Raw genomic sequence first — 67,752 nt, forward strand, 5'->3', positions numbered from 1 at the left:
GCAAGGGTCTCCTAGAGAGCTGGAGTAGTAGTAGCAGTAGGCGTATCAGGCGCCTGGGATCCGGTTGGAGCTGCTGATGGCTCCTCTATAGCAGCTCGCGTGGGTGCTCTGGCTGCACCACGTGCGTGTCCTTGACCTCTACCCCGGCCTCGACCTCTGACGGCTCTAGTAGGGGGCGCGGGTGTCTGATCATCTCCGATAGTACTTGTCATCACCATCAGTGAGAGAATAGAAGATAGAGGTTTAGAATTTTGGTATTAAAAATCTCGCACGACAAGAAAATCAAATGAAGTGGAATTTTCCTAATATTTACATAGCCTCTCGAAGATAAGTATAGACGTCTCTATTCCGATCCGCGAAACTCTAATAAACCGGCTTATGATTCATGACTCCTATGAACCTAGAGCTTTGATACCAACTTGTCACGACCCAAGTTCTCCCTCCGTGAACTGTCATGATGGCACCTAGTCTCTACGACTAGGTAAGCCTAACAATGTGCGGAAAAAGGAAATAAAGATACCAAACTAGCAAAATTACGAGTAACATAATAAAGAAGTTTAAAATGTTGCTCCGCATATACAATATAATTCTGTCAAATTGAATAAAACACTCCCAAAACTCGGAATCTCATGAACCACAAGCTAAAGAAAATACATAGTGTTCTAACTCCAGAACACTAGACAAAAGGAAAATACAAGAAGTCTATAGCTAAAGAGAGAATAGAGAGGGACTTCTAGGTCTGCGGACGCGACAAATACACCTCGAAGTCTCTGAAATCGCCTCGCCTCATTGATAGTATTTCTGAGTTGAGGAACCTGAATCTGCACACGGAAAACATGGGCAGGAAAGGGCGTGAGTACACCACAGCGGTACCAAGTAAGTGCCAAGCCTAACCTCAATCGAGTAGTGACGAGGAAGGTCGGGGCCCTACTGGTTATATTGTGAGCACGTGATTTTTGCCTCGCGTGAATTACTCCAACAGAATTCTTAAAATTAGGATTTTTCTTTTAATTATTTGATTTTTAGGATTTAATTGCATAATTTTCATGTTTATTTGCATTTCTGTGTGCATCTTTAAGTTATATAATTCATAAAAAATACAAAAATAGTGCATTTGCATTTAGGACCTAATTTTCTACTTTTTAGGATAATTAGTTATTTAGTATTAAGAAAAAAGCTCTCTTTGCATTTTTACTTTTTATTTTTTGAATTCATTACATTTTTGTTTTAATTTGGGAATTGACTAATTTTTGTAAATACTATGAGGGTTAATTAGTTTATATTGTTAAATTAATTTAGTTTTTAGGAGTTAATTTAGTTTTGTTTTAATTTTGAAAAGAAAATGAAAAGAGTTGGTCTTCTAGTTAAGAGACCCACTTTTGGGCCAAATACAATAAGATTACCAATGCCCAGACCCCAAACCCGTTCAAATAAACCTTTAACCCAGCCCAAAACTATTTCCCCACCCGTTCCGTCTCCAGTTAATACCAAAATGACGCTGTTTCATTTAGAATTAATCCCAGCAGTTGAGGTTTGATGATCTAACGGCTAGGAAGCTAGGGTCCAATAATATAAGAATGTCCAAACGCACCCCTACCCCCCCCCCCCCTTTTCTCACCATCTCACAAACCTCTCAGAGACCAACCCTAACTCCGCCTTCCACCGCCGCCTGCCGTCTGCCGAAAATCGCCCACGGCGGCGGCCGGCGGCCAATCGCCCCCAAACTCACACCAGAGCTCCCTTTCTCCTTCCTCATCATGACTCGACTATCAGCTTCCTTCGAATCCCACCGGAATCCCTCGAAACATCAAAACCCTAGCCGCCGCCCTTGTTTTCTCCGGTGGCGGCGCCACCACCAACCACCACCAAAATAACACCATTCCTTCTCGTTCCCCGCTTCCCAAAACCTTGTTTAGTTTCCATCGAAACTTGCCAAAAATGCTCAAATATCGAATCAGATGGTCGAGCCTTAGAAGCCAAATCCTGACCAATGCATGCAAAGTCAATGATCTATTTTCTCACGAGTTTTAGGCTCGGTTTAGTCACGAAATAATGTTGTTCGCTTGTTCTATGCAAAGAGAAAACGATTAACATCATTTCGAGACTCAAATCGGAGTTCAGTCATGTTCGAGTTTAAATCGGTGAGTTTTTCTTAGTTTTGTTCATTTTTGAATTTTCTTGCGATTGAAACTAGTTGAACCCAGTTTTTTTTTCTTCTTGCCTTTTAAGTTAATCTGTTTATTCACACCTGTTTCCTTCATGTTTAGTTTTTCTTCCTCCGCAATTGCTAATAAGTTGTGCTTTGATTTTTGTTTGCCCATTTTTCTTAGGTTTTAAGGTTTCAAATTTCTGATTTTTCCTTCTCTTTGTTCGTACTGATTGTTACAATATAGCATGTTCTGTTTTGTTTGATTATTTTTATTTGTTTCGTTTTCTCTGTTAGATTGATGATCTATAGTAGTAGATTTCAATTCTGAGTTTAAGTAATTAAAGTTAATTCGAGCCTAAAATTAGAGTTGTTTGGATTTTCCTTCCAGTTTTGGAGATTTGTTATGTTCTTTGGTGCCATTTGGTCATATCTGAGTGTTGAAACCCCTCATAAGTAACTATGGTCATCGCTGACCAAGTTAAAAGGGCTGGTGTAGTTGGACTTTGGGTTAGTTTAACCTAAGTTAACAATTTGAGGGGTAAATAACAGGGGTTTTAAGGTTAGTTTGGGAAATAGGACATAGGGAATCTTTGGTAACAGTTTTCAGAAGTTTGTAGTAGGGATCTGCTAGTAAATTTCAGATATAACATGGAAAACAAGTCCTAAATTCAGGGACCTAAGGGGTAAAAATAAAAACCTTAAGGTTGCCCTACTTTCTTGCCTATAAAGGCATCCTTTCCTTGCTATTGAAGTCAGGTTTTGGAAGAGTTAAAAAAGTAGAGGAATATAGGCAGCTGAAACCTTTAAAAAATTCATTGTTCTATTGAGAAATGGCCGTCGGCCGCCGCCATGGGCGATTTCCGGCGGGTGGCAAGCGGCGGCGGAAGGCGGAGTTAGGGTTGGTCTCTGGGAGGTTTGTGAGATGGTGAGGAAAGGGGGGGTAGGGGTGCGTTTGGACATACTTATATTATTGGACCCTACTTCCCAGTCGTTAGATCATCAAACCTCGACGGCTGGGATTAATTCTAAATGAAACGGTGTCGTTTGTGTATTAACTGGAGACGGACCGGGTGGGGAAATGGTTTTGGGCTGGGTTAAAGGTTTATTTGAACGAGTTTGGGGTCTGGGCCTTGGTAATTATATTGTTTTTGGCCCAAAATTGGGTCTCTTAACTAGAAGACCAACTCTTTTCATTTTCTTTTCAAAATTAAAACAAAACTAAATTAACTCCTAAAAACTAAATTAATTTAACAATATAAACTAATTAACCCTCATAGTATTTACAAAAATTAGTCAATTCCCAAATTAAAACAAAAATGTAATGAATTCGAAAAATTAAAAGTAAAAATGCAAATAAAGCTTTTTTTATTAAATATTAAATAACTAATTATCCTAAAAAGTAGAAAATTAGGTCCTAAATGCAAATGCACTATTTTTGTATTTTTTATGAATTATATAAATTAAAGATGCACACAGAAATACAAATAAACATGAAAATTATGCAATTAAATCCTAAAAATCAAATAATTAAAAGAAAAATCCTAATTTTAAGAATTCTGTAGGAGTAATTCACGCGAGGCAAAAATCACGTGCTCACAGCTGCCCCTCTTTGCTCGGAGACACGAAGGGTTTTCGGGAAAATATAAATGAGCAATTATGAGGGATTTTTGCCCGCTTGGCACTCCATGAGAAGCATTTTTTTTGAAAAATGTCGGATCGAACCTTGCTTCAGAGGTTGTCTACATATCCTTGACTATAAAGGAATCAGGTCAGTGTAGTTCTGGAAGTTTTGGTAGCTGGGACTACCAGGAGCTGTGATTTTACTGCTGATGCTGCTGCTACTACTTGCTGACCTCCTTATTACACCAAAAGGAAAATCAAAGCTAAGCTAGCTATGCCTATCAGCTACGAGTTACAAGATTCCTATCTATAAATCTCTTGAAGCTTGATCTTGAGTCTTAGCTGATTTTGCTGTGGACCCCGATCTGAATCTTGATGCTCGCAAGATGTAGGTGTTGGTTCTTTCTTCAGCATTGGATCAAAGCGGGACATGCGAAGCTTGTGACTTCGATCAAATTTTGAACAGTCCGCGTCCTTCTCCATTTCAAACACTTTGAGTTCACTTCTTTTTTGTTCTTTTCTTCTTTTCCTTTATTCTGAATTGAGACTCATTCTTTCGTTCATCTCAAATCCTGTGCCTTGAGGTAAAACCTGTTCGGACACCAAAACAAACAAACGAACAAAATTTTTCTGCCCCAGTTTTCACTAGGAAAATTTCGTGAGTTATTTGTAACACAAATCTAAACTACTTTTTCATTGAAAGCAATAAAAATCAGGATTGTGTATCCTTGGGAATGAAGCCTTAAATTGGGAGGATTACCGGGTTATGTTGGAAAATGACCGGGTTATGCCGTAAAAGAAAAAGGTCCTCGGGTTATGCCGGGGAGGTCCACGGGTTATGCCGGGATAAAAGAAAAAGGTCCTTGGGTTATGCCAGGGAGGTCCAAGGGTTATGCCGGGATAAAAGAAAAAGCTCCTTGGGTTATGCCGGGGAGGTCCACGGGTTATGCCGGGATTGAAAGAAAAGGCTCCTTGGGTTATGCCAGGGAGGTCCACGGGTTATGCCGGGATTGAAAGAAAAGAAGGCTCCTTGGGTTATGCCAGGGAGGTCCACGGGTTATGCCGAGATAGAAGAAAAAGGCTCCTTGGGTTATGCCAGGGAGGTCCACGGGTTATGCCGGGATTGAAAGAAAAAAGCTCCTTGGGTTATGCCAGGGAGGTCCACGGGTTATGCCGGGATAAAAGAAAAAGGTCCTTGGGTTATGCCAGGGAGGTCCACGGGTTATGCCGGGATAAAAGAAAAAGCTCCTTGGGTTATGCCGGGGAGGTCCACGGGTTATGCCAGGAACTGAAAGAAAAAGGCTCCTTGGGTTGTGCCAGGGAGATCTGCGGGTTATGCCGGCATAAGAAAGAAAAAAGGCTCCTTGGGTTATGCCAGGGAGATCCGCGGGTTATGCCGGGATAAGAAAGAAAAAAGGCNGGGTTTTTTGGCTTGGGCTGGTGAATTGAATCCTGAACTGGCCCAAATCGGGTCTTTTACTAAGAAGACCCATTTTCTTTTTAGTTCTTTTCTTTTTCCTTTTCAAATTTAAAACAAAACTAAAATTAAACCTAAGAAATTAATTCAACCTAGCTAATTAAGCTATAACTAAAACTATTACTAAAATACCAATTTAAAGGAAACTAATAAACCTCAAAGCTAAAATTTAAACCAAGCAAAACAAATCTGATTTTTTTGTGATTTTTTTTTGTATTTTTGTACAACCCTAATTACTAATTAGTCTAAAAAATATAAAAAAAAAATTAAATCCTAAATGCAAATGCAATATTTTTGTATTTTTTTTTTTGAATTATGCTAAATTAAAAATGCACATAGAAAAATGCAAATAAATACGAGAATTATGCAATTAATTCCTAATAAATCGAATAATAAAAGAAAAATCCCAATTTTAAGAATTCTGTAGGAGTAATTCAAGCGAGGCAAAAATCACGTGCTCACAGCTGTCCCTCTTTGCTCGGAGACCCGAAGGGTTTTCGGGCAAAGATAAAATGAGCAATTATGAGGGATTTTTGCCCGCTTGGCACTCCATGAGAAGCATTTTTGAAAAATGTCTGACCGAACCTTGCTTCAGAGGTTTCCTGCATATCCTTGGCTGTAAAGGAATCAGGTCAGTGTAGTTCTGGAAGTTTTGGTAGTTGGGACTACCAGGAGTTGTGATTTCACTGATGTTGCTGTTGCTACTACTTGCTGACCTCCTTATTACACCAAAAGGAAAATCAAAGCTAAGCTAGCTATGCCTATCAACTATGAGTTACAAGATTCCTATCTATAAACCTCTTGAAGCTTGATCTTGAGTCTTAGCTGATTTTGCTGTGGACTCCGATCTGAATCTTGATGCTCGCAAGCTGTAGGTGCTGGTTCTTTCTTCAGCATTTGGATCAAAGCGGGACAGGTGAAGTTTGTGACTTCAATTAAATTTTGAGCAGTTCGCATCTTTGTCTGCTTCAACATTTGAATTCACTTCTTTTTGTTCTTTTTGTTCTTTTCTTTCTGTTATATTGAGACTCATTCTTTCAGCTACCTCGGATCATGTGCCTCGAGGTCAAACCTGCTTAGACACCAAAACAAACAAACGAACGAAATTTTTCTGCCCCAGTTTTCACTAGCAAAATTTCGTGAGTTATTTGCAACACATATCTAAGCTACTTTTCATTGACAGCAATAAAAATCAGGATTGTGTATCCTTGGGAATGAAGCCTTAAATTGGGAGGGTTACCGGGTTATGTTGGAAAATGACCGGGTTATGCTGGGATAAAAGAGAAAAAAAAAAGGCTCCTTGGGTTATGCCAGGGAGATCCGCGGGTTATGCCGGGATAAGAAAGAAAAAAGGCTCCTTGGGTTATGCCAGGGAGATCCGCGGGTTATGCCGGGATAAGAAAGAAAAAAGGCTCCTTGGGTTATGCTAGGGAGATCCGCGGGTTATGCCGGGATTGAAAGAAAAAAGCTCCTTGGGTTATGCCAGGGAGGTCCACGGGTTATGCCGGGATAAGAAAGAAAAAAGGCTCCTTGGGTTATGCCAGGGAGATTCGCGGTTTATGCCGGGATAAGAAAGAAAAAAGGCTCCTCGGGTTATGCCAGGGAGATCCGCGGGTTATGCCGGGATATCTAGGGAATGGGGCCCTATGCTACCATGATTTTGGATTTTTTTTAGTAGAAAATGCAAGAAAGAATTTGGGGAAAACCTCCTTTTTGGTTGGTTCCCCGCTGCAAAGCTATTTCGGCATTTGCGCATTTCTTTTCCTTTCTGGTTGCACCTTCTTTTTGCATGGTTGCTTGAATTGCACCTGTTTCAAATTTTCAAACAAAGAACAATTGTTAGTTTGAAACGGTGGTTGGTTTTGTGGCCTTGATCGTCTCAATTGCTTGACCTCGGCCCAGCTTCTGTTGAGAACCTCTGCTGCTTTCTGGTTTTGGATTAATCTCTCTCTCAAACCGAAGAGCTCAACTTTTAAATTTTCATGACAACTCGCCCGCGCGGGGCTTCGTCCCTTTCACTTTATTCTGCCTTTAGGACCTTTGTCCTTGACTTTCTTTTCTTTTTCAATAACTTCGCTTTCAGGGCATCAACCATCATGGCCAGTCGGGATTGTCTTGATGCACCCGCTGAGGCTGAGTACTTTTCTTTAGCCTTTGTTAGGGAGAGCCCTGTAAAGTCAGTCCTGCCACCTTTTCTTTGTATTAGTTTCGGGAACAGAGTTAGATCGAAAGGGATTTCAAGGAAAAATTAGACAAAAGGGCATGAAAATGAATATAAAGAGAAGCGTCCCTTTCGGAGAGAAAAGAAGGACTTATCTGGGGTGCATGCAGGCTTCAAATAGACATGACATGCTTCTTGGACTGGATGCCCGACCCGCACAAACTTTCCCAACTTCTCATAAACTCATTGACCCATATTTCAAAATCAGGGAATCTTGCCAGGACTCTTTCAGTGGTGGGAGATGTCTTCTCTTCGGCCGACGGCGCCCTTTGCGGGTTTTCGCCAATCGACCTCTCTCATTTCTCTTCTCGTTGTCGCCCGATAGTGCTCTTTACAAGTTTTCACTAAGCGGACTCTCTCATTTTCAATTTCTCTACTCACCGTCGCCTTATGGTGCCCGTAGGTTTTCACCAATAAGACTCTCTCATTTTATTTCTCTCAGTTTGATTGCATCAGATTCCAGCAATAGTGTTTTCTGATTCCAATGCCTTTGCTAATTGATCAGAAGGACTTGGACAAGGTTTGGGTAAAAAGAATCTGGATGGAATTACAACTTTGGAACCGTTCTGGTGGGCTCATTGCCATTATATCATCTGCCCCAGTTTCACTTTTGGGGGAATTGGGATTTTTGTTTTGGTGTGACTGAACCCCAGAGAGGCTGCCTACGTATCCTTTCGGAATCAAGTCAGACGTAGTTCAGGAAAAACATTTTGTTTTTGTTGTTTTTTTTCCTGTTTTGTTTTGTTTTCTTTTATTTCTTCTTCTTTTTTTTCATCATTTTTCATTCATTTTTTTTTCATTTTTTCATCATCATTTTTTTTCTTTTTTTTTTTCAATAGAACTTTCGAGTTCCAAAGAGGGTAATCAAGGAAGAGTAACCGGCTCAAAGGGTTTGCGAAAGATTGATAGTGTTTGGATAGCGAAAATGAAAGCCTTCGTCATCCCAATTGAACCAAATCATTGCTGCAGAAAGCCTAGACATAGTACCTTTTTACTGCGTCTGCATTCACAGCTGCTTCGGGATCATTTCCTTCAATATCGCCCAGATACAATGCTCCTCTCGGCAATATCTTTCTGATGATGTATGGGCCCTTCCAATTAGGAGCAGATTTTCCTTTTGCTTCCTGATGATGAGGGAGAATGCGACTTAACACAAGTTGTCCCACTTCAAAATTCCTGGGTTTTGGACTTGATGATTACATCGTCCACATACACCTCTATCTCTTGATGCATCATATCATGGAAAATGGCGGTCATGGCCCTCATGTAGGTTGCCCCAGCATTCTTCAGACCAAACGGCATGACTCTGTAACAGTATGTACCCCAGAGTGTGGTAAAGGTTGTTGTCTCTGCGTCTTCTTCATCCATCAACACCTGGTGATATCCTGCGTAACAATCCACGAAGGACTGTATCTCATGCTTGGCGCAGTTATCAACAAGGATGTGGATGTTAGGCAAAGGGAAGTTGTCCTTGGGACTTGCCTTGTTTAAATCTCAGTAATCCACACACACCCGGGTCTTCCCGTCTTTCTTTGGAACTGGGACTACATTAGCCAGCCATGTGGTGTACCTAACTACTCGGATCACCCCTGCTTTCAGCTGTTTCGTGACCTCTTCTTTGATCTTGTCACTGATATCAGTTTTGAACTTTCTTTGCTTTTGCTGGACCGGGGAGTAATCAGGGTAAGTCGGCAACTTATGAACCACCAAATCAACACTTAGCCATGGCATGTCGTCATACGACCAAGCAAACACATCGTTGAACTCAAACAGGAGTTGGATTATCGCATCCCAGGTTTTCTCATCCGTGTGAATGCTTATCTTGGTTTCCCTGGTTTCTTCAGAAGTTCCCAAGTTAACCGGCTCGGTATCATTTAAGTTTGGCTTAGGTTTACTCTCAAATTGTTCCAATTCTCGGTTTATTTCCCTAAAAGCCTTTTCTTCATCTTATTCCGGTTCTTGGTTCATTATTTCACAACTAGACAGCGTGTTTGGATCTGGGCATGAAGTCCGCAAGCATGTCATGTTATTTAAAGCCGCATTATTAGAACCGAAAGAAGAAATAAAAGAGAAAAATAGCAAAATCAGAAAGAATAAAGAAAGATGAACGATGAAATATTGATTTCATTTCTTGGGATTTGAAGATAACAGGGTTTACATTTTGGAAATTAACAGACAAGAAACTAAAGAAAACATCCGAGTTACACCTTGGAATAACTCGCGATGCAGAAAAAGTGGCAGGGCAGGTCTACCGGGACTCCCGCCTGATTGGGAATGGCGTAGCCTTCCAATTCTGCAGCTTGGCATTTGGTCCCATATACAGCACCTCAGCGGTGCTTGAGCCCTCTCCTGGCTGAACCATGTGGGTTTCATATAGTATCTTTCTCATTGCCCCACATATTTCTTCAATCTCTTCGGCCGTAAAAGCCTCATCCTCCTCTTCTTCATTGTATTTTGGCTTGACAAAGGTCTCGTACAGATGTGGCAGTGGATGAGGTAGAACCCATCCATCATTCTTTCTCTCATTTGCCAACTTTATATCATCTGGGGTAGGGTGGAAATCTATCCCAAAGAACTTCCCAGTGGTAGGCAGGGTAACCGGTTAAGCTATTACTTGCAAAGACTTTCCAAGTCCCTTCCCCGGTTTGAAACCATGTCGGATCATTTCTTTAGCCACCATAGTTGATGCATTGGATAGGAAGGGTTGGGGGCAAGGGTTTCCTTCTTCGTACTGGTCTGCCACCACAACTTCAAAGGCCTGATAAACTATATGCTCGCTCCCTTCTCTTGCTTCAAGACATGGGACTGAAGGGTCTCGATAAATTGATTGCTCGTCCTCCCCATGGACCACGATTTCTTGGTCCTCATGCCCAAATTTTACCATTTGATGAAGAGTGGAAGGTACAACCCCTGCTGCGTGGATCCATGGCCTTCCTAGAAGAAAGTTGTAGGATATGTCCATATCTAGAACCTGGACGGTCACCTCAAAGTCCACCCGGCCAATGGTCAGAATTAGATCGATTTCTCCAATCGTGTCCCTTTTGATACCATCGAAGGCTCGTACACAGACATTGTTGGGATGAATCCTTTCAGTCCCAATTTCCATGCGCTGTAGTGTTGAGAGTGGGCAGATGTCCACCCCAGAACCTCCATCCACCATAACCCTTTTCACGTAGTATCCCTCACATTTGACAGTTAAGTGCAGGGCTTTGTTATGTGCAGCGCCTTCCGGAGGCAAGTCATTTTTGCTGAATGAAATCTGGTTGATAGCGAAAAATCTTTCCGCCATTCTTTCTAATTGTTCCACAGAAGTCTCAGTTGGCACGTATGCCTCATTGAGGGTCTTGGTTAGTACCTTCTAGTGTTCGGGGGATTTCATCAACAAAGATAGCAAGGAGACTTGCTCAGGAAACTTTCGAAGCTGGTCAACCACTTCATAATCTGCCATCTTCATTTTTTGAAAAAAAAGCTTCCGCCTCTTCGGCACTCACGGGTTTTTTAGCTGGGAAGCACTTCTTGGTGGCGTTGTTCACTTCTTCCAAATTGGAGTACTTTTCCACAGGGTAATTTTCTTGAACCTCTCCTGAGATTTCTTTGCCCTTATACGTCACCACTGTTTTATGGTAGTTCCAAGGCACCGCGGAGGGATCTGTCATGGGCCTCTGTGGCGCGCGGCCATTAACCACGGGCTCACTCAGCCTTGGTGGATTAATTGGCCCCCGCACCATATAAGCTTCCTTGGGTACGTACATTTGGGTCGCCTTGTTCAATTCAAATCTCCTGGGAGGACTCAAAGTCATCTGCTTTTCCTTGCGGCCCCGAGGGATATAGAGAACAGCATCTTTGGCGGGTGCTGCCCCAGTTCCTACTTCGATTTTCTTCTCTGATTTTGAGTGGGCGGTTTTTTCTTTTCCTCCCCTTTGTCTTGCTTCGGGGAAGTTTTCGGTTTCCTCTCTACATCAGCAATGGCGATGATGGCCTTCAATGCCGGGTCAAATTCCTTATCTTCACAGATCATTCCGATTACTGGCCTGTTGTTGTGGGCCGGCAGTGGGTTGTTGGTCACATTGGGGATATCCTCGTCCCTTAACACCATCTTCCTCTGTTCTATCAAATCCTCCACGGCTCTTTTCAAAGTCCAACAGTTTTCTGTATCATGCCCCTCATCTCCTGAGTGGTAAGCGCATCGGGCGCCCCGTTGGTAGGAAGGTGATTCTGGGTTTTGCCTGTTTGGAGGTGCGGGCTGCAGTAGACCCATTTGGACAAGCTTTGGAAACAGACTAGAGTAGGATTCACCGATTTGTGTAAAATTTTGCCTCCCGGGTGGTTTGCGAGGACGAAAGTTATTTTGTGGAGGACGGGGGTTATAGTGGTTTTGGTGAGGAGGCTGGTTTCTTGGAAATGGAGCTTGGTTCCTGTTGGCTTGTTGCTGAGGCCGGACAAAAGGTTGAGCATTCATGACCGCGTACGGCTGAGGAACATAGGCCATGTCCTGGTGAGGGTAATAATGCTGAGGGGTTCTTTCTGGGAACATGGATCTGGGAGCACGGTGTCTTCTTGCTCCTGATGCCGCCATGGATGTTTCTTCTTTCTTCTTGCCCTTTGCTACTCCTCCAGACCCACCCTGAATGGCTTGGGAGGTTGCTCTAATAGCGGATTGGCTTAGAATTCTGCTTGTTTTCAATCCATTTTCCACCATTTCACCGATTTTGATAGCTTCCGCGAACGGTTTACCCATAGCTGACATCATATTTTGGAAGTAGTCGGCTTCCTGAGCTTGGAGGATCACTGTGACCATTTCAACCTCGTCCATCGGAGGCTTTACTCTAGATGCTTGTTCACGCCATTTGATTGCATACTCCCGGAAGCTCTCCGAGGACTTCTTCTTCAAGTTTGCCAACGAGTTTTTGTCTGGAGCAATGTCTATATTGTACTGGAATTGTCTAACAAAGTCTCTAGCGAGGTCATCCCAGATGTGCCAACGAGATATATCATGATCCATATACCACTTGGAGGCAATACCAACCAGACTCTCTCCAAAATAGGCCATGAGTAATTCTTCCCTTCCTCTGGCCCCTCGCAACTGATTGCATTATTTCTTAAGATGAGCAATAGGATCACCATGTCCATCGTACTTTTCAAACCTTGGAGTTTTGAATCCAGGAGGCAGGTACACATGAGGGAACATGCATAAATCAGTATAGGACACACCTTTCTGCCCACTCAGACCCTGTATGTTCTTGAGGCTCTGCTCCAAGCTTCTCATCCTCTTTGCAATTTCTTCCCGTTCGGGAGTTTTGGGAGTCTTTTCCTGTCCCGCAGTGAACTCAAATTGAGGCGGTTGAGGATAAGTATAATTGGGGAACTGAGGAGGCTCCATTTGGAAGGTGGGTGTTTGGAATGTAAAGGCTGAAGGATCAAAAGTGGGCCTAGGTAATACAGGCTGTGTTGTGACTGAGCATGGGGGAGCGCTAAAGATATTGGAGGCCGCTCCGGACATGAACACCTGGGGGCGAACCTCAGAAGGTGTTCCCACGAAATGAGCAGATATGGTGGGCTGTCCCAGTAGGGTGTTTGGATGATTGATTGGAACATTAGAAGTACCCCCAGATCTCGAAAACGGTTCGGGGAATCCCGGGATAGCACTTGGCGGCTCTCTTCCATTTGCCCAAGCATCCCACATTTCCATGACTCGAAGACGTAAGACCCTGTTCTCTTCAGCCGCTGCAGATTCTAAGGTCGGGATGCCCGAGATTGGGCTATCATCTGCGATGGGAATCATTGGCAAGGTCATTTCCGAAGACATACCGATACTCCCCTTTGATCTAGTAAATTATGGATGTGAAGCCAGGTTACCACGAAAAACCAACCACCGTTTCTATAAAATCTGGACTGGATGACAGCAGCAAACGGTTAAATTGAGACAAATAATAGATAGGTAGTCGCACGTTGGGGTGTGATGCACCTATACAGTTAAATGGGTTTCTACATGTTTTGCAACGGTTGCATGCTTCATCCCGGATTTTTCTGATTTTTCCCATTTTCTTCTTTTGATTTCCACTCTCTTTTTTCTGCTTTACCTTTCTTTTGTCCTTTTTTCTCATTTTTCCTCACTTTTCTTTCTCTTTTTTTTTCATTTTCTTTTCTTATTGGAGCTATGTACAAAATATGACCGGATCCGATGAGGATTGCCTACATATCACGACGCCGCGTGAATCAGATCATTACGTAGTTCAAGAAAATAAATGCGAGAAGTAAGGAAACAATTTTTTTTTTGGAATTTTTTTTTCTTTTTCAAAAACTTTTATTTCAAAAACAAAACCCTGGCTTTGCAGATACGGCCATTTAGCACTTCGGGGAAGAAGACTTTAAGGTTGTGCCCGCTAACCATTGAAAATGACCCAAGGTGGCTGTTCTTGCAAAAACAGCCTTCCGGCGCCCTTTTGGGGACATTCGGCTTATTTTAAACAAGAATGACATCACCCGACTTATTTGTGACAAAAATTAAAAATTTTTGTTGTTTTTGGGCTATTTTTGTAAAAAGGGATGTTGGAACCGATGAGGGTTGCCTACGTATCCCACATCCGGTGAGAATCAAACTGGCGTAGTTCGAGCAGATTTGACAAAACCAACTATTTTGAAAACAAAACCTTTCTTTTTTATTTTCTCAAAAATCCGGCAGAGTTTTAGTACCATTTGGGTATTGGTTTTTCAAAATAGGTGATTACCCTCACTTAACCGTAACATTGCCATTCTCGTTTCAACTCTCTCCCATTATTTACAAGCCGGTCAACATGCGAATCCGAAGCAAATAAATGCACAAGTAGGAAGTAAGATGCATCAGGATGGTCTTTTCATTTCAGGTCACCTGTCCTAGACGGACCCAACCCCTGTGTTGAGTCCCCTAAGTCAAATGCACGTGATGCAAAAAATGTTCCTACTAGGGATCCGGCATGAGGCTTTGTTATACTAGGTTTAAAACCTGGGTTTATTGTTCTAGACCTGGCTTACCCGAGCGGACAACTCGAGCCGAGGGGGGTCAGCGTACCGGGAATACAGAAGCTTCGCCGCTTAGCAACTTGTTCGAACCTCGTTCTAAATGGGGTAAGACTATAAACAGAAAAGAAGTCACACGAAGTGCACCCTTCTCCATGATGTAGAAGACTCAGAGAGAGGAAGGGTTTCGTAGCAGTTTATATATACAATTCACCAAATATCAAAGCGATAAAGCATTTAGCACATTAGGATGAAACATGTAGGAAAATCAGATAAAGCCAATCATAACAGCTATTCTAAGCTCGAATTCTTAAACCCTGAACCGAAGTTCTGGGTTTGTATCCCCAGTAGAGTCGCCAGAGCTGTCACACCTCTTTTTTTACACACCACCCCCCGGAGGATAGTGTATAAGGGAGTTTTTCCACTTTAAGTGACATTATACGAAATTAGATTATTTATTGATCAGAGTCGCCACTTGGGATAGTTTATTTGGTGTCCCAAGTCACCGGTTTATTTTGAAACCCAAATCGAGGAAGATTTCGACTTTCCTTGTGAAGTCTACGAACCAGAAATTCTGACTAAGGAATTCTGTTAACCCGGGGGAAGGTGTTAGGCACCCCCGGATTCCGTGGTTCTAGCACGGTCGCTTAAACTATCGTAATTTGAAACATGTTTATAAAACTATCGTATTATCTGATTATAAAACATGTTTTAACCTATAGTGCAATTTTAAGTTATTTACTGCTTTTAATTAATTTTATGGAAATTTGAACGTCGTTTAAAACATGTCTTTGGATAGCGTCACATGAAATGCACCCGCAATCCGAAACACATTTTTATTCGACGTTTTAGGATCTGAATTTCGGTCACATGAAATGCACATAAGAGTTTAAGAAGGTAAAATTATTAAATAACGCGCCTAAAGCAACTAACGCATTGTTAACTTGGGTTCTATGTATTTTAAAGGAAATAATTAAGGAGGGCCACGCAATTTGTGATTTTATTTGGCGCGGCGCACCTCGATTCCGTTTTCAAAGGATATTCCAACTAAAATTTGGAGAACTAATGAGCTATTATTATCTATTAAGGTTCAACTCCTATTCTAATTAGAGGACTTAAAAAAAATAACATTAAGAATTAACTAACATCAAAGTATTCAAGAAAATTTGGGCCCCAAGATCAAGCCCAAACTCAAACAAAGACGATCTCCATTATTGAAGAAGTCCTTAGTTCGAGTCTGCCACTTAACTCGGAAGGCCCGAACACTTATAATCTCATTTTTGAAAATTATTAAACCAAAGGAAGACAAAGACTATGACTAAGGCCTTCAATATTTTGGGCTTTGGAATAGGCCCAGTAATTACTGGACCTCTTCACTTTGAGGCAGCCAAAATCTCTCTTATCTCGAAGTCCTCCGACGTTCAGGCCCATAAGAGGCCCAAACTTTTCAAAACGAGGCTGAGGGTAGACTACCTCTGAATCGAGCCCAAACAGAAAACAAAGAGACGTAGAGCTAAGGAATTATGCCACGTGAATTTGATCTAACAATTTAATATGCAGGAAATATTACATGTTTAACAAATTATTCACGACCTAATTCCATTAAAATAAGGTATCCCCCTCCCCTTTAAACTCATCACTTAATGTGAACTTCTAATTACAGGACCACAAATTAAAACCCAAAGCAGACTAATCTGATTAAACCTCTCAACATTACAGTCCCTGATTCCTTTTATTAACATATCTAAGCATGGAACAACTAAAATCAACAAATGCTGAACTTCATGCATCAAATTCAAATGCTACACATAATCAAATACAAAAATAGTGGTATAACCTACAATTCCTAGAACAACCCCTACATTTAGCTAATATAGATGGCTAAATTAACCTACACTACAGCTAACATAACCAGCAGATTCAAATGTATCTCATGAGTTCAAGCAGTCTCTAGTTAATTACAAAACATGAAGATTTATCTAATCAATGAAGCTAAGTGAACTATATTGAATCGAATGAACACATAAAACAGAAGAAATCAGCATGGCTTTTATTTTCATTCCCAACTTGAGAGCCCCCAAACTCACACCAGAGCTCCCTCTCCCCTTCCTCATCATGAATCCACCATCAGCTCCCTTCGAATCCCACTGGAATCCCTCAAAACTTCAAAACACTAGCCGCCGCCCTTGTTTTCTCCTGTGGCGGCGCCACCACCAACCACCACCAAAATAATACCATATAACCTTGTTCCCCTCTTCCCAAAACCTTGTTTAGTTTCCATCGAAACTTGCCAGTAATGCTCAAATATCGAATCAGAGGGTCGAGCCTTAGAAGCCAAATCCTGACCAATGCATGCAAAGTCAATGATCTGTTTTCTCACGAGTTTTAGGCTCGGTTTAGTCACGAAATAATGTTGTTCGCTTGTTCTTGGAAAAGAACAAACGATTAACATCATTTCGAGACTCAAATTGGAGGTCAGTCATGTTCGAGTTTTAAATCGGTGAATTTTTCTTAGTTTTGTTCGTTTTTGAATTTTCTTCCGATTGAAACTAGTTGAACCCAGTTTTTTTTTTCTTCTTGCCTTTTAAGTTAATCTGTTTATTCACACATGTTTCCTTCATGTTTAGTTTTTCTTCCTCCGCAATTGCTTATAAGTTGTGCCTTGATTTTTGTTTGCCCATTTTTCTTAGGTTTTTAGGTTTCAAATTTATGATTTTTCCTTCTCTTTGTTCGTACTGATTGTTACAATATAGCATGTTCTGTTTTGTTTGATTAATTTTATTTGTTTCATTTTCTCTGTTAGATTGATGAACTATAGTAGTAGATTTCAATTCTGAGTTTAAGTAATTAAAGTTAATTCGAGCCTAAAATTAGAGTTGTTTGGATTTGCCTTCCAGTTTTGGGGATTTGTTATGTTCTTTGGTGCCATTTGGTCATTTCTGAGTGTTCAAACCCCTCATAAGTAACTATGGTCATCACTGACCAAGTTAAAAGGGCTGGTGTAGTTGGACTTTGGGTTAGTTTAACCTAAGTTAACAATTTGAGGGGTAAATAACAGGGCTTTTAAGGTTAGTTTGGGAAATAGGACGTAGGGAATCTTTGGTAACAGTTTTCAGAAGTTTGTAGTAGGGGTCTGCTAGTAAATTTCAGATATAACTTGGAAAACAAGTCCTAAATTCAGGGACCTAAGGGGTAAAAATAAAAACCTTAAGGTTGCCCTACTTTCTTGCCTATAAAGGCATCCTTTCCTTGCTATTGAAGTCAGGTTTTGGAAGAGCTAAAAATGTAGAGAAATATAGGCAGCTGAAAACTTCAAAAAATTCACTGTTATATTGAGAAAAATCCTTGAAAATTCCTGCGATATTCATTCTGAAATAATTTCTGAGCAACTGAAGGTTTAAAATGAGTTGAATCAGTTGGTGTTCAAGTGTTTTTTGGTTCATTTCTGGTTCGACTTTGATTGCTGGGCTTTATTGAATGATGTTGCTGGTTCGAAATTGTTTCCAAGTTTATCATTCCTTATTTATTCCTGGGCTGAAGTTGTGTTAAGATAGCTGACCTTGTTGCTGAACCACCTGCTGCTACTGCTTTACTTGGTTGATCCTTACCCCTTCTTCCTTTTTTTCAATTTCCAGGTACATGTTCTGAATCTATCATGATGTAGTCTAAAGTTGGGAATGAAAATAAAAGCCGTCTTGATTTCTTCTGTTTTATGTGTTCATTCGATTCAATATAGTTCACTTAGCTTCATTGATTAGATAAATCTTCATGTTTTGTAATTAACTAGAGACTGCTTGAACTCATGAGATACATTTGGATCTGCTGGTTATGTTAGTTGTAGTATAGGTTAATTTAGCAATCTATATTAGCTAAATGCAGGGGTTGTTCTAGGAATTGTAGGTTATACCACTATTTTTGTATTTGATTATGTGTAGCATTTGAATTTGATGCATGAAGTTCAGCATTTGTTGATTTTAGTTGTTCCATGTTTACATATGTTAATAAAAGGAATCTAGGACTGTAATGTTGAGAGGTTTCATCAGATCAGTCTGCTTTGGGTTTTAATTTGTGGTCCTGTAATTAGAAGTTCATATTAAGTGATGAGTTTAAAGGGGAGGGGAATACCTTATTTTAATGGAATTAGGACGTGAATAATTTGTGAAGCATGTAATATTTCCTGCATATTAAATTGCTTGATCAAATTCATGTGGCATAATTCCTTAGCTCTACGTCTCTTTGTTTTCTGTTTGGGCTCGATTCAGAGGTAGTCTACCCTCAGCCTCGTTTTGCATAGTTTGGGCCTCTTATGGGCCTGAACGTCGGAGGACTTTGAGATAAGAGGGATTTTGGCTGCCTCAAAGTGAAGAGGTCCAGTAATTACTGGGCCTATTCCAAAGCCCAAAATATTGAAGGCCTTAGTCATAGTCTTTGTCTTCCTTTGGTTTAATAATTTTCAAAAATGAGATTGTAAGTGTTAAGGCCTTCCGAGTTAAGTGGCAGACTCGAACTAAGGACTTCTTCAATAATGGAGATCGTCTTTGTTTGAGTTTGGGCTTGATCTTGGGGCACAAATTTTCTTGAATACTTTGATGTTAGTTAATTCTTAATGTTAATTTTTTTTAAGTCCTATAATTAGAATAGGAGTTGAACCATAATAGATAATAATAGCTCATTAGTTCTCCAAATTTTAGTTCGTATATCATTTAAAAATGGAATCGAGGTGCGCCGCACCAAATAAAATCACAAATTGTGTGGCCCTCTTTAATTATTTTCTTTAAAATACATAGAACCCGGGACGTGCTATTTAGCGAATTTTCATGGCCTCCCGCAAAGTTAACAACGCGTTAGTTGCTTTAGGCACGTTATTTAATAATTTTACCTTCTTAAATTCGGGTGTGCATTTCATGTGACCCAAATCCAAATCCTAAAACGTCGAATAAAAATGTGTTTCGGATTGCGGGTGCATTTCATGTGACGCTATCCAAAGATATATTTTGAACGACGTTCAAATTTCCTTAAAATTAATTAAAAGCGGTAAATAACTTAAAATTACACTATAGGTTAAAACATGTTTTAAAATCATATAATAGGCCAATTACGATAGTTTAAGCGACCGTGCTAGAACCACGGAATCCGGGGGAGCCTAACACCTTCCCCCGGGTTAACAGAATTCCTTAGTCAGAATTTCTGGTTCGCAGACTTCACAAGGAAAGTTGAAATCTTCCTCGATTTGGGATTCAAAGTAAACCGGTGACTTGGGACACCAAATAAACTATCCCAAGTGGCGACTCTGATCAATAAATAATCCCATTTCGTATAATGTCACTTAAAGTGGAAAAACTCCCTTATACACTATCCTCCCGAGGGTGGTGTGTAAAAAAGGAGGTGTGACATATATAAATATTTAATAAGGTAAAACAGTATAGAATGTGACAGTATAATTAAAGATGCTAACAGTCAAATAAAGATGAAATCTCAGAAAGGAAATAACTCAGTATAACTTCCTGTAGTCCCAAACGTAAATGTGCAGATGATCTCCCGGGATAGTCTAAAAGTAAATAGCCAGTACATAGGGATCTCCCGGGATACCATCCCGTAGTCCCAAATATAAATGTGCAGGAGGATCTCCCAGTATACCGTTCCGTAGTCCCAAAGTAAACATGTACGGCATTCATATAGCAATAGTACCAAAGTCCTAAGGGGAGTTCCCCCAGACAAGGTTAGGCAAGCCACTTACCTCGAACCAATCTCAAATCAATCCGAAATCACGCTCTTTCCACGAGTATCCAACTCCGAGTGGCCCAAATCTAATGAAATCAATTTCATAACGTAAATATAACTACAAACAACTAATTTAGCTAAAGAAATCGAAGCTAAAGCAAGAAAATAGAAAAACGCCCAAAAATCCTCCTCAGGCCCACGTCTTGGAATCGGGTAAAAATTATGGATTATGAACACCCATTCACTCACGAGTCTAACCATACCAAAATCACTCAAATCCGATACCAAAATCTCGATCAAAATCCCAAAATCGGCCTAGGAACTTTTCTCAAATTTTCCCAATTTTCACCCCAAATCCGAAATTAAATGATGAAATTAAGCTTAGATTAATGGGATATAATCAAAAAAGAGTTAGGAATCATTACCCACTAATTTTTTCTTCAAAACCTCACAAAATCGCCTTCTCCCGAGCTCAAAATTGAATTTGATGTTATGAGATTCAAACCCTTAAAATTTCATATTTCTGCCCAGCGATTTCCGCTTCTGCGAGGGGTCTACCGCTCCTACGGTTCCTACTCCGCACCTGCGGAATTTCATTAAACAGCCAGATTCTGCACCTGCTCCCCTTTACTCGCAGATGCGGTTTCACTTCTGCGGTCCTTGGGTCGCATCTGCGACCATAGATCTCCAAGCCTCAGACCGCTTCTGCGGTCACCAACCCGCTTCTGCGGCACCGCACCTGCGGTCCAAGCTCCGCAGGTGCAAAACCAACAGGTTCAGCAATTCAGAAAATTGCCTAAGTCCAATTCAACTTCCGTTAAGCATCGAAAACTCATCCGAGGCCCCCGGGACCTCAACCAAACATGCCAAACAATCCTAAAACATCATACAAACTTAGTCCAACCCTCAAATCACATCAAACAACGCTAAAACCACGAATCACCCTCTAATCCAAACCTAATGAACTTGAAATCTCAAGAATCCTACAACCGATGCTGAAACCAACCAAACCATGTCCGATTGACCCCAAATTTTGCACACAAGTCACATTCAACACTACGGAACTATTCCAACTTTCAGAATCGAATTCCGACCCCGATATCAAATTTTCACTATCGATCTGTAAACTTCAAAATTTAACTTTCGGCATTTCAAGCCTAAATAAGATACGGACCTCCAAAACACAATCTGAACACGCCCCTAAGCCCGAAATCACCCAACGGAGCTAATGGAATTGACAAAATTCCATTCCGAGGTCGTCTTCACACCGCTCTAACTATGGTCCAAATTCTAAAGCTTAAGCTCTCATTTAGGGACTAAGTGTCCCAAAACACTCTGAAACCCAAAACGAATCTTCGCGGCAAACCACCATAGCAGAAATAAACACGGGGAAAGAAGTTAATAGGGGAATGGGGCATTAATTCTTAAAACGACCGGCCGTGTCGTTACACCCACTAGCCCACCCTTATCAAACTGTCCTCCATCACTAGCACTACATACACCCATCTTTAGAGACATAGGATTCTCATTAAGGTTTGCCCTACCATCGTACTGTGAGAGTCTTACTTTAATGTCATAATAGGAACAACCCGCCCATGATACATATTTTTCGCTTTGGATCAACATACTTTACGTATCATCCCTTTGAGCTAAAAAGCATGTGTACCATATGAATTATGTCTCGTCTTACGTAATACTTTACTTTTTTCCCCGATCTGATTTGGGATTTTTTTAGAGTGTTATATTAATTCTTTATCAAAAGCTTGTTATTCCAAAAGGTCTACTGATCCTTTTTATTGACTGGTCGCATTGTGGATGTCACTTTTGTTATGGCAAGGAAGAGGCAGCCCCGAAAATAAAGAAGATAAAGAACACCAAATTTTAACGTGAAAAACTCTTCAAATCAAAGGTAAAAACCACAGTATTACAAAGATCCAAATACGCCTTATAATAATAAGAGAGTTACAAAAGTTCTCTAAATTAGCTACACAATGAGTGCCAAACACGGAGCAACAATTGCAACAAGAGAAACAACAAATTAATTGAAGAAATGAGAAATTATGAAAATAGAGCTACTATTCTTTTCTCGAAATCAGATCCTACAATTCACTAAATCCAATCTCCACTGTTCAAATAAAAGACTAAGAAGATAGAATGCTCCGTCAAAATTTCAGTCTGATCCAATAGTTGACAAATCAAAAAGTGTGATTTGAAGATAGCTGGTTGGAATAAATTTATAGCAAAACGAATACTTTTTCTTCTCTCTTCTCTCTTCTCTCTTGATGGATGTTCTCTCAAAAATCACTTTTATGTGCTAAAGTCTTTCAAAGACTTATACCTATGAGCATACAACAATTCCCCAAGGTTTCTCTACTTATAAATAATGAGTGATGCTTTCTCTTAAACCTAAAATAAATCCCAAATAGGAATAAAAATCAAATCCAATTCTGAATAGGAATGAAAACTAAAAGAGAGTATAAATTAGGTCATTGGGCCTTTGGCTGGACAACATGAACATGGCCTAACAAACTGCCCCTCTAGCCAAGGAGCCATATATGTCTTCAAGTAGAGGAGCTATTGACAGGCTCCGTGCCTGCCAATTTTCTTCAAAACTCATGATATCCGTAACCACCGCTTTCGTCAGCAAACGAAGGATTATCACCAGTGTGTATCTTCTTAACCTCAAATAGTTTCTCTTCCAATGCCATTCTTATCCAATGATACTCTCTATTTATATGTCTCGTCTTAGAGTGAAAAGTGGAATACTTGGTGAGACAGATAGCACTCTGATTATCATTAAATAAGATGTACCTTAATTTCTCAAAGCCAAGATCATTAATAAACTCCTTCATCCATAATAATTCTTTGGAACCTTCGATAACAATGATATATTCGGCTTCTATGGTGGATAGAGTTATGCACTTCTGTAGTCTAGATTGCCAAGAAAAACTCCTATGCAAAGGTGATTGAACAATCGGAAGTAGATATTAAATTATCAAGATTGCCTCCTAAATCAGAGTCTGTCTAACAAACAAGTTTAGGCTTGCCACTGCCAAAGCACAATTTCAAATCTGCAGTAACTTTCAGATATCTTAATATCTATTTTACTGCATCCCAATGTTCCTTTCCAGGATTAGAACGGAATGTACTAACAGTACCAACGACATGTGCAATATTTGGTTTCATCCATCAAACTACCAATAAAAAAAGTAAGGAATACGAGATATCTCTTTTTTCTCTTCATCAATAGATGGACTCTTACTAATACTCAAATTAAAGTGTTTGGAAAGAGGAGTACTAAACACTTTTGCATCTGTCATATTAAACCTTTTGAGTACCTTCTCAATGTATTACTTTTGGGACAAAAAAACTCATTTTTATCCATGTATCGATGGATTTGAATGCCCAAGATTTTCTTTGCTTAACCCAAGTCTTTCAACGATTTGCTTAATTAATTCTTAAGGACTTGAATTCTGGATTTATTTTTGCCAACAATAAGAATTTCATCCACATAAGGCAATAAGGTAGTAAAATCATCAGCAGAGAACTTGTGGAAGAATTCATAGTGGTCTAAAGAAGTTTTCTTGTACCCTTGTTTTACTATGACAGATTCAAACTTCAAATACTATTGCCTTGGATCTTGTTTCAATCCATATAGGCTCTTTTTCAATTTGCAGACATAGTTTTCGTTTCCCTTATTTACAAAAACCTCAAGTTGCTCCATATATATCTCCTCGTCTAAATCACTATAAAGAAAAGAAGTCTTTACATCCATCTGCTCAACCTCTAAATCTAGATTCGCGGCTAAGACTAGAACCACACAAATATAAGACATCTTTACAACAAGGGGAAAAATTTCATCATAGTCAACTCCCTTCTTCTGGCCAAAACCATTAACAACTAACCTCGCCTTGTGTCTAGGCGTAGTGTTACTTTGATCTTGTTTTACTATATATATCCATTTGTTTGATAAAGCTCTCTTGCCTTTCAGCAATTTCACTAACTCATTTGTGTCATTCTCATGGAGTGACTATATCGCATCTTCCATGGCTTCTATCCACTAATCTTTGTGAGTGTCTTGTATTGCTTCATCATAACTCTCGGATTCTCCCATGTCAGTCAAAAGTACATACTCATTAGGAAGATAGTGCATGGATTTTTGCTTCTCCCTTGTAGGTCTTGTAAGAGAGGTTTCAAGAGCATTTGAAGTAGTTACATGAGCATAAATTTGTTGCTGATCAACCACAACTTCATCAACTATAGTATCCATAACATTTATACCATGATGATCATTTTGATGTTGATCACTATCTTTATTATTTTCTTGGGTTCTTTCATGTGCAATGGGTGCCTTAGCAACAGAAATTGGATCAATATCAACTAAGCTGTCATTGGTCTGATAATCTATCTTCTCAGCTTTGTCAATATCTTCAATAGTCTGGTGTTCAAAGATTATTGCATCACAACTTCTAATAAGTTTATTATCAACTGGATCATAAAAAAGATACCCAAACTCGTCTTGACTATAACCAATAAAGATGCACTGCTTAGTTATGACATCCAGCTTTAATCTCTCATCTTTAGGAATATGCGCACAAGCTTTACACCCAAAAACTCTTAGGTGATCATTAGAAATATCTTTGGCAAATCAAACTATGTCTGGGACATCATCATCCAAAGCAATAGCAGGAGACAAATTTATAACATAAGCATCAGTGTTAAGTGCTTCTCCCCAAAATGTATTTGGAAGTTTAGCCTTTAAGAGAAAGCATCTAACTCTCTCTATTAGAGTTTTATTCATCCTCTCTGACAAATCATTCAATTGAGGCATCTTCGATAGAGTTTTCTGATGACGAATTTCTCGTTCTCTATAATAGTTATCAAAGGGATCACAATACTCACCAACATTGTCATTGCGAATACATTTTAATTTCTTCTGTGACTTCTCTCAGCTAAGGCCTAAAATTTCTTAAACATGCCAAGTGCTCAATTTTGCATTTCAATGGATTCACCTAGAGCTTGCGAGAATGATCATCAATGAAGGTCATAAAGTAAAGTGAACCACCTTTGACTTTACTTTAAAAGGATCACACAAATCAGAGTGTACTAACTCCAATAATTTGGGCTTTCTTGAAGAAAGATGGCTATGAAAGGAAATCATTTTCTGTTTTCCAGCTAAACAATGGACATACCTTTTTAGCTTTGCTTGTTTCACTCCAGAAAACAAGCTTTCCTTAGCTAAACACATAATCTCTCTCTCTCTCTCGCTCATATGACTCAGTCTTCTGTACCACAATTCTAATAAAGTGTCACTTTCCACTAGATTTATGAAGTCATTAAGAATAGAGTTTTGTGTCACATATGAAGACTTGACTCCTCCAGCCACTACTAATGAGCCCTTGGTAAGCTTCCATTGGACATTAAAGAGGGAATTATGGTAATCTTCATCGTCTAATCTTCCTGGGTAGATCAACTGAAAGGAAACTCCGGAGAATGTTTGACATTCTAAAGAACTATGTTGAACCATTATTAGTTTTCAGACAAACTGTGCCAATACCAAATGCCTTAACCTTACCGGCATTGTCTATTTTTTAAACTCCAAAGTCAACGGGATAAGATAAGAAAAAGACTTTTCTTGGTGTGATATGTGGGGTAGCTCCAGAATCTATTATCTAGTTCATCTCATGGAATACCAAATTGATAACGTTTTCATCATAAAAAAAAGGTCATCTTGAACAATAGCAGCAACATTATTCTCGTTAATTTTAATTTTTGTTTCCTTCACTAATGTCTTGTTTCAACTTGTGGCGGAACCTTTTGGTATGTCCTTTCTTGCCATAGTGATTGCACGAATAATTCTGATATTTGGACCTTGACTTACTTCTGTTTTTACCTCTGCTCGTCGAACCTCCTGTTCTATCTCTCTCGATCTTATGTAACCAAAACATTTGCTTGTGAGGACGAACCCTGAGATTTTCTCCTTACTTTCTCGTTCAACACGCCATTCTTGGTATATTCTATGGTCATATCACCACCAGAAGCTGAATTTTTTAAAGAAATACAAAGAGTTTCCCAAGAATCTAACAAAGTATTAAGAAGACAAAGTCCTTGTAACTCTTCATCAAAATTAACTCCCATTCTAGAAAGCTGATCAAGGACGCCTTAAAAATTATTTATATGATCAAGGATAGGACTACCCTCCTTGTATATAAAGGTCATCAACTGCTTTATCATGAACAACTTATCGTTCAAAGTTTTAGAAGCATAAAGGGTCTCTTGCTTTTCCCACAATGATCCCGCATGTGTCTCATTCACAATATGGGTGCGAACATTATCTTCAATGCATTGTTGTATATATCCATATATCCACATACTTGCTTGTGCTCGAAATTCCAGCCTTCATCAGATATAGTCTCGTGCTTATGAGTTGCAAAAACGGGTGGATGCATCTTCTATATGAACAACAAATCATTCATCTTGCTTCTCCAAATATTATAATTGCTCCCATTTTAAAAATACCATCTTGCTTATATTCTACTCCATTCCGTAAAAAATCTCAGAAAAAATAACCAAGGCTCTGATACCACATTATGTCGAGGAAGAGGCGAACCCGAGAATAAAGAAGATAAAGAACATCAAATTTCAAAGTGAAAAACCCTTCAAATCGAAGGTAAAAATCACTTAATCACAAGGATCCAAATACTCCTCTTTAGCAATAAGAGGGTTACAATATTTCTCCAACTTAGCTACAGAACGAGTGCCGAACACGGAGCAACAATAGCAACAATAAATCAATTAAAGAAAGAGAAGAAATCACAAAAATGGAGTTGTTGTTCAGGGCTCGAAATCGGATGCTGCAAGTACCGGATCTGATTTCCACTGTTCAAATCAAAGATCAAGACGTTAGGAATACTCGGTCAAAATTTTAGCCTGATCAACGGTTAATGAATCGGGAAACGAGATTTGAAGATGGCTGGTTGGAACAAAATCTGCAGCAAAACGAATACTTTTGTCGTCTCTCTTATCTCTTGATGGAAGCTCTCTTAAAAACCACTCTTATGTGCTAAAGTCTTTTAAAGACTTATACCAATAAGCATAGAACAATTCTCCAAGGTTTATCTATTTTAGATAATGAGTGGTGTTTTCTCTTAAAGCCAACACCAACTCCAAATAGGAATAAAAATCAAATCCAATTCCGAATAGGAATGAAAATTAAAAGAGAATATAATTAGGTCATTGGGCCTTTGACCGAACAATATTAGACAAGTACATCATCAACGAGAAGAAACTAGGAAAGAAAAAGAAAAAGAAGACTGAGACAAGGATTAACAAGGTTTAGACAAATCTACATCCTCAGAGCAAGAGCAAAGAGAGATTTTCACTTGCAAGAAATAAACCAATACAATTTATCCCCAATTACAATCTTCTTTAAAAACCTTAACAGCTTGTTTGGATGGTCGTTACCCATTATATTATATTGTATTGTTATCTCAAAATAATGTTTGCTTTGATTGTTTAGTTAAAATTGGTCGTATTGTATTGTTAAATTCATTGTTCCGGAACAATAAAAAGTCCCACTTTTTGAAACAACCAATTTAGTGTGGTGGAATTGTTTTCTATTTTTCTTTTCAATTATACCCTTATTTATTACTCCATAATTTTGTTTTATCCTTTACCTTTTTTTTTTAACTCTAAATCCCCCATCTATAACCTACTTTGTCTTACTCCCATTTTTTCCAAAACTGGTTTTGCCGTTCTTTGCCAACCCCACGATCAGAGGTAACAAGAATAGGTTCTGTCATTCTTTACCTAATTTGTGTTCGTTTCCACCGTCATTATTCTTTACTTAATATTATTATTATTATTATTATTATTATTATTATTATTATTATTATTATTATTATTATTATTATTATTATTATTAGATATTATTATTTTTAATATTATTATTATCTAATTATGTATGGAGTGTACTTTTTATTGTTTTTAATATTATTTAATTGTTTCATTGATTTTGTTAGAATTTGCATGAATTTAATTACTTAATCTATTTATAAGACATAATTGGTGATAAATTAATAGAAATGAGTTTTCTTAAATTATCATAATTCTTGATAAACTTAATATTTAAAATAATTGAGGGTATTTCAGTAAACATATCAGTTACACTACAGTACGATACAGTCAAACCAAACAGAAAAGATGTTATTTAACAAGAGTAAACAGTATAATCTATCCAAACGTTGTGTCCATAAAACAATACCGTACGTATAATACTGTACAATACATTATAAAACGATGGCTAACATTGATCCAAACAGAGTGTAAGTGTTTTCTAAACTAACTAGGCAAAACTTGCTTCACGAAAAAATATAAAAGCTTAAGAGTGTAAGCTTACGGATTGAGCAAGCTCGCACTGTTGGGATCGAAATAATCAGGTGTCATGTGGAATTTAGTAAAGCAAATCTTCAACAACGATAAATCAGACAACAAAATAGAAATGTACCAAAACAGATACAAATTTTAGCATGGTTCGGTCAGTTTGCCTACGTCCACGGCGGAGATGAACAATCCACTATATTAAAGAGAGTCAAAATATGGAGAGACAACCTCTTGAAGAGGCAAACACAAGTGACAGACTAACACTTGACCCGAAAAGTTCTCCCCCTAAACAAGACTCTCAAACCCCTTATGGCTGCACTGTGGATGTTCCTGAATGAGAATGAAGGATTCTCAATTTATAAAAGTCCAAATCTTTTCCAAATATGGGAGATTTATAATTTCCTTCTACAAGAAGGAAAATCTAATATAATTATGATAAATATATTGTCCTTTCCTTCAAGAGATAGAAAAATAAAATATGGTAAGAAAATTAGGACAAACACTTAACAATTCTCCGCCTTGGCCAAAATTTTCTGACAAAATAAACTTGATCTACCTTTTTCACATAACCTTCAACAGGTCGCATCTCTAAATCTTCACTGCAAAGTTTGTCTCAACGTAAGTAGCACTCCGATCAAATTTCTCAAACAAAAATCATGATTACCGTCAAATAGGTTGCGGCTAGAACTAAACCCGCCAAGATGAACTTGTCTTGATCCTCACTTTGATACCAATTGTTAGGATCGAAATAATCAGTTGTCATGCAAAAACTAGTAAAGCAAACCCTCAACGATGCTAAATCAGACAACAAAAGAGAAATATACCAAAAGAGATACAACCATTTAGCGTGGTTCGGTCAGTTTGCCTACGTCCGCGGCAGAGATGAGCAATCCACTATATAAAAGAGAGTAAAAAATATGGAGAGGCAACGTCACGGAGAGGCAAACACAAGTAACAAACTAACACTTGTCCCGAAAAGGTTTTTCCTTAAACAAGACTCTCAAACCCCTTATGGCCATATTCTGGATGTTCCTCAACGAGAAGGAAGGATTCTCAATTTATAATAGTCTAAACCTTTCCAAATATGGGAGATTTATAATTTCCTTCTACAAGAAGAAAAATTCAATATAATTATGGTAACTATGTTACATTTTCCTTCAAGAAACAGAAAAACCAAATATGGTGAGAAAATCAGGAAAAATAGCTGACACACTTGTGAATTACAAAGGACTCAATATATATTTCATGCTGATTACTACTACAACGAGTGCTGCATCCGTCAAATCTTTTTCCACCTAACTACCTGTAACCAAAATAGAGGACAGGGAAAAGCAATAACACAACCACATTAAAAATTATTTTATGACGTGATACCTCCATGCAATGGTATGATGCGATGACAAGTGCGATATAAGCATGTTTAGTGTTGGAAAGTTTGTACCCAAAAAGAAAAGAAAAAAAATCAATATCCAAAACCAATGATGTTGAGCTAAAAAACAGAATTCGTGCAAAATTGAAAATAAATTATTCTTTAAATAAATTAAATTCAGAGGAAAGTGTCACTTATGCTGTCAAAAGTGGAGTCATGAATTGAAGATGATTTTCTTTTCATTTTAAAATTGCCTTTCAGTATACAGATGCAGTTAAAATCCATATAAAGCATGCCAAAGCATCAGCTGGCCGGCGAAGAAATAAGGCACTGACATAAAATAAAATTTTAAAAAGAGTGTTCTAGTGCTTTTAGGTATATACTTAGGAAAGTGAAAGATTTCTTAGGAAATTAAAAACTCTATTCGATATCATAAGAGAATGACAGTTTATCGTAGCCGGGATTCAGGATTACAAATGACTTCTTTGGATTGAGTTCTTTCCTCAACCAATGGACTCCAATCTAGTGCTCCACGTAAAACAGAAGTATCAAACATTTGTCGCAAAATAAAATAAACGGAGCTTACAACATCCTCAATATTATGTACTTTCCCTAAATTAATTTAATAAACACCCACCTGGCATTTGGTGAAGTACTTAAAAATATCATATGGTACTCAAGTTGCAGATCACACAGGATAAATTTTTAAGTAAAACTACTATTTCTTGCATGTAAATTCCGATCATCATTTCTTACGGCGGTTTTCTTTGGCGCAAAAAAGCGGGAAACTATTTTTGAGTTTCGCGAAATTTATTTTTCAAGAAACCGATCAACTTTGGTAGGTTTTTCAATTAAAATAAATAAAAATTAATATTAAAAAACCGACCAACTTTGGTCGGTATTCTTATTAGGCCGGTCATTTAAAAAAACCGACCAACTTTGGTCGGTAATTTCATTTTTTAACAAAACCGACCAACTTTTGTCGGTTATTTTCGTGCGAAAAAGAGTATAATAACTAAAAAAAGACAATCTTAAAACAAAATGCACCAATGGTCTAGTGGTAGAATAGTATCCTGCCACAGTACACATCTCGGTTCGATTCCCAGATGGTGAATCTTTTGATTACATAATTAAAATACAGAACAACTTTAGTCGGAAAATACCGACCAACTTTGGTCGTTTTTTTTTTTTTTGCAATATTTTTTTTTTTTGAATTTAATTGACCGACCAACGTTGGTTGGTAATTTCCGACCAACTTTGGTCGGTCTTTTTAACCGACCGCCAAAATACCGTCCACACGTAAATGGTCGCATTTTGGTCGGTAATTGGCCATAACCAACCAACTTTGGTCGATTTTTTTATCGATTTTTGACGGATTTCTGGTAGTGAAATTCTATTTTATGTGATAGGTATTTGATTGGACGTAAAGTTTAAGAATGACAGAAAGACTTTAAACGCATGATCTAGAATACATCAAATTTTCTGTCGCTATAAATCATCATATTAAGAGTAAAATAAAATAAATATTTTTAAGTTAAATTGTTATTGCACTAAATAAAGAAATGTGATTTTTTGGAACCGGCTAAAAAGAAAAAAAAAATTGAAAAAAAAAGTACTTTAATACATGTTACTCTTGTCAGAAAGATTTAAAATAGCAGCAAATTTCCTCCCTTTAAAATAGTAGTGATTGACAAAAGGTAAAAGTAAAGCCCTTAACACTTCAAAAATGTATAGTCTAACTTATTACAAATTAGGGGCGGCTCAATAAATTTGGTGGCTTAAAGCCAGTGGCGGAAACAGGATTTGCGCTAAAGGAGTTCAAAAAAGAAAAAAATTAAAAAAATTAAAAAAAAATTGTGGCTAGTGGAAATTGAACTAGTGACCTCACAAAGACTTTGAACCCCCTTCCACTCCTCTAAATCTGTCCCTCCCTAAAGCAAAACTTAAATGAGAGGAATGAGAAAAATGAGTTAAAAAGATATAAGGCACGCCATGTTGCACAAGGATTTTCACAAAGGCCTGGTGTCGATTATGAAGAGACATGTTCACCCGTTATGGACGCTATAACATTCCGTTATCTCATTAATTTTGCTGTCCTTGAAAAATTTAACATGCATTTAATGGATGTGGTTACCGCCTACCTTTATGGCTCACTTGATAATGAGATATACATGAAAATTCCCGAGGGATTTAAAATACCTAACGCACATAATTCAAAGTCCCGGGAAATGTATTCAATCAAATCGCAAAGATCTTTGTATGGTCTAAAGCAATTAGGACGAATGTGGTATAATCGTCTTAGTGAGTATTTGTTAAACAAAGGTTATATAAATGATGCCATTTGTCCATGTATTTTTATAAAGAAAACAACACCGGAATTTGTTGTACTTGTCGTATATGTCGATGACATAAACCTTATTGGAACTCCTGTATAACTCCAAAAGGCAATTGATTATTTAAAGAAGGAATTCAAGATGAAAGATCTCGGAAAGATAAAATTATGTCTCGGTTTGCAAATTAAACATTTGACAAACGAAATTTTTGTTCATCAATCTGCCTACATAGAAAAGGTATTGAAACGGTTTTACATGGATGGAGCACATCCATTAAGTACTCCGATGGTTGTTCGATTATTTGATGTGAATATGATCCATTCCGACCTCAAGAAAAGAATAAAGAGCTACTTGGTCCTGAAGTAACATATCTTAGTGCAATTGGTGCACTAATGTATCTTGCTAATACTACAAGGCCTGACATAACCTTTTCAGTTAATGTCTTAGCAAGATATAGTTCTGCTCCTACAAGGAGACATTGAAAGGGAATCAAACACATATTGCGGTATCTAAAAAGAATTACCGATATGGGCTTATATTATGACAATAATTGCAGTCCCGGTCTTGTTGGTTATGCCGATGCTGGGTATTTATCTGACCCACACATGGCTCGATCTCAAACAGGTTATGTGTTTACCTGTGGAGGCACTGCCATATCTTGGCGATCAACTAAGCAATAAATTGTGGCTACTTCATCTAATCATGCTGAGATAATTACTATTCATGAAACAAGTCGAGAGTGTGTCTGGTTGAGGTCTATAATACATCTTATTCGAGACAAATATGGTTTGAAATGTGACAAACTACCCACGATTTTGTATGAAGACAATGCAACATGCATAGCCCAATTGAAGGGAGGATTCATCAAAGGAGATAGGACAAAGCACATTTCACCAAAAATTATATTTTACTCATAATCTTTAAAAGAATTGTGATATCAATGTGCAACAAATCCGTTCAAGTGATAATATGGCTAATTTGTTCACTAAGTCTCTACCGACGTCTACCTTCAAGAAGCTAGTGTACAAGATTGGGATGCGAAGGCTCGAGGATGTGAATTGATGCTCTCATCAGGGGGAGTTAATGCGCATTGCACTCTTTTTTCCTTACAAGGTTTTGTCGCACTGGTTTTTCCTTGCAAGGTTTTTAACGAGGCAACCAAAAGGCGTATCGTTAGATATGTATACTCTTTTTTCTTCTCTAGAATTTTTTCCCACTGGGTTTTATTTTAGTTAAGGTTTTAACGAGGCACATTATCTGTTGAATAGACATTCAAGGGGGAGTGTTATAAATAGAATTTTATTTATGGTGAACGTCTATATTTAGAAAGATTCTAGTGATTATTACTTGAAGGCTAAATCAGACTTTCCCTAAAGAATTCTATTCCATTATAATTCATCCCAAAAAGCAATAAGAATTCCCTCTCTTTGCAATATTCTTCTTTATTGTTTTATTTCAAATCCAAATTATTCAAACCTTAACAAGCTGAGTTTTCAAATCAAATCGATATTGTCCGGCAAATTTAAAAACTCCATATATTTCTTTTGTCTCATTTGTATCTTAAAAGATAAAAATGTACCTTAAAGCAGTCTCTATACCTATACAAATCAATCTATGGTTGATATTCATCTTGATCTGTTGCCAGCAATACATGTTATCTCTTAGAAAAAAATTAGTATCCATTTGTTAGTTGTGCAAAGCAAATATCATCCCTTTATTTGACTATCAGGGAAAAATATGAAATTAATTGACACAAGCAGAAGCCATGCAGAATTAAACTATAATAGACAAAAGTAGATATACAGCTGTATTCAACATATAGTTCTTGAACATATACTATGTAGTTTCACGCGAAATATATATACTAATCATAATCTTCTATTAGGATAGGAGTTTCAATAAAGAAGTATGAAGATAATGATATTATAACTTTTTAGGACATTAAGTAGGTGTTAAGGTGGTTGGCCCAGTGTCTCTTAGCATGATAGTTGCTTTATCTTCATACCCTTTGCATCCAACCACAAAAAATACCAAAGTAGAAAATAAGAAACAAAAGAGAAAATTATATCTAGGTACGTAGGACCCATATAAAAGGTTTTCAAAAACATTATACTCCTTCCATTTTTATGTAAACCTATTTCTTATTTTGGTTCGTTCCAAAAAGAATGGTCTCTTTTTAAATTCGAAAACATTTTAGCTTAAACTTCCTATTTTATCCTCAGCGAGAATCTTTTATAACTATACAAATATCCTGAACCACTTTTTAACTTGTTTAAAACCACAAATTCAAAAAATCTTATTTTTTCTTAATAGAAACAGAGGGAGTAACTAATTAAAACAAGCTGTGGCTGCAAAAAAAATACAAAGTTCGATTCCAAAAATTAGGCCCCGTTTTTTGTCCATATTTATTTTTCTTTTATTTTTTCAAAAAATGAGTTTCTCCATAAAATTTTGTATGTTTTTGCAAACTTTTCGAAAATGAATTTTCCAAAACCATCTTTTCAAAATTTTCAGAATTTTTCTTGCTCACTCACAAAACTACAATAGTTTTTCAAAATACATGTTCAAATATAATTTCAAATACCAAATATTATTTTTCAACTTAACTCCAAATACTAAATATTTTTCTCTTTCAAAAATTACACTTTTTATGTCCAAACGCCTACTAAAGCTAAAACGTTTTTCAAAAAGCAAAATAAGTTAAAAGTAAATTTTCATAAAAATAATAGTAGTAGTCATAAAGTTAATCTAAAGATACAATTTTCTCACAATTACCTTTTTCAAGTGGCAACAATAATCAATAATGACAATAGGGCCCTCTTATCCCCACCCCTCTCTTCAACCCTACCATTCTTTTCTTTCTTTTTCCATTTCTTATTCATAGTTCATCTTCTCTCTCCTTTTGCTTCTATGTTAAATCCTTATTACTGTTAAACAAAAAATTAATGGGGTTTAGTGGAAGTGGACGTTACCTCGTTTTTCAGCTGTTTGTATCTTCTGACACACTTTGATCTTTGATGATGGATACGTAGACAGCATCTCATAAATAAATAATTATAATTATATAAAGAACACACACACACACACTCACAACTTCACAATCACATATATACACATCCACATCTTTCCTTCTTATTCCTTTCTTTCTCTCTCTCTCTCTCTGAAAAAGTTGAGTACTTTTATAGTTCTCATCAATTCACAGAAGAAGATGGTTTTCTGCTGATGGCTGCATCAAATGATTTGAAAAGCTGAGTCAAAGCAGAAGGGGAAAAAAAACTAAAGCTAAGACAACAACCCCAATATAATCAATTCAATTCCCAGGTAGGGAATGGATCTTTTTTTATTTCCTTTTTCTTTATGGATGTCAGTCAGGAACTAGAAGAAGAAAGATGTGCAATTTTTTTTCCTCAGCTTTTTCCATATCTCAGTACGACTGTCTATCTTCAGTTTGCTTTTTGTGTTTTCCTTTCCTTTGCCTTATCAAGAGAGAAGGAAAAGACAAGAAAAGAAAGAAATTGATTTGAGCATGAAAGGTAAATAGGAAAGTGAAGGGACTGAAACAAGTATAATACTAGTACTGATCTATAAATTCTATAGATAGATACATTAGATCCTCAAAAAAGAGGCTATAAAGGTATGGCTTTTTCCCTTCATTCTTTTCTCTTATAAAATATATCTTTCTCATGTCATTTTAGCCATATATAACTGCATGCTCACGAAACAAATGTTTCTCTCTCTCAAATCAGTGATGATTTATGTGTCACTGTAACTAAAAATTCTTCCTTTCTTCCATTTGGCAGATGATGATAGAGCACGTGCACTTCCAGATTTCTATCACACCTGCAGGTACCAATCATATATTTTTTCTAATAATCCTTCCTCTTTTTTCCTTCTTCGGTTTTCCGTTTCCATTTACTTCCCCGCCTAACCATATTTACAACCACAACCTCTCTTCCTATTGCTCCTCCTTCACCCTATTCTTTTTTTTTTTTTTTTAAATTTCTTAGTGGAGGAAGAGGTAAAATATTAAATGTAATTATATTGGTGTATTTGGGAGGGGGGGGGGGGGGAGGGAGTTGGGAAAATAATGGTGTTTGGGGTTAACAGTATTAATGGGTATTTAGATATTTTTCAGACAAATGATTGGTTATCTTGACCTACTAAATTTTCAGGGTTCATTTAATATAGTATAAAAGTTCTGCAAGAAGGAAGAAGACGTCTCCTACGTACTACTACACAAATCAAATGGGTTGAATCTTGGCCCTCATCAGCTAGCTTCTTGTCCCCAACAACAGCAGGTACACACATAAAACAAGCCCTTTAATTTCACTTATGTATGTTTTCCTTTTATTTGGAAAATTATACGAGGACTGATTTGACTTACTTTGATTGAATTTTCAGCTAGATTAGTTTATTTTTTTATTGTGGAAAAAGGAGATGGCAGCGTACTTTCATGGAAATTCAGAAATTCAAGGAGGAAACGACGGTTTACAAACTCTTATACTGATGAACCCTGCTGGTTATGTTGGATTCTCTGAGACACAACATCATCAGCCACCTGCAGGAGGAAGCAATCTCGTTTTCTTCAACTCCAATCCTCCTGGAAATTCACTAAACATACCTCACGCGCCGCCTTCTTCTCAGCAGCAGTTTGTCGGCATACCACTTGCTACCTCTGCCTTCACTGCTCCTTCTTCTTCTCAAGACGGTACCACTACTCCAACTGTTCATTCCCACCATGATATATCTGCACTTCACGGCTTCCTCGCTCGGTCTCATGAGTATGGTTTCTACAACCAGTCGAATGACATCACGGAGGCGCGTGAGGCAACACGCGCTCAGCAGCAAGGGCTGTCACTTAGCCTTTCATCACAGCAGCCCGGGTTTGGGAACTTCAGGCCTGAGCGTGAGGAGTTGATGACAACTGTTTCACCGACAGCCGGTGGTGGATCATCGTCGTCGGCTTCTGCGGTACAAAGTGTGCCTTTGAGTCCTAAGTACTTGAAAGCAGCACAAGAGCTGCTTGATGAAGTTGTTAATGTCGGCAAGGCAGTGAAAACTAGCACAACTGATGAAGATGTTAATGATGGCCAAAAATCCAAAAATAATGGAGAATCGTCTGGCAATATGGCAACAGCAGCAGCAGCAGGACAAGAAGGAGGAGAGAGTAACAGTAAGCGTGATGGAGCAGAGCTTAGTACAGCAGAGAGACAAGAAATTCAGATGAAGAAAGCAAAACTTGTCAACATGCTTGATGAGGTATGCCTATAATCCTCCTATTTGGTTGTTGTTGTTAATGGAAGAGTATGGTCTCTGTCAAAAAAGTTGCATCAGATCTTTACAGAAAATAATAATAATAATAATACTAGTAAATAATTTAACAGAAAAGTACCTATCAGATGATAAAGACCAGAACTTCAAAAGTGTTATTATCGTCAGGTACTGTCCGGACTATCCTGCAAACTGAAATTAAAATTTTCTTTTTGCTTTTAAAAAATTTCTTCGAACCCTATATATTAGCTAGCATGTTATATTAAGCATTTTTATTTTGGGGGGAATATATATAGGTGGAGCAGAGGTACAGACATTACCATCAGCAGATGCAGAGTGTGATATCTTGGTTGGAGCAAGCAGCTGGAATTGGATCTGCAAAAACATATACAGCTCTGGCTCTGCAGACAATTTCTAAGCAATTCAGGTGTCTTAAGGATGCGATAACAGGCCAAATACGATCTGCAAGCAAGACATTAGGTGAAGAGGATAGTTTTAGAGGAAAAATTGAAGGTTCAAGGCTTAAATTTGTTGATAATCAGATCAGACAACAAAGAGCTCTGCAACAATTGGGAATGATCCAGCACAATGCTTGGAGACCTCAGAGAGGACTGCCTGAACGAGCTGTTTCTGTTCTTCGCGCTTGGCTCTTTGAACATTTCCTCCATCCGTAAGCACTGAAACAACAACCTTTTCACTTTACTTAATATTTCAAGATTTTATAGTTTATACGTTAGTAATTTAGTACTATGTTCTGATAAATTGTGGCAATTTATGTATATAGTTATCCAAAGGATTCGGACAAAATGATGCTAGCAAAACAAACAGGACTTACTAGGAGTCAGGTCAGTGATAACTTAATCCTTGTTGGAGTTTCTAATTGAATTCTTCTCCACTTTCCGCTATGACAATATTTTTATTTTTTTGGACAATTCAGGTGTCTAATTGGTTCATCAATGCTCGAGTTCGTCTTTGGAAGCCAATGGTGGAAGAGATGTACTTGGAGGAGATCAAGGAACAAGAACAGAATGGATCAGATCTAGAAAAGACGAGCAAATTAGGCGAACAGAATGAAGATTCTACATCAAGATCCATTGCTCCACAAGAGAAAAGCCCTCGTTCGGATAGCCAAAACAAAAGCTTTCTCTCGAAACAGGACAATAATCTGGAAAACCTCAACCCTGCTTCTACAATTCCAATATCCAACACTACTTCCATATCACCTACTGGTCTAAGCATTCGCAACAACACTGGCTTCAACCTCATCGGATCACCAGAAATAAAAAGCATAAACATTGGTCAAGGAAGTCCAAAGAAACCGAGGAGCAACGAGATGTTGCATTCACCAAATAGTGTTCCATCTATCAGCATGGATGTAAAGCCAAATGAGGAACAAATGTTAATCAAGTTTGGCGATGATAGGCAGAACAGAGATGGATTCTCCTTAATGGGAGGACCTACGAACTTCATGGGAGGATTCGGGTCCTATCCCATTGGAGAAATCGGGAGGTTCAGCACCGAGCAATTCTCAGCACCATACTCAACCAGTGGCACAGTTTCCCTCACTCTTGCACTTCCCCATAGTGAAAATCTCTCAATGTCAGCAACACACCACAGTTTCCTTCCGATTCCCACACAAAGCATCCAAATGGGAAGAGGAGTAGAAATTGATGAGGCAAATGAATTTGGTAGCCTAAACACCCCAACATCTGCTCACTCAACAAGTGTTTACGAGAATTTCAACATTCAAACCAGAAAGAGGTTCGCTGCACCCTTGTTACCAGACTTTGTTGCTTGACAAAGAAAAAGATGAAGAGTATCCTCTTTAATATATTGTCTCTTCTATTTCCCTAAGTATTAGGAGAGGAGGGAACTATCCTCATGGTAGTGTAAAGAATCAAGAAACAAGTTTACATAGTACAGGTCCTATACTTTGCATATGAAGAACCATTTAAGTTCTTCAATAGATAGATTCTAGGCTACTTCTAGACGATACGTGGTTGAGGTTTGTATATTAATTTTGTTGCTACATAGCATAGTTAATTGGGTTTGTTATATTGAACGTGGAAAAGTAGTTATTTTGGGTGGTATACAAAAATAATATCCATTTTAGCGAATCATTCTTAGTTCTCTTTCCCTGTGCAGTCATAATTAAATCTATTACTGCTAAATGCGCTAACTTTTCTTTCATTTTATGTGTTCCCTAGCAAAATGAAACCATGTTTTAGTAAGTGGAGTCTATCTAATGAGTTAAAGTCTAATAATACAATTTACCTCTACACTAATTGAGTGTAAGGTTTCAAGTTGAGAAAGGCTCTTTCCCATGTCTATTTAATATTTATTTTGGAGAAAATGCGTATTAGCTAGTAGAGTAAGTATTTCTTCTTATTTCTTTAAAATTTTAGTTCCTTTCCTTTGTTGTATGTTCAACTATTTTGATGGCCATGTGGTTAAATTTCTATCGCGGATTCTATGAGACGTGTGTTTGGTATGAACGAAAATATTTTTTTCGAAAAGGTTTTCCTGGAAAATGACTGACTTTATTATTTATTTTTTCTTGTTTGGTTGGTAAGTGAAAACTTTTCCCGAAAAATGTTTTCTAGTGTTTGGTTAGAGAATAAAAAATATTTTTTAGGAAAATAATTTTTTTTATGCTGCTCTCCTCACCCCCCTTCCCCCAAATCCCCATGAAAAGAAAATATTGATTTTGTTGAAATGAAAATGAAAATACTCTATCTACAACATAAAAAAAAAGTTTTCTTAACAATATTTCTATTTAAGGTGGGAGTAGGGTAGAAAGGCGGGGGTGGGTGGAGTAGGGGTAGGGGTGAGGTGGGGGGTAGGGTGGGTTGGGTGGGGTGGGGTGGGGTAGTTTTTGAGGTGGAGTGGGTTGGTGGGGCTTGGTAGGGGTGGGGAAGGTTGTAAGAGAGTTATAAAAAATGTTTTCCTTTTTTTTGATAGAGAACATATTTTCCTTCAGTTAGAGGAAAAAATGAGTTCATGAGAAAAATATTTTTCAAACCATTAAAGCCGACCAAACATGAAAAAATTGAAAAATATTTTCCTTCATACCAAATACACCCTAAGTGAAAAACAAAAATAAGTCACCCTCAATTATTTAGTGAAAATGATCTTTCTATCATTCTTAATTATCATAGTGATAGGTTATATGTGTATCCTTGTTATGTTTTGATGATCTAACAAACTTACTGTTAAGAACCAGATTAGGAACCTGATACACATCCTCAAGAACATAAAGATCAACAAGTCTCGAGTTGGAGACACGGTTCAACTTTTCAGAGTCAAAGGAACAACGGAGGGAACAGATAGATACAAGTTCCCGAGGAAACTACACAAGTCAACTATCCCAGCTGTAAAGTTGCTGCCTGCACACGCTACAATACAAAAACAGTGCAGCAGTCAACTTTATAGAGAATGCCTTTTACCTAACTTGCTTACATCATTCTAAGTGATGTCACAAATGTATTATTAACATCAAGGAAGGTAAAACAAATCACTTGAACACATAGAGAATTTACTCAAGCACTCTCACGGTGATTGATCATCCAGAAACGATTCTCAAGTGCATCAAGAACAACTGCTACAGACCAATTCCCCGTATCAAATTATTATATGTCCTTAGTTGAGTTGTACCTTTGTAAAAGCTCTCACTCGTTATTCCTAATTAGCTTACTTAGAAGCATTGTGTAGGAAATCCTTTGTAAATCATAAACCCTTGTGTTTGTCTTGGCTAGAGTTAGTCGAGTTGTAAAGTCTTTATAATAGAGTTATTATAAAGTGGCTTATAATAGAGTGTTACAAGTTAGTGAGGGATTAAGAGGTAAATTCCTAGGTTACATAGGTTGTAATCTAAAGTTGCTCAGTAGTGAAGTTGAAATCCTACTAGGGTAGGTCGTGATTTTTAATTCCGTTGAGCTGGAAATTTTCCACGTAAAATTCCTCTTGTCATTTACTTACTGCAGTGTGCGTGGTTTCTGTGGGAACTAATAGAGAACCTGGTTCTTTATGTAGTTTGGTGGACCCTTAAAATTTATCAATTGGTATCAAAGCGGGTTCTTTCTATCAGGTTAACACCTAGAAATGATCCTCATGGATGCTCCGCCAAACTTCGAAGAAGGTCAGCCTATTTACAGACCACCAAGGTTCAACGACCAATATTATGGATGGTGGAAGACTAGAATGCACGACTTCATAATGGCTGAAGACTCCGAGCTTTGGGATGCTATCTGTGATGGACCCTTTGTTCCTACAAAGACTCTTGGCGACCCAGCTACAGCCATTCCCAAAACGAGGAAGGAATTCAATGACGCTAATCGAAAGGTCATCGAAAAGAATTTTTGTGCAAAGAATATTCTTGTTTGTGGTATTGGTCCTGATGAATGTAATAGATTATCGGCATGCCAATCAGCAAAAGAAATTTGGGAAGCTCTTCAGACAGCTCATGAAGGAACAACACAGGTCAAGCAATCAAATATTGACATGCATACAATTGAATACGATCTTTTCAAGATGAAGGACGATGAATCCATTCAAGATATGCATACTCGATTCGCCTCTATCATCAATAAGCTCCACTCTCTTAGGAAAATCATTCCAAGAAACAAGCTTGTCAGGAAAATTCTCAGTGTCCTACTTAGCTCCTGGGAAAGCAACGCGAACGCTATCACAGAGGCAAAGGACTTGCAAGCGCAGACCATAGATGAACTTGTTGAAAACTTGAAAACATGAAGAAGGACAATGAAAGAAGAGAGCCCAAAAGGCAGAAGAACATGGTCCTCAAGACAGACATCAATGATTCAAGCGGTAAGGATGGTGATATGGCTTACTTGACAAGAAGATTCCAGAAAATGGTTCACAGGAATGGAGGCATTCCAAAAAAGGGTAGTTCTACCGAGCCAAAACATTATGACCTCTATCATAAATGTGGCAAGCCAGGACACCTCATCAAGGATTTCCTTCTCCTCAAGCAAGATCAGTACAAAAACAGCCCTAACAAAGCAGCCAAGAGGAACCCGGTTCCTAATAAATGCTTCAAGAGGAAAACTACCGCTAACAATGTTGTGAAGTAAGCTCTTACTGCATGGGGAGACTCCTCCAGCGAATCTGAAGAAGAAAATGATCGTGGTGAAAGTTCAATTATGGAAGTAGAAAGTGACGGAACTGAGTGTGAATCAATCTTTGGCTTGATGGCTCAGTCTGATGATGATGAAGATGACGACGACGATGAGGTAATTTTTCTAGATGTTCAGAGAAATCTGAAATCTTATTAACCTAAAAAACTCATGTCTTTGGAAAATGTGTTAATTGATGATTATCATAGTCTTATAAATAATAAAGATGCTTTAACTGTGGAATTAGGAGAAGCATAACAGTCTAGAGATGACCTAGTAGTCGTTCTGGTTGATTTAAAGGAAACAATTGAGAACCTGAGGAAAGAGAAGGATGCCTTAGATGAAAAAATTGCAAATATAGAACATGAAAGAGATGATCTAATGGTTGTTGTGGTAGCCCTAAAAGAGACCATTAAGTGTGTAAGAAAGGAAAAAGAAGTCTTAACTGAGAGAGTTGCTAACATTGAGCATGAGAGAGATGACCTATTAGTGGTGGTAGTGGACCTAAAAGAAACAATTGGGGAACTTAAAATGGAGAGTAGGCCTCAAAAGGGAAAGGGAGTTGCAAGTGAGGTACACATTAAGCTTGAAATTGAGTTAAATTCAGTGAAGTCTAGTCTGTTTGCTGAGCTTGAGAAAAACAAACAACTTCAGGAAAAACTAGGAAGAGTGAAGAGTGATCTTGAAAAATCACTTAGATGGACCCGGTCCTCTGATGCTATCACTGCCATGTACACCAACCATGGGGGAAATAGGCAGGGAATTGGGTTCCAAAGGGAAAAGACTCCCTACAACCCTCATAGCAAGTACCTTACTGTACCTGACAATTGGCTTAGCACTCACTGTGGCAATACTGGGCACTTTAAATAAAATTGTAAGGCCAGATTTCTGTCACAACAGAAAAACAAAGTTTTTGCTGAAAAAGTAACTGCTGGTAGAGAAACTGGTCCTTCATATAAAAAACGCATGATGCCTGCTTGGACCAGAATATCCCTGATTCACCCTTTTCCTCATTACAAGGGACCCAAACTCGTTTGGGTTCCTAAGTCTAACTCCTGATTTTGTTGTGTAGGGAACAGTGAAAGGGAGCAGCCTACAATGGTACATGGATAGCGGCTGCTCAAAGCGTATGACTGGAAGTACAAATGATTTCCTTTCACTTAAGGCCCTGCAAGGAGGGAGTGTATCCTTTGGAAATGGCAAGAAAGGATACATTCTGGGAGATGAAAGGATTGGGAAGTCTCTCTCTCACTCAATCGAAAATATGTACTACGTGAATGGGTTGAAGTATAGCTTGCTAAGTGTTTCCCAGATCTGTGACAAGGGAAACAAGGTGAAATTTGTGTCAAAAATATGTACAGTTACAAACCTAGTGACAGGTGAGGTGGTGCTAGTGGAAAAAAGATATAAAAATATCTATGTTGCTGATTTTGAGTCTCTGCAGAATGGTGATCCCAGCTGTCTAAGTGTTGTTGATGATGATGCTGGATTATGGCACAGGAGGCTGGGTCATGCAAGCTTCACGTTGTTGAACAAATTGGTTAGGAAGGACCTGGTTCGTGGTCTGCCCAAGTCAAGCTTCAAGGATCACAAAGTGTGTGATACATGTGTAAAAGGAAAGCAAGTCAGATCCTCATTCAAGCCCAAAAAGGAAGTCAGTACCTCAAGGCCACTTGATCTTCTTCACATGGATTTATGTGGAACTATGAGGGTGCCAAGCAGAGGAGGAAAGAAATACATCTTCGCTATTGTTGACGACTACTCCAGATTCACCTGGACTTTGTTTTCTCAGAACCAAGGATGAAACTTTTGAAGTGTTTGTTGCCTTCGTCAAAAAGATTCAAGTGAAGATGGGTAATAATTTAACTTACATCAGGTCCGGTCATGGGACAGAGTTCGACAATGCCAAATTTGATGAGTTCAGTACTGAAAATGGTATCACTCACAATTTTTCAACTCTAAGAACACCTAAACAAAATGGTGTTGTGGAGAGGAAGAATAGAACTCTTGAAGACATGGAAAGGACAATGTTGATTGACAGTGCAATTGCAAAGTATTTCTGGACAGAAGCTGTCAATACTGCTTGCTACTTGGTGAATAGGTGCATGATCAGGTCCCTTCTGAACAAGACTCCATATGAACTGCTAAATAGAAGGAAGCCCAAGCTGACACATCTAAGGACTTTTGGGTGTAAATGTTTTGTCCTCAACAATGGAAAGGAAGCTCTTGGAAAATTCGATGCCAAAAGTGATGAAGGAATCTTTCTGGGACACTCATCTCAAAGTAAAGCTTACAAAGTATACAACAATAGGACTCACCTCTCCTGTGAGAAGGATATGTAAATGTTTTGTCCTCAATAATGGAAAAGATGCACTTGGAAAATTCGATGCCAATAGTGATGAAGGAATCTTTTTGGGATACTCATCTCAAAGTAAAGCTTACAAAGTATACAACAAAAGGACTCACCTCTCCTGTGAGAAGGACATGTGTTGAAGAAAGTATACATGTGATCTTTGATGAATCTCACCTCTCCTGTGAGAAGGACATACGTGTTGACCAAGATGAGAACCTTTATCTGTTCCCGGTGAAGTTATTGACATGGCAAATGGAAAGGTAGAAATGATGAGTCATGTGAAAGAATCCAGTGAAGATGATGCAAATACATCTCCATCCATTGGAGAGGAACCTGGTCCCCCGATTACAACAACTGTAGCTGAAAACAAAGTTATTAATGCAGTCCAAGGTACTCCCCTTGCTGAAACAGGAAGCGGCCAAGAACCTTAGTCAGGCATACCTGGGTCTTCTACTAATGAGACTCAAGTACCAAATTAGAAACACGGAAGTTCACATTCCCTTGACAACATAATCACTCCTCTCGACTCAGGAATTCAAACCAGGTCAAAAGCTAGAAACTCACTTGCCTTTTCTCAGCCTTCCTTTCTCAAATAGAGCCCAAAAATATCAAAGAAGTATTGAAAGATGCAGATTGGATCAATGCCATGCAAGAGGAGTTGAATTAATTTGAAAGGAACAAAGTATGGCACCTGGTTCTTCGACCTGTAGATCAAACTGTTATAGGAACCGGGTGGGTATTCAGGAACAAACTTGATGGGTTTGGAAACACAACAAGAAATAAGACAAGGCTGGTAATTCAAGGCTACAATCAGGAAGAAGGGATTGCCTATGATGAAACTTTTGCTCTAGTTGCTCGAACGGAAGCTATCAGAATCCTTATTGCCTTTGCATCACATATGGAGTTCGCATTGTTCCAAATGGATGTCAAAAGTGCATTTCTGAATGGCTTCCTAAAATAACAAGTTTATGTCAAGCAACCACCTGGATTTGAGAATCACGAGCATCCTGAGCATGTGTTCAAACTGGACAAGACGTTGTATGGGCTAAAGCAGGCTCCCCGGGCTCGTTATGAAAGGTTGTAAAAGTTCCTTCTAGAAAATGGCTTTACAAGAGGGAAATTGACAACGCTCTATTTTTTGAAGAAACGAGGGAGGAACCTGCTCATTGTTCAAGTATATGTCAATGATATCATTTTTGGAGCCACAACTGACTCTCTTTATGAAGAGTTTGCAAAACTCATGGGAGTCAGTTCGAGATGAGTATGATGGGAAAATTAAATATCTTCCTGGGTCTTCAAGTGAAGCAATTTCAAAAGGGAACATTGATAAGTCAGCAGAAGTACATGAAGGAGCTGCTGAAAAAGTTTGTCATGGAAACATCAAAAGTTATTGACACTCCTATTGCCACAGCTACTCGTCTAGACATGGATGAACCTGGTTCCCCTATAAATTAGACCATGTATAGAGGGATCATAGGGTCACTCTTGTATCTCACTGCAAGCAAACCAGACATTTTTTTCAGCGTGGGTCTTTGTACAAGGATACAATCTAATCCAAAGGAATCTCATCTGAAGGCTGCCAAGAGAACATTGAGATATCTCAAGGAACGCAGGACCTAGTTCTCTATTATCCCTCATTTCCTGGGTTCTTGTCTAATCTCATGGGGTACAAGAAAGCAAAACTCGGTGGCACTCTCAGCTGCAGAAGCAAAATATGTAGCAGCTGCTTCTTGCTGTGCTCAATTATTGTGGATCAAGCAGAAGTTGGAAGACTTTCGAGTGTTCTCTGACTGTGTGGCCCTCCTGTGTGACAATACAAGTGCACTGAATATGGCAAAAAATCCAGTCCAACATAAGAGAACCAATTGATGTGCGTCATCACTTCCTCAGAGACAATGTTGAAAAGAAGCTCATTTGCATGAAATTCTATAGCACAGAAGATCAGATTGCGGATATATTCACCAAGGCCTTAAGCAGAGAACATTTTGAAAGAAATCGCCTGGCACTGGGGTTGATAAAACCTAACTGAGAACATGGTCCCTCGATGATTGGCTATGAAAGAAATGTCCAGGTAAAATTAGCTAAAAAGTGTTTTCTGGCAAAGTCTAACTCATCTCTATACCGTTAAATGTAGACACGCATGATGATTACATAGCAAATAGGCAGTAAATGCAGTGCACGCTGGTAAAAAGGGCAAAGCTTGCAGGTGCAAGATTCGTCAGGGAACCTGGTTCTCCTGACACAGGCTAGTAGTTTCTCTGTTCTCTCATGCATCTTTTGAACCAGACGTCTCACCCGTTGAAAATTGACCCGACTCCCAAAACTACCACGCTTTCTTAACCGGTCCCTCATCCATCATAAATACATCCTCACATCAAATTTCAAAACCTTCCTTCTTCTTTATCTCTTCAAACTACCAATCCCTCCTCTTCAACTCATAACTACTCACCATGGCTGAAAATCACGAAGTCTCGAGTGTTCCAAGTAACACCCCCATTGAGTCCTCACCAGTTAAAAGACCAATGTTAGACTCATCACTCCACACTACTACTAGCCAAAACCCTAGGGCAGATTCACCCCCATACTAGGTTTCCTCTCCTACCCAATCGACTTTTAGTTCTCATCAGAGCCGCAAAATCTCGACTCCTAAAAGGTTTATGGCTACGAGTTCTCCTCCTTCCTCGCCGGAAAAACTGGGTAAAAAGGGTACAATTGATGAAGAGGAAAATCAGGAAATCTCCATTATTCCTATTGAAGAAGGCTCAAATACAAACCAAACTGCTGGTTCTGAGAATGCTGACTCTTCAAAGGCAGTTCCTAATCTTGAGTCCACAGGTAACACTCCTCCTTCTCTTGCGTTTTCCATGGATTTACAAGAGAAAGAGAGCTATAGAAAACATGTTATTCATCACTGGTGAAGGGGTTATTATTGAAGGAGGTGAGGATGGGTCTAAGCCTTAGGGGGAAGAGTCTAAGACCTTGGTAGAAGGTAGGGAGCTTGTGCTTGTTGAACCATTGGCACAAGATAGTGCTACTGGGGAACCTGCTGGAGGACCCGATCCCTCTTCGAGGGATCCCACTCAAGGGTCCTCTCAAGAACCGCATGTCAGCACTGACCCTGCTCCCCGCCTCATTTCTATGCTGAGCCCTTGTCTGTGCTGGTGCCTGAGATGTGATCTGTGTCTGAAGAACAAAATGGGGACAGTGAAAGGGATTTTGATGATTTGCCAATCGCTAGCTTGGCTAGGCGTATACCAGTTGATGCTCAAGAGTCTAATCCTAAACGACCTACTACAAGGTTGCAAAGGAAGGATGCTCTTGAGTCTGCTCTTAAGAATAACCAAGATAAATCAAGGAGAAGAAAATTGATGAAAGATGGGAAGTCTGTGAGTGAAAGGACAATGCCTGTTGTGACTGTGGATGATGAGAAAAGNGGAACTGGTCTAACTGAAAGCGCTCACAGAAGNTCTTCCCCTTTTTGGCATCAACAAAAAGACACAGTCAGACAAAAAGGCATAAAGAAGTCCAACAAAGATAACTCATGCCACATATGTGCACACAATCATGATAGAAAAGAGAAGCAAAAGGGAAAACATGCATTGTACAAGCAAAAGAAGAGTTGTTTTATTGATAAGAATTTGACTGTTTCAATAGGAGTAGCACGGTGAAATCCAACATGCCATCATAAAAAGAGAAACAACAGCCACAAAATCACCAGAGCAAAAGATAACTGGCCACTGAGAGGATCCTAGGGGGCACTAGAAGAGGGAGGCTGGGAAGAGGAGGCAACAATGGTTTTGAGAGCTAGGTCCATGCGGGTAGTTGCAGACAACTGTTAGTCAAGCATTTTCTCCCGCAGGTTCTCCACTAGTTGCCTAAGTCCAGAACTTGTCTCATACCTGCCATCTCCTAGATTGTCGGGCAAGCGTGCGACCCCACAAGACGTTTTCTGAGTTAACTCTCCTGCCCAAGGCCACTGTCACTTAGAATGGTCTTCATTGAACCAGGTCCTCCCACAGTTTCCCACTTTTGTTTTCTAGATATTTCAATAAACTTCCCATTTCTGCTTGCAACAACCACAATGTCACCCTCAAACAAATCTTTCTCAGCCACAACCTTTTGTAGATCTTCCCACTAAGGAACGAGGTTCCTCCACAGCATCTTTATCAACCTCAACCACTGGAATGTGCTTATCAGCCACAGTTTCCCCCTATTTCATCAACCTCTTCTTCTTTTTCTTAATACTCTACTTACTCTTCTGCAAGGCAGACTCAAAAGCCTCTTTCTTCTACAACCACCTGGTTTGCTTCAGCTAAGAGAGAATCAGGTTCTTCAACAGATTCTTCTATAACGGTGTCATGAACCGGAGACTCAAAAAGCACCAGAGTTCTTTCATCCCCTAATAATGGAGTTTCTTCCCCCTGAGATTCAGGAACAGAGGAGAAGTAGGGTTTGCAACACATGGAAGTGAGACTGGAGATGAGGTGACTGGAGATGAGGAGGAAACCGGTATGGGTACAGTAGTATCAGGGATAGTGAAGAAGTGGGTTTCCGGTGATGGTGTTAAGGGAGGAGGAGATGTGGGAGTGATGTTGATGGCAAGAGAAAAAGACGATTATTTGTTGGCCATGGTGAGAGAAGTGGTAGAGAGTTCTGAAGGAAAAATTAAAGTGATGCAGAGGGAGACAATGGTTTAGAACTGCTGGCTCGAAAAGTCGGATGATGTGGCAGTTGAATTAATTTTGCTATCCTTTTTCTTTGAACAAGCATGCGAAAAACACATTACTACTAACCTGTGGTGCAGGAACCAGGTTCCTGACCTATTTTTGTAAAAGGGTTTTTGCAGCTCTCCTCCAAAGTTCAACACTGTACCTTTAGCTTCTATGATCATCATGTGTGTTTACCTACAACGGCATAAATGTGAGTTAGGCCTAGTCAGAAAACACTTTAGCCAATTTTACCTTAGTGTGACTATCATAGTCATGTCAGCAGAACCAGGTTCTCAATTAGGTTTAAGTAATCACAGTGCCATCTTGTTTCTCAAAGTGTTCCCTGCTCAGAGCTTTGGTGAAGATATCTGCAATTTGATCTTTTGTGCAACAAAATCTTATCCAAATAAGACCTTTTTTCACATTGTCCCTGAGAAAATGGTGTCTGACATCAATGTGCTTGGTTTTCTTTTGTAGAACAGGGTTCTTTGCCATGTTGAGAGCACTGGTGTTGACACATAGAAGCGGTACACCATCAATGTATACACCAAAATCTTCCAATTTTTGTTTGATCCACAGTGAATGAGCACATCACGAGGCAGCTGCAACATATTCTGAAGGATAGTACAGAACCAGGTTCTGTGTGCCCTTAAAATATCTCAGAATTCTCTTAGTAGCCTTTAGATGAGATTCCTTAGAATTTGATTGGAACCTTGCACATAATCTTACACCAAATACAATGTCTGGCCTGCTGGCAGTAAGGTAGAGTAGAGATCCAATGATTCTCATGCTTCCATGTCAAACCCTTTAAAGAGTTCTTTGATGCATTTCTGCTAACTGATACACGTTCCCTTTATGGACTGCTTCACTTGAAGACCCAGGAAGACATTCAGTTCCCCCATCGTACTCATTTCAAACTCACTTCCCATGAGTTTAGCAGATTCTTCACATAATGAGTTAGTTGTAGCTCCAAATATGATATCATCCACATAAATCTGATCAATGAGCAGGTTCCTTTCCTGTTTCTTCAAAGACAATGTATTGTCAATCTTTCCTCTTGTGAAGCCATTTCCAAGAGAAACTTGTATAGTCTCTCGTACCAGGTTCTAGGGGCTTGCTTCAATACGTACAGTGCCTTATCCAATTTGAATACATGTTCAGGATGTACATGACATTCAAAGTCTGGAGGTAGCTTGATATAGATTTCTTTCTTGAGAAAACCATTCAGGAAGGCACTCTTCACATCCATTTGGAATAGGGTGAATTCCATATGTGAAGCAAAGGCAATGTGGATCCTAATAGCTTCCGTGCGAGCTACTGAAGAAAAAGTCTCATCATAATCGATCCCTTCCTCCTGATTGTACCTTGGACAGCGAGCCTTGCTTTGTTCCTTGTAGTATTTCCATGTTCATCCAGCTCATTCCTGAATACCTACCTGGTCCCTATGATGATTCTTCCTGAGGGTCTAGGTACCAGGTGCCATACCTTGTTTTTTTCTTTCAGCAACACCATTTTGCTGTGGAGTCCTTGGTGCTGTGAGGTTGTGAGTGATCCCAATTTCGTTACAAACTCATCAATTTTGGCTTTGTCAAATTCTGTCTCGTGGTCAGATCTGATGCATGCTACCTTCAATTCCATTTTCACTTGGATCTTCTTGACAAATCCCACAAATACCTCAAAAGTCTCATCCTTTGTTCTAAGAACCAGTGTCCAGGTGAATCTTGAATTTTGGCAGACCACGAACCAGGTTCTTCTGAATCAATTTGTTCAGAAGTGAGAAGCTTGCATGCCCCAATCTTCTATGCCAACGTTCTGCGTCATCATCAACTTACTTCAAGCATCTCATATCACCAGCTTTTCGAGATACAAAAGTTAGCAACGTAGATGTTCTTGTGTCTTTTGGCTACTAAGACCACTTCGCCAGTTACCAGATTGGTAACTGTGCACACTTTTGATAAGAACTCTACATTGATCCCTTTATCACAGATTTGAGAGACACTCAGGAGACTGTACTTCAGGCCACCCACATAGTACACGTTCAATTGAGCGTCAAAGAGGCTTTCCAATTCTTTTTCAACACCGAGAATGTAACCTTCCTTTTCTAAGGATACATTCCCTTCCTGCAGGGCTTTCAGTGAGAGAGAGTCCATGGTGCTTCCAGTCATGTGCTTTGAGCATACACTGTTCATGGTCCATTGTAGTCCGCTTCCTCCCACTATTCCCTGCACATCTAAATTATGGGTTAGATTTAGGAACCCAAACTAGTTTGGGTCCCTTGTTATGATAAAGGGGATGGATAAGGGCTTTTCTAGTCCATGCAGGTAATGTGTGTTTTCTGTGAGAGGAACCTGGATCCTCTTTTGTAGTCACCTTTTCAGCAAACACCTTGTTTCCTTTTTCAACAGATTGATTCCTGGCCTGGAAATTTTCCTTGAAGTGCCCATTGTTCCCATAGTGGGTACACAGCCAGTTATCAGGAACTGTGACGTACTTGCTGTTAGGTTTGTAAGGAGTTTTCTCCTTTTGGAACCCGATTCCCTGCCTGTTTCCACTATTGTTGAAGTACATGGCAGTGACAGCATCTGAGGACCAGGTCCACTTGAGAGATTTCTCAAGATAACTTTATACTCTCTTCAATTCAGCTTGAAGCTGCTTATTTTTCTCGAGTTCACCACATATCCTAGTTCTAGCAGCTTTCAACTCATTTTCAAGCCTAATGTGTTCCTCACTGGCTATCTCCTTTTCTTTTCCAGATTTTTAAGGTTTTAACTTAGTCCAAGGTTTCACTATTGTTTCCCTTAGGTCTGTAATTTCTGCCAAAAGATCATTCTTTTCTTTTCTGAAAATTTTAATGGAATTTTTATGGTCAGTAACTACGGCCACTAAGTCGACTCTAGTTTGTTCAGATTCTGCTAACTCTAAGGTCAAAGAATCCCTATCCTCCACAAAACTATGAAAAGCATTGATTAATACATTAGCTAAAGACATGAGTTTTCTTGGAGAATATGATTTCAGATTTCTCTGAACATCCCTGAAATTTACCTCTTTGTTGTCATCGTCTTCATCATCATCCCGGTGTGCCATTAACGCAAAGGTTGAGTCATATTCATTTTCCTCTCCTTCACTTGCCATTATAGAGCTATCACCAGCATCGGCTTCATCTTCAGACTCACCAAATGCAAGAGCCTGTTTCACCATGTTGCAAGCATGTCTCTTTTTCTTGAAGTCCTCGAAGGGCATCAGGTTTCTCTTAGCTGTTTTTTAAGACTTATTCTTAGAGAACTCTTGCTTCAAGAGAGGACAGTCTTTGATGAAGTGTCCAGGCTTTCCACACTTAGGACAAAGGTCATAGTTTTTTGGTTTGCTGGAGCTGCCCCTTTTTAGCCTTTCTCCATTTCTACTGACCATCTTCTGAAATCTTTTGGTTAGGTAAGCCATGTCACTGTCTTCCTCACTTGAGTCATTGTTATCAGCTTTAAATACCAGGTACTTTCCTTCTTTGGTTCTCTCCTTTCAAAAGTTGGTGGAGCAGCCATGAGGATCCTTCCTAGGTGTTAGCCTGATAGGAAGAACCTGCTCTGATACCACTTGTTAGAAACTGTGCGTCCACCAGATGTATAGAGAACCGGGTTCTCTATATGTTTCCTCTGAAAATACTGATGAACCAAGTTGTATAGCGATCTGGTCCTATATCAGTTTGGTACACTGCTAAGTTTGCGTGAAACCACCAAATAGTAGAGTACCTGGTCCTTTATCGGGTTCTGTTGTGAATGATAGTAAAGCGGAATGTAAATAAGGCCGTGGATTTTTACGTGGAAAAATCTCACACAAGGGGATCAAAAAACCACGACCTACACCTGTAGGCTTTTAACTTCACTAACTTGCAATCTCCATATTACAAGCCACTTTACAATAACTCTATTGCAAAGACTTCAACTAACTTGTGATGCTCTCATCACAAGCCACTCTATAACTATCCTAGTTACAAAGAATTTGACTAACTTGTGGTATTTCCACCACAAGCCACTTTGTCACACTACGGTTACAAAGGCTTTGACTAACTTGTGATATTTCCACCACAAGCCACTTTGTCACACTACGGTTACAAAGGATTTTTCTTATGACTCAACCTAATCAATGCTTCTAAGAAAGCTGGTAGGAGTTACAATGAAGAACACAAAACAAAGACTCAACAACCCTAAGGACTTAAGATATCATCAATTTAAGATCAGGTCCTTGAGGTTACAACAACTTTGTTCTTGAGAGAGGTTCTTGAACACTTGAGAGAATATTTTCCTTTTTTTATTTAGCAAGTGTTGAACCTGAATCTTGTGCCTTGCATGAGGTTTATACTACACAAGACATTACCTTTGTGATGTCACTTCAAAATGGTGATGTCCAATCTCAATGGAAAGTGACTGCTGCACTGTCTGCTGCCCTATCTGTTGCACTGTTGCAGGCAGTCACTTTCTGCAATTGCTTTCCGGCTGTAGTTGACTTGTACTTATGTCAGAGAACCTTAAGGGACCAGGTCCCTGTTGTGTTCCTCTTTGTACAGCTACGGACATTCACTTAGTTTCGTTCCAGCTGTATAGTTGACTTGTACTTCTGTTAGAGAACCCTAAGGGACCAGGTCCCTATTGTGTTCCTCTTTGTACAGTAGCGGACAATCACTTTTTGCAGTTGCGTTCCAGTTGTATAGTTGACTTGTACTTCTGTCAAGGGAGCACCAAGGGATCAGGTTCCTGATCTGGTACTTGTGCACACTACCCAGATTGTCTTGAGTTTAGTAACTTGAATCATTGTACTTTAGTTGATCAGAGAATGAGTGGATGCTGGAAACACTGTAGTGCGGTAGAATCTTTGTTTCCAGCTGTGTCCAATTGACTTTGTAGTGCCGTGAGGAACCCACAAGAGTATCAGGTCCTTGTTTGGGTTCCTACCTCCTGAAGCTATAGCAAGTTCACATTTGGCTGGAATCCGTTAGATGTAGTGTAATCCAAGTGAGTCAGTTTCCCTATCTGGTTCTTGACATTAAGTTTGTTAGATCATCAAAACACAAGACAAAGATATTGAAAACCTATCAGTGAGTCTCCTTTCTAACATTGTAGGAGGGAAATAAACCCCTAGGTGAATTAAATTAAATGTATGTGATTGTCTGTGGGAGCTACGTATGTACGTGGTGACGAGAGTCCGTGCGTAGCTACTATTATGCTAATTGTCCGGGTAGTTTAGGAGTCGTATCATGCCATACTTGCAAATGCTTGTGTTCTTGCTTGCTACAGAGATCACTTACGACACGTTAGGGATTGAAAATAAATACAAACAAATGTACGCACTTACTTGAGAACTTGTATGAATTTATTTGACTATAAATGCGCCTTTACGTGCCTTCTTGACAATAGTTGCTATTTGTGGATCGGGCCGATCGCCTTGATAGAAATAGATGCATCTATGGTTCGTTCCATTCGACCCTCTGGCAGTGCACAGTTATTATTATGTTGGACCGGGCCGTACGACCTCGGCATAATGTGCGCATGTTATTTATGTGGAACTCACCCATGATTTACTCTGTTTAAATGCCTTGAAATGTAAGTTATTATATGACATGATTGAATCCGATATATATATTGTTGCTCCTTGTTCCGAGAATGTCATTATATACATGCCATCCATGCTTAGTGTAAACCTTATATATTATTGATATTGACCTTAGTAAGTGTCAAGTCGACCCCTCGTCACTACTTCTTCGAGGTTAGACTGGATACTTGCTGGGTACATGTTGTTTATGTACTCATACTCGCTTCTGTACTTATCTGTACATGATCTGAGGTAGGTGCATCTAGTTACCCCTCCGGCGCGCGTTCCTAATTCTTGGTCGAGATCTCACGGTGAGCTGCCCCTTCTGAGCCGTTCAGCAGCATACTAGAGTTTCTCCTCTTTTGTTGTTATTATGTATTGTCTATTCTGTTTTAGGCAGTAGATAGTGGTATTCTTTTTGTACATTGTACTAGTTGCCCTAGTACTTGTGACACTAGTTCCTGGCACACACTATAGACTATTATTTTTTGGATGTAACTATATTATTACGATCTTGTTAATTATTGACTATTTATAAACTTAACTGTTAAGAAAAATGTTGGGGTTTTTTTTTTGGTAAATTAATAAGAACTCATTAGTTGAATTAGGGTTGGGTTGCCTAGCAACGGTGTCGGGCGCCATCACGACCTATAATAGAATTTGGGTCGTGACAACATGGTATCAGGGCCCTATGCTCACGTAGGTCTCACAAGTCATGGGCAAACCTAATAGAGTCTTGCAGATCGGTACAGAGACGACTGTATTTATCTCCGAGAGGCTATAAGGTGTTAGGAAATTACTCTTTATTCATCTTCTATCGTGCAGTTGAAGGTATACTAAATTTCCTTCTTCTATTCTCTCACAGATGGTGAGGACGCGCACGGCAGACGTTCCAAACCCGGGAGGAGCTGCTCCCCCCATTTCTAGAGGCCGAGGCAGAGGCTGGGGGAGGGCACCGGCCCGAGGTAGGGGACGAGGGCATCCCAGGGCTGTTCCAGTTGCACCACCGGCTGATCCTATAGGGGATCCTATCACTGAGGAGCAGGGCGAGGTGCCCAGAGCTGAGCCTACCCCGGCATACTTTATGACAGCACCGGGTTTCCTAGAGGTCATGGGTCGTATGTTGCAGTTCATGGATACCATGACTTAGGCTGGGTTATTTCCAGCAGACCCAGCTACATCTCAAGCGGGAGGGGGAGCACAGACCCCTACTGCTCAAGCTCCTGGTCATGCAGCTGTAGTGTATCAGACTCTGGGCGCACTACCCGCGGATGGGGCTCAGCCAGTTACTGCAGTGGTACCCGAGCCCAGACCGGCTGCGGACGACAATGCGCAGAAGTTATTGGACAGATGGACTAGGCTACACCCTCCTATCCTCGGAAGCGAGCGTCATGAGGATGCCCACGATTTCATTGATAGGTGCAGGGACAGACTACACAACATGAGGATATTGGAGGCTCATGGGTTTGACATCACTACATTCCATTTGGAGGGCAGGGCCAATAGATTGTGGCAGTCTTATATTCTTGGTAGGCCAGCGGGTTCTCCTCCCGTTACTTGGGGTCAGTTCACACAACTTTTCCTGGATAGGTATATACCACCCTCTGAGAGGGAAGAGCTGTGGTATCAGTTTGAGCAGCTTGAACAGGGTCAGATGTCGGTGATCGACTATGAGGCGAGGTTTTCTGAGTTGTCTCGCCATGCACTGATGATACTTCCTACTGATGCAGAGAGGCTGCGGAGGTTCGTTGTAGGGTTGCATTCTAGTATTAGGGCCAACATGGCCCGAGAGGTGGAGATGGGGACTCCTTATCAGCTAGTGGTGGAGATTGCTCGGAAGATTTAGGGCTACCGTCTAAGATGTAGGGAGCAGATGCAGCAGGACAGGAGGCCTAGATTCTCCGAAGAGTTCAAAGGTGCCCCGGCTAGGGGCAGAGGTTAGTTTGGGAGGGGTCAGCCTAGCAGGCCCCCATATTCAGCAGCACCACCTCCTCGAGGTGCTCCAGCGCGCCCCTATTTCAGCGCCATTCCAGAGAGTTCTTACCGTCCGCCAGCTATCCAGGGTTCTTCCATTGGGTATTCAGGTCCCCAGGGTTCTTTTGGTTCCTACTTCAGTGCAATGCCCAGAGGGTTCATACTGACCACCGGCTATTCAGGCTTCTTCTAGTGGGTCTACCAGCCATCAGGGTCAGGCATCAGGGTAGCAGGTCGCCGCAAGGAGGGGTTGTTTCGAGTATGGAGACCTTAGTCACATGAGGATATATTTCCCCAGGCTTCGGGGCAAGGCAGTGCAGCAGGGTCAACAACCTATAACTACAACATAGTTTCTTATGTTGCCTTACAGTTCGGGGATGTATACGATATATTACGACGCTTCACGCGTCGGCTTGGGATGTGTATTGATGCAGGAGGGGTGAGTTATTGCATATGCTTCACGTCAACTAGAGATTCATGGGAAGAATTACCCTGTGCATGACCTGGAGTTAGCAGGAATTGTTTATGCTCTTAAGATATGGAGGCATTATCTATATGGGTGTCATGTGAGGTTTACACTGATCATCGCAACTTGCTGCATTTGTTCAAATAGAGGGATCTCAATTTGAGGCAGCGTAGATGACTTGAGTTACTAAAGGATTATGACATCACCATTATTTGTCATCCGGGCAAGGCGAATGTGGTCGCGGATGCCTTGAGTAAGAAAGCAGAGAGTATGGGTAGCTTAGCATTCATTTCAGCGGAGGAGAGGCCACTAGCTTTGGACATTCAGTCCTTAGCTAACAGACTTGTGAGGTTGGACATTTTAGAGCCCAGCTGAGTCCTTGCGTGTGTTGTTGCTCAGTCTTCACTTTCAGGGCAGATCAAGGCTCGGCAGTTCGATGATCCGCATTTGGCAGTTCTTAGAGAGACAGTGCTACAGGGTAGTGCCAAGGAGGTTTCTATTGGCGAGGATGGTGTTCTGCGGCTCTAGGGCCGCCTATATGTTCCTAACGTCGATGGCTTGAGGGAGAGGATTTTAGAGGAGGCACAGAGTTTGCGGTATTCCATTCATCCAGGTTCTACGAAGATGTACCGTGACCTAAGGCAGCATTATTGGTGGCGGCGGATGAAGAAAGACATAGTGGAGTACGTGGCTAGGTGTTTGAATTTCTAGCAGGTTAAGTATGAGCACCAGAGTCCAGGTGGCCTTTTTCAGCAGATGCCTATACCGGAGTGGAAGTGGGAGCACATTACTATGGACTTCGTTGTTGGGTTGCCGCGGACATTGCGGAAGTTTGATGCAGTTTGGGTCATTGTCGACAGGTTGACCAAGTCGGCACACTTCATTCCGGTAGTGACTACTTATACTTCAGAGAGGTTGGCTCAGATCTACATTCGGGAGATAGTTTGATTGCACGGTGTGCCTGTTTCCATCATATCAGATAGAGGCCCTCAGTTCACTTCCCATTTTTGGAGAGCCCTACAGATTGAGTTGTGGACCTGTGGAGCTCAGCACAACATTTCACCCGCAGACCGACGGACAGTCGGAGCGGACAGTTCAGATCCTTGAGGACATGCTCAGAGCATTTGTGATTGACTTTGGAGGGCAATGGGATCAGTTCTTGCCTTTGGCCGAGTTTGCTTACAACAACAGTTATCAGTCCAACATCGAGATGGCTCTATTTGAGGCTTTGTATGGTCAGCGTTATAGTTCTCCTATCAGGTAGTTTGAGCCTGGTGAGGCTAAGTTGTATGGTACGGATTTGGTGAGAGATGCCTTGGAGGAGGTAAAGTTGATTCAAGAGAGGCTTCGCACAGCTCTGTCCAGACAGAAGAGTTATGCAGATCATAAGACGCGGGATGTACCATTCATGGCGGCGAGAAGGTTCTCTTGAAAGTCTCGCCGATAAAGGGTATTATGAGATTCAGGAAGAATGGCAAGTTGAGCCCCAGGTTTATAGGCCCTTTTTAGGTGTTGAGGCGAGTTGGGGAGGTTGGCTATGGGCTTGCTTCACCCCCCAGCTTATCCGGAGTCCATCCAGTTTTTCATGTATCTATGCTTCGGAGGTATCACGCCGACTTGTCTCATATATTAGACTTCAGTACTATTCAACTAGATGAGAGCTTGGGTTACAAGGAGGAGCCAATTGCCATTGTTGATATACAGGATCGCCAGTGAGATCCAAGAGGATTTCTGTGGTAATGGGCCAGTGGAGGGGCCAACCAGTTGAGGAGGCAACCTGGGAGTCCAAAGAGGACATGCGGAGCAGATATCCACGCTTATTTAGCACTTCAGGTATGAATCTAATCCCGTTCGAGGAAGAACGTTTGTTTAAGAGGTGGAGAATGTAACGACCCGACCGGTTGTTTTGCTATCCAGAACCCGTTCCCCTAAATAAGACTTCCCGTACTTGCTTTTACTTATTTATGACTTGCGGGGATGGTTGGTTCGGGATTGGGAAGAGTTTGAGTTGAAATCGGAACACTTGGTTCCTTAAGGTTGGTTTAAAAGGCCAAGCTTAACTTCGGTCAACGTTTTGAGTAAACGACCTCAAAATCCGGATTTGAAGGTTCCAACAGGTTCGTATGATGATTTCGGACTTGGGCATATGTCCGGATCGGTTTTTGGATGACCCGGGAGCATTTTGGCGCCTAATAGCTAAAGTTGATTCCTTAAGGATTTTGAAGTTCTTGAATATTTGGTTTGGAGCGGGTTTTTGTGTTATCGAGGTCCGAACAAAATTTCGAGACCAAGAACAGTTTCGTATTGTCATTTAAGACTTGCACGCAAACTTTGGTGTCAATCCGAGTAGTATAAGTGTGTTTCCTTACATTGGATGCGAATTGAAGGACTTGAAGTTCATAAGTTTGATTCAATCAGTTTTAGGGGGTGATTCTTAGATTTAGCGTTGTTACAGGCGTTCCGAGGGTTCGAGCGAGTCCGTTTTATGATTTCAAACTTGTTGGTATGCTGGGGCGTGGCCCCGAGCGTCAATCGAACGAGGCTCGAGTTAAGTTAGGAAATATTGGAAAGAGCTGAATCTCCAGGTTGCTGTCATAACCGCACCTGCGGTTGGCTAGCCGCAGGTGCGAGACCGCATAAGCGGTCAACCCTTCGCAGGTGCGGCCCAAGGGGAGGAGCCAGGAACCACAGATGGGGCTCCTCTTCCGCATAAGCAGAACCGCAGAAGTAGCCCCTAGACCGTAGATGTGGTCCCAGTCAAGCCAGTCCAATTCCGCAGATGCGGACCTTCCCCCGCAGAAGTGAGACCGTAGATGCGGTCCGCTAACCGCAGGAACGGAAATCGCAGAAGGCAGTGCCTTCGTTTAATATGGGAAATGTGTCATTTTGACACATTTCATTCATTGTTGGGCGATTTGGGAGCTTTCAAAGAGGGGATTTCGGCCAAGACTTGTGAGGTAAGTTATTTCTACATAATGTGAGTTTAATACATAGTTTAGGCGTAGATTATACCTTGTAAATTAGTAAAAATTGTAGGTTTAGGGTAAAACCTAGAGTTATCATAAAAATGAGATTTTACCACGAAATTTGTCATGGAATGAAGTAAAAAACATATATTCTTGATCCTTAGATTATGGGTAACAACTTCCCTCAAGAACATCCGGAATCCGGGCACATGGGCCCGGGGATGGATTTTAGGAAACTTGTATTTAGGGTTGGGAAATTTCTTTAATAGTTAGAATATGAACTCTTGAGCTTGTTTTGACTAGTTCTTACCCCGTTTGATTAGTTTTGGATCATTCAGCTCCGAATTGAGGGTTTGAACGCGTTCTTGATATTGGAAGTAAGCTTTGGAGCATAGTGAGTCTCGTTTCTAACCTTGTAAGAGGGAAGTAAACCCCTAGGTGAATTAAATAAATGTATGTGATTGTCTGTGGGGGCTACGTACATATGTGGTGACGAGAGTCCGTGCGTAGCTACTATTATGCTAATTGTTCGGGTAGTTTAGGACCCGTATCATGCCATACTTGTAAATGCTTACGTTCTTGCTTGCTACTAAGATCACTTAGGACATGTTAGGGATTGAAAATAATTATAAACGAATGTACGCAATTACTTGAGAACTTGTATGAATTTATTTGACTATAAATGCTCCTTTATGTGCCTTCTTGATAATAATTGCTATTTGTGGATCGGGCGGATCGCCTCGGTAGAAATAGATGCATCTATGGTTCGCGCCATTAGACCCTCTGGCAGTGCACGGTTATTATTATGTTGGACAGGGCCATACGACCTCGGCATAATGTGTGCATGTTATTTATGTGGAAATCACCCATGATTTACTCTGTTTAAATGCCTTGAAATGTAAGCTATTATATGACATGACTAAATCCGATATATATATATATATATATATATATATATATATATATATATATATATATATATATATATATATATATATATATTGTTGCTCCTTGTTCTGAGAATGTAATTTTATACATGCCATCCACGCTTAGTGTAAACCTTATATATTATTGATATTGACCTTAGTAAGTGTCAAGTCGACCCCTCGTCACTACTTCTTCGAGGTTAGACTGGATACTTGCTGGGTACATGTTGTTTATGTACTCATACTACGCTTCTGTACTTAACTGTACAGGATCTGAGGCAGGTGCATCTAGTTACCCCTCCAGCGCGCGTTCCAGATTCCTGGTCGAGATCTCACGGTGAGCTGCCCCTTCTGAGTCGTTCAGCAGCATACCGGAGTTTCTCCACTTTTATTGTTATTATGTACTGTCTATTCTGTTTCAGGCAGTAGGTTAGTGGTATTCTTTTTGTACATTCTACTAGTTGCCCTAGTACTTGTGACACTAGTTTCTGGCACACACTGTAGACTATTATTTTTGGGATGTAACTATATTATTACGATCTTGTTAATTATTGACTATTTAAAAACTTAACTGTTAAGAAAAATGTTGAGGTTGTTTTGGTAAATTAATAAGAACTCATTAGTTGAATTAGGGTTGGCTTGCCTGGCAACGGTGTCAGGTGCCATCACGACCTATGATGGAATTTGGGCCGTGACATGCATAGTCTTGGATATATTCAAATACTCCAAAACTCATTTTATTGCTATCCAATGAGCTTTGTCGGGACTACTTGTTTATTGAATAAGCTTACTTATCGCACAAGCTATATCAGGTCGTATACAATTCAGAATGTACATCAAACTTCCCAAAACTCGAGCATATTCCAATTGAAATGTGCTTTGACCTTTATTCTTTACAAGAGTATGGTTTAAATCACATGACGTTCTTGCAACTTTAAAGTACAAATATTTGAACTTTTCAAGTACCATTTTAATATAATGAGATTGAGACAAAGCTAGACTTTGAGGAGTCTTAAGGATATTAATTTCCAAAATTAAATCAGCAACTCCTAAGTTTTTCATATCAAACTTACTAGTAAGCATGCTCTTTATAGCATTTATATTAACAATGTCATTACTCATTATCAATATATCATCAACAAATATACAAACAATGACTATTTGATTTGCAGTATTTTTAATGTAAATACATTTGTCACACTCATTGATCTTGAAACCATTTGACAACATTGTTTGGTCAAATTTTGCATGTCATTGTTTTGGTGCTTGTTTTAGTTCGTATAGTGACTTAACAAGTCACCTTCTTATCTTGCCGGGAACTACGAACCTTTCAGGTTGTTCCATATAAATTTTTTCCTCCAAATCTCCATTTAAGAAGGTTGTCTTCACATCCATCTGATGGATTTGAAGGCCATACACGGCGGCTAACGCTATTAACACCCAGATAGATGTAATTCTCCTTACCGACGAGTATGTGTCAAAGTAATCAAGACCTTCTCGTTCTCTAAACCCTTTAACAACTAATCTTTCCTTATATTTTTTAATAGTAACATCAACTTACATTTTCCTTTTGAAAATCCACTTAGAACCCAAAGGTTTACACGGATAAATATTCTCAAAGAATTCAGCATTATCTGATTCAATTACTGTATTAATATGAATGTCGTGATTTTTTGATTTATGAACCAGAAAACGATATGCTTTACTATTTGTTGTATATCCTATGAAAACGCAATCAACGATTTTTGGTCCAATCTTTACACTTTTGGGTTTAGGGACTTGCACTTTAGCCAAACACCCCCACACATTAAAATATTTTATGTTAGGTTTCCTTCCTTTCCATTTTCCGTATGGAATGGATTGCATTTTGCTATGTAGAACTTGATTGAGTATTTGGTTAGTTGTAAGAATAGCCTCCCCCCTCCCCAGAAGTTCTGAGGTAAACCAAAAATTATTAATAAGGCATTCATCATCTCCTTTAGCATTCTATTCTTTGTTTCCACAATTCTATTAGATTGCGGTGAGTAAGGGGTAGTTTTTTGGTGAATAATGCCATGTTCCAAATATATTTCTTCAAAAGAAGATTCATATTTGCCACCGGTATCACTTCTTATCATTTTGATCTTCTTTTTTAGTTGCGTTTCAACTTCATTTTTATATTGCTTGGATGCATCAATGGCTTCATCTTTACTATTAAGTAAATATAGCAATATCTAGTACTGTCGTCAATAAAAGTTATGAAATACTTTTTTTCATTGCGAGATGGTATTGACTTCATGTCGCAAATATCTGTGTGAATTAAGTCTAAAGGATTTGAATTCCTTTCAACTGACTTATAAGGATGTATAACATACTTTGATTCTACACATATTTGACATTTTGAGTTATCGCATTCAAACTTAGGCAATACTTCCAAATTAATTATTTTTTGCAATATTTTGACGATGACGTGACCTAAACGTTCATGCCATAAATTATTTGACTCAAGCAAGTAAGAAGGAGCTGAAATTTTATTTATATCAATGGCAATTACATTGAGTTTGAAAAGACCCTTAGTAAGATAACCTTTTCCTACATTTATTTCATACTTACTAATTACAACCTTGTCGGAAACAAAAAAATAGTTATATCCATTCTTGACTAGAAGTGATGTCAAGACTAAATTCGTCCACATTTCAGGAACATGAAGGACATCGTTTAGAGTCACAATCTTGCCAAAAGTCATCTTCAAAGCTATCTTGCCCGTACCTTCAATTTTTGCAGTATGAGGTGAATGTATTTGTATTTCTATTTCCCTTGTGTGCAAAACAAAATATTTTTGGGAGTATCATTAGCAAACCGAGGAAGGGTGGGTCGAAATGGCCCACACCCGAAACTACACGTGCTGGTGTAGGAGTGGATTGTGATTATTCCCCTTATTCGGGATAAGATTAAAATATTGATGTGATGATATTATTCAACTTAATTGGGATGAGATTGATGATACCTGTGAATTGGAAGTGATGAAATCGACCAACACGGAATATAAGGGAAGGCGGTCTAACTGATCGGGTGGAGATCGGATGCCATGTCGCGCGCATGGTGGTTCCTACTCTTGGTAACACCTTTCTTTTTCGTATCACTTATCAGTACACATTGTTTGTGAAGAGATGGCCTAGCCGATCGGGTGTGATCAGACTCCATGCTAAAAATACGGTGGTATATCGATGTTAATGATCTCCCAACCAAAAATATATATTATTTTCGTATTTTGAAAATTGTTATATTTTAACTTGGCATTTGGATATCATTGATTGTTGCTTGCTGCTTCCATGTTTTCCCTGTCTTATGTTGGCATTCTATTTTGTAAGAGGACATTTAGCTTTACATACTAGTACTATTCCATATGTACTAATGTCCTTATTACTGGGGGCGCTGCATCTTCAATGGATGCAGGTGGTTCATCATCGGGCAGCTTTGACCCTCGTTAGCAGTTACTCTCTATTCAGTTGGTTTTGGTGAGCCCTACTTTGTTCTGGGCCTTATGTTAATTGACGTTGTACTTTGTCTTTTGAGGTAAAGCCGGGGACTTGTGGTCGGTTCTTCCATACTACCCTTCTGTTGTACTTAGAGGCTCCGTAAAAATGGTGTGGGTGATGTTCGATGTTTGGTAATGAATTAGAAGTATTGGTATTTGGAAAACATGTTTTCCCTCGTATCTATAAACTTGTAACATTTGGGAAATTGTAAATGAATCTTTTTTGAGTAATGGAAAAAGAATGTGGAACACTTTACTCTTCTCATGACTACCATATGTACTGATTCTTATATTGTTAATGGGCAAGATTGGGTAGAAGGCATCTAGCAGGCTTTCTTAACCGGGGTATCTCGGTTGAGTGCCGGTCACGCTCCTTGAGGTCGAGGCGTGACACAAACATGCTTAGGAACTGAGCAAAAGTCTCCTGAAGTCCCTAGGTAGCAATAGGCACCTCCGATGCCTGTCCCCCAATCGGAGCTACTGCTGGCTCCTCAGTTGCTGCTCTGGTAAGTGCTCTAGTTGTAGCACGTGCTCCTCCTCGGCCTCTGCCCCGGCCCCTAGCAACAGCGACTATGGGGGCAGCGTCATCAGTAACTGCAGTTCGTGTTCTAACCATCTGGGAGAGAATAGAATGACAAAGGCTCAAACTCCGAAATCAATAAAGTCGCACGATATGAATAAAATAAGTGAAGTTTCCTAATAGTTCTTTAGCCTGGTGAAGATAAGTACAGACATCTCCGTACCGATCCGCAAGACTCTACTAAACTTGCTTATGACTCGTATCACCTATGAACCTAGAGATCTGATGTCAACTTGTTACGACCCAAAATCCCTCCTTAGGAGTCGTGATGGCACCTAGTCTCCAAGACTAGGTGAGCTTAACTCTTACTGAATTTATAACAGATTTTAACAAATTAAGTATTATGCATGAAACAGAAATTTCTTTAATAGCCAACAATCCATAGCAGATACATAACATCCCAAAATCGGTAGTACAAGTCATAAACTCTACTGAGTTCACTAGATAATCTCTAAGTATAACTATTCCAGAATAGAAATAAATAGTACAAAATAAACTTCAGAAGGTGACTCCAAGGCCTGCGAATGCGACGGAAGGTATACCTCGAGTCACTAGAGCAATACCCGATCAGCTAGCTAATGATCAACAAACTCCGAAGTACCTGGATCTGCACAAAAATATGCAGATAGCGTAGCATGAGTACGCCGCAATGGTACCCAGTAAGTATCAAGGCTAACTGATTAGGTCGCAGCGGACTCAACCTTTGGAAGAGTGGGCGCTAACACTTTTACCCAATAATGGTATCGGGGTCAATTTCCACAGGGAGCTAGGAAGGGAGTTGGATATTTGTTTAGCCTAGAAATGCGAGTTTGCTTCTAATTGATCTTCTATCATTTTTGGGTTTTTCTTTGTGATTGTCAATTAAAATTTAACAACTACTAATTATAACTAAATTATGCTAAGATATCAAGTCTCGGTTGTATGCAAGATAGAGAACGGCACTAGGGTCGTGGCATTTACCTAGGTGGTCAACTAACGGGTAGAGATTCTCAATACGAGAATGATGATTATGGGGCTTATGATATAACCGTTGCACGATAGCACTCACTCTCACACCTCTCAGTAGAGAGAATGATTATGCCCAATTGACTCTCTCGAGACCAATTGGGTAGGCTAACAAATCAAGCAACTTAGGGTTCAAATTGGGTATTTACTCTCTCGAGGTTTTACCCGTTAATTGGGACTACTATTCTCATAGGTCCATCCCAATTCCTTGTTGGGTTAATTTTGGAGTCTTAGACACTCTTTCTCAAGAAGGGTCAAAACTCACAAAGCTAGACTTAGTGTTTGCAACCACCAAATCCAAGTGAAAACATAAAAATAACCCAAATATCAAACACCCAACATCATTCAAGCATTAAACAATCATACCCATTAATTACCCACACTAGGGTTGAGCCACAACCCTAACTTTTGGGTTTAGCTAGCCATAATAACAACAAAAATTGAAGGAGAAATAGATAAAATGAACATATTAATTAGCTAGAAGGTAAATCTACAATAATCCACGTTAAACAAGATGAAAAATGCCTAAAATAGGCTAACACTTTTGTCTCACGAGTGCAGCAGCTGTTCTGTATCTAATCCGTACCCTAAAAAATGACAAATATTCTATTTATACTAAGTTAAGAAAAACCGGACAAAAATACCCCTGCGGGGTCTGTGCGGTCCGCACAATGATGACACGCGACCGCACTGGGTTGCTTTACTTCTGAGACTTGCTTTCTGAAGATGTTGGCGCGGACATCACAATGATGAAGTGCGGCCGCATGATGACTGGAGCGGACCGCGTGAACTTGCAGTGCGGCCGCATGAATGGCATGTGATGGTCTCTGAACTTTTGTGGCGCGGATCGCATCAACTTGTAGCGCGGCCACATTGGTTGGAACTGAGGATGCCACTCTCTGAACTTCAGTGGTGCGGACCATATGAATTTGCAACGCGGCCACACTGGTGGACTGAGAATGCCACTTTCTGAACTTCAGTGGTGTGGCCGCATGACATGATGGT

At 39.5% G+C, this 67,752-nt stretch overlaps 2 protein-coding genes across 2 annotated transcripts; both read left to right on the top strand.

The window, feature by feature from the left end:
* Positions 35,210 to 39,665, top strand: LOC109229390 (BEL1-like homeodomain protein 1). Its single transcript, XM_019394813.1, has 7 exons — positions 35,210 to 35,589; positions 36,069 to 36,114; positions 36,441 to 36,566; positions 36,670 to 37,527; positions 37,836 to 38,209; positions 38,324 to 38,384; positions 38,477 to 39,665. Exons 4-7 carry the CDS (start codon positions 36,706 to 36,708, stop codon positions 39,335 to 39,337), a joined length of 2,118 nt encoding a protein of 705 aa, XP_019250358.1. The 5' UTR covers positions 35,210 to 35,589; positions 36,069 to 36,114; positions 36,441 to 36,566; positions 36,670 to 36,705; the 3' UTR covers positions 39,338 to 39,665.
* On the top strand, positions 41,755 to 42,288 carry LOC109230207. Its single transcript, XM_019395733.1, has one exon. It carries the CDS (start codon positions 41,755 to 41,757, stop codon positions 42,286 to 42,288), a length of 534 nt encoding a protein of 177 aa, XP_019251278.1.

The sequence above is a fragment of the Nicotiana attenuata genome, chromosome 7 (genome assembly GCF_001879085.1).
Source record: "Nicotiana attenuata strain UT chromosome 7, NIATTr2, whole genome shotgun sequence".
Lineage (NCBI taxonomy): Eukaryota > Viridiplantae > Streptophyta > Magnoliopsida > Solanales > Solanaceae > Nicotiana > Nicotiana attenuata.

Excerpts from the sequence above, each read along its gene's own strand:
- LOC109229390 (XM_019394813.1), top strand. The coding sequence starts at position 36,706 with ATGGCAGCGTACTTTCATGGAAATTCAGAAATTCAAGGAGGAAACGAC. Across the intron at positions 38,210-38,323 it reads TTTGAACATTTCCTCCATCC|TTATCCAAAGGATTCGGACA; the intron begins GTAAGCACTGAA and ends TTATGTATATAG. Across the intron at positions 38,385-38,476 it reads CAGGACTTACTAGGAGTCAG|GTGTCTAATTGGTTCATCAA; the intron begins GTCAGTGATAAC and ends TGGACAATTCAG.
- LOC109230207 (XM_019395733.1), top strand. The coding sequence starts at position 41,755 with ATGGCTGAAGACTCCGAGCTTTGGGATGCTATCTGTGATGGACCCTTT.